At 43.4% G+C, this 72089-nt stretch overlaps 1 protein-coding gene across 2 annotated transcripts; it reads left to right on the top strand.

Annotated features, from left to right (window-relative positions):
- The first annotated feature begins 54617 nt into the window (after positions 1–54617).
- Positions 54618–67524, top strand: APOA5 (apolipoprotein A5). 2 transcript variants are annotated; one of them, XM_069224957.1, is made up of 5 exons: positions 54650–54721; positions 57088–57122; positions 58674–58743; positions 64125–64236; positions 65347–67524. In XM_069224957.1, the coding sequence occupies exons 1-5, from the start codon at positions 54670–54672 to the stop codon at positions 66269–66271; spliced, it is 1194 nt and encodes a 397-aa protein (XP_069081058.1). In that variant the 5' UTR covers positions 54650–54669; the 3' UTR covers positions 66272–67524. The 2 variants fall into 2 exon arrangements, with proteins under 2 accessions (XP_069081059.1, XP_069081058.1); XM_069224958.1 differs by lacking the exon at positions 57088–57122 and having other exon boundaries at positions 54618–54721.
- The last annotated feature ends 4565 nt before the right edge of the window (positions 67525–72089 follow it).

The following is a 72089-nucleotide window of genomic DNA, read 5'->3' as shown; positions in this document are numbered from 1 at the left end:
TAAGATCACAGACCTCTCAGCCGACTCCAAATCCATCCGAGTGGACATTGGAAGCTTCCAGACAACAGTCACGGATCTGGATCATCGCCTCCATGCCGTCAAAGATCAGATGACGAACCTCCCGGACCATGAACTCGAACTGTAATTCCTCCGCAATAAATTTACAGACCTGGAAGATTGAGGTCGTTGAGGCAATGTTCGTTTCTTTGGCCTGCTAGAAAAATTGGAGGGGGCCGGCATGAGAACCTTTCTCCATTACTTTATCCCCAACATCACCAGCCTTATTTTCTCATCCTTTCTAGAATTTCAACGCGCCCACCGGATTGGCCCCCCACAAAAGCAGACCGCTGAGTGGCCCCATCCTGCAATTGCTTGCTTCCTACGACACAACCAGGCCCGGAAGCTGCTCCTAGGAGGTGAACGAAAAGCGGAAGGCTTTTCTTGCTCTAAGGCCTCACTGCGTCACCTCAATATCACATTTGGGCTCTTCGAACCAGCTAGAATGTGGATCACGGCGGATGGCAACTCAAAGGATTTCACTGACCCTGCAGACCTATGCTCTTTTATTAACAATATGTCCACTCAACCTATGGATCAAGAGACTGGGACTCTCACGGCGCATACTCTCTCATCAAGCGGCTACACCCCATTATCGACTGTTGATGCTACTGTCTCATGCACTCATGCTGCATCGCAGAAAAGAGGCAGACTCTTGGACCGCTCCTGCGGTCCCAGGACAGAAGGGACGTGGCCCTCCAAGCTGTGGTGGACATCACTCAGGGGCTTGTTAGAGACAGGGACAAATCAAGGTCCCTCCTGAAGCCTTAACCTTCTGTTGATGGCTATATCGGCGTAATCCCTGGAGATGCCTGGAGGTCTGGATGGCCTACGTCTGCAGCACTTAGAGATGATCAATGGCCAAGTGATAAGTACCATGCATGTTCTCCTGCCGTTACTGTCTCATTGTTATTGGATATCACTCCTATCTTTGCGCCTTCTATTGTTCTTGATACTGTTGCTATTACTGTTGTTTCACTGAATATATGTGGCACTGGTCACACACAGGTTATTAGAAGTGGTGGCCTCTACTCCACCACCATCGACAGGAACTATGCATACATGTTTGTGAACGGATCAGTCACAGCACCGTCAGGGGCCGGGATGGAAACTGTGGGGTGAACACTCATTCTCCCTCCCCATCATACGCACTCTAACACCCAGCTAACTTAAGACAATGCCTCCGACCGCTGCCCCTCCTTGTCCCCCCTGTCCCCTCACATTGTCCTGATCCACAACTCCTACTCAACTTGCTTAGGAGGAGCTTTATGGTCCTATTGGGTATCTACCTGTACCTCCTCACACCTGGTTTTTCTACTGCCCACAACATTTCCCCCACCGATCAACGGATATGTCAGTGAGTACCACTAGCCGCTCCTTACGCAATGACACCTCCCCCTTCTCCTCCTCCCCCCTCCTCACCATCCCATCCCCACGCTTCCCCCCCACTCACCATCATACTAATCATGGCACATCATAGTTATCACCGGCCGACTTGCGCTGTCCTCTCTCCCTCCCCTTGGGAGAGTCCGGCTGCGGGTCTTCGTAGGATCAGATCCGCAGACTAACGGAGCCAAGCCCCACGAGATATATCCCAAGTCCTTACAGCACATCTGGTTCATCCTCTCCATTCTTTCTGTGACTCGTATCTCACTTTTGCCTCTAGTTTCTCTCTTCCCTTTCGCCTCCCCTTTTTCTCACCACATTACCTGCTTCCACTTGTATCTTTGCCTCGTTCACTCCTCTGGCATGCGACAGCGGTCCCCTCCTCTTCACTTCTCCCACTCCCCTCCCTCCGCTCCCCTCTCCACATATCCCTCCCCATCTAGCTAACACGTACATCCATAGCATGCCTCCCAGAACCAGGAGAGTATACCTGGCCCCGACTATGCTCACATGACAAGCCAGAGCATGGAAACCACATTCCAGCTGACAGCAGTTGAGTGGAATGTTCATGGCCTCACGCATGATATCAAATGAAAGAAGTTCCTCTCCTACTTACAATTTACATGTACTGATATTGCCTTGCTACAGGAAACACATCTGTCCCCCTCAGAATCTGAGAAACTAAGACGTGACTGGGTGGGCCGGGTGTTGTATAGCAAAAGCACATCATCCGCACCAGGGGGCCTAGGCACGGCATGTAAGTGTGAGTTACAATTCTCATCCATCGCTCTTTCCAGTGCAAAGTACTCAAATTGTGGTCCAACCCAGAAGGGCAATACATCCTTGCCAAACTCAGAATCGGTGCATACACCCTCTGCGTTGGTTCTGTCCATGCCCCTACGGGTTCCAAACATTTGTTCTTCCTGCGCCTTAACGGACTTCTCATGGAGACGGGGGCCACTCACTACCTTCTGGGCAGGGATTGGAACCTGGGGCGCGATGCAGGCCTTAATCGCACGGGCAGACTTGATACTGGTAATAATGCAGACAGGGCCCTGTGGGAAGATGTCATATCAGACCATGGCCTGGTGGATCATTGGCGTCTGTCCCACCCGCTCGACCGGGAATATGCTTTTATGTTGCCGGTCCAAGGTAAGCAATCCCGGTTGGACTATCTCTTCATTTCTTATAAAGTGGTCCCAGTGACCAGAGACTCCCGGATTCTTGGGACGGCGATATCCGACCATGCCCCTGTGCTTCTAGCCCTAACGCTGGGTCTTATTTCTCTGGGTTGCAAAGCCTGGCAGCTAAACATATCTCGTTACCGAACACCTCAGGGCAAAGAACTGCGACGCAGTTATGTTATTACCTATGTTACCAACAATAAAGGTTAGGTCTCCTCCCCTCAGTTTTTCTGGGCAGCGGCAAAAGCAACGATCAGAGGCAGCTAATGAGAGATGCTGTAATCACCAACACCCAAAACCGCTCTCAGACAGGAACTTGAACAAGACATAGGGGGTCATTACGACCCTGGCGGTTGACGGAGAAGTGGCGGTTACCGCCATGGTCATCCGCCACTTCTCCGATCAGACCGCCATGGCGGAGACGACCGCTGGGATGGAGACTTGGGTCTCCAGCCCGGCGGCTGTCACAAGATAGCCGGTGGTATCATGACCCGGCTTACCGCCATAGATTTCATGGGGTTTGGAACCGCCATGAAATCCATGGCGGTAAGCACTATCAGTGCCAGGAAATTCCTTCCCTGACACTGATAGGGGTCTCTGACACCCCCCACCCCCTCCCCCGAGTCCGTCCCCAACACCCCCCAACCCCCTGCCACCCCGCAAAGGTGGCAGGACTTCCCTCCCCACCCCTACCCTCGACATCACAACACAGACACACACCCGACACGCATGCAGACACCACCAACACACATTCCCGCACACACACGAACAAACATGCCAACAGACACACACACAGTCATACACAAACACCCTCATTCAGACATACACGCACACATCCATACAGACATACATACAGACAGACACGCACACATTTCCATTCACACTACACCCCTGCATGCATACATGCACTCACACACCCCTTCTACATACTCACACGCACACCCCCATGCACCCACACATCACACAACACCCCCCTCCCCTAACGGACGATCAACTTACCTTGTCCGTTGATCTTCCGGAAGGGGACGGGATCCATGGGGGCTGTTCCGCCGCCAGCACACCTTCAACAGAACAACCTCCACTTCCCCGCCACCCGCCAGTATGGCTGCTGGCGGCTCTCCGTCCGAAAAAGAACAGAGGGCTGCCAGCAGTCATAATACACAGAGCGGAAAAACACCACCACTGGCGGTCTTCAGCACTTGTGAAAAGACCGTCGAGGTAGAAATGACCCCCATAATCTCTTGCACTTGCGCCTACACTACGGCCCCTTCCCCAGCAACACGTTGCCGTCTTGAGAAAGTAAAGATGGAACTTAACACCCTCTACACCTCTCAGGCAGAATACGCACTACAAAGGCTAAAAGGCAGGCATTATGAACAGGGGGGAAAAGGCGGGGCGCCTCCTAGCAGCCCAACTGCATCAACAAGAGGCAGCATTAGCCATACCAGCTATATGAGCCACCGATGGCACAATCCTTACACCCCCCCCCCCCAAGTTATAGCCTTTGTCTTCGGATGCTTCTATCAGACCCTTTATACCCCAGAAACCATGGAGAACTTTGATAGATTAATCACATTCTTAACAGAAGCCCACATGCCCAGCCTCCAGGAAGAAGGCAGAGAGCTCCAGGAGGGTGAGATCAGCAAAGAAGAAATCAAACAAGCCATCTCTAACCTACCTTATCCCAAAGCCCCGAGGAGGATGGGATTCTGGCAGAGTTAAATAAATGGAAAAGCACGGAAATAGCGGACTCTTTGTATGAAGTCTTCTAGGACACGGACAATACAGGCTCCCTCCATCCCATTTCAAATAGAGCTTCCATAGCAGTCTTACCAAAGACTGGGAAGGATCCTTTGTTATGTGGCAGCTACTGCCCCATCTCCCTCCTCAATGGGGATGTTAAAATATTGGCCAGTGTCCTGGCAGCCCTGCTCAAGAAAGTCACACCATCTCTTATTCATAATTCCCAGGTAGGCTTTGTACCCGGCAGATCCTCGAGGAACCACCTCCGCGCATAGGCACATGCGCTGTGGGTCGCTAGAGACTCCAGGGAAGAAGCAGTGGCTCTCTCTCTTGAAGCAGAGAAAGCCTTTGATAGGACAGAATGGTGGTAACTTCGAAACTTTGAAACGCTTCAGCCTAGGGGATAGTTTTATCAGAAAAGTCAGCTGGCTTTAATACGCGCCTGCTGCACAGGTCAATTGCGGTGGTTTTCTATCTGATGCATTCCTAGTCAACCGGGGAACACAGCAGGGACTGCTATTTCTCTTGGCGGTTGAACTCCTGACAGCACTTATACGCAAAAGTCCTGCCATACCTAGCGTCGCTGTCCCGAGTGGTTGCTCCGTGGTATATCTATATGCTGACGACATATTACTCATGCTCACAGGCCTTACCCATTCCCTACCAGCTCTACAGGTAATTCTGACAGAATTTAAGGCACTCTTGGGATACAAAATTAACTAGGGCATGAGCGAGGCCCTCCCTCTGACCCAGGTGACTACGAGTGTGGTCATGGCAGATTTCCCTATATCCTGGAAAAACTCCCACCTTCAATACCTAGGGATACTACTTAGTAGCGTCTTGGACCACATGGTACATGACAACTTGGGAACCCTGCTCTTCGGCACCCAATAGGACTTTGAGAAATGGTCACAGCTGGGCTTTCCCTCTAGGAGAGGGTCCAAGCTGTCCAAATGGTGACATTGCTCTGCTACAATTACGTCCTTGGGATGTTACCATTACAAATACCGTTGCCAATGCTGTGGAAGGTGGATGCCTGCATACAGAAATTTGTATGGGGCTCTATGCGGCCGAGGCTGTCTAAGATCACAGTCCTTGCGCGACAAGATTGTGGAGGTCTAGGTCTGCCCTCTGTGGAATACTACGCACTAGCACTACAACTGTCACAATTGGCCTTTCTGCTCCTGGGGAAACTGGACCCACCCCTTTGGGTACAGACAGAACAAGCTCTCTGATTGAATCGGAAGGACTAGGGATACTCTAAGACCCCACGGCCTCTACGTCACAATCCGCTCATCTGGTGAAGCAGGCCATGCTACATCCTGGAATCGAGCCCACCGCTTACTAGGAATCGGCCCTCTGATTCATACCCACGTGCCACTTTGAGGCAACATTGGCTTACGGATAGGAGGAGAAACTATTGACTGGGATGGCTGGAGAACGAGAGGAATCCTCATTGTCGACCACCTCCTTGAGAATGGGTTCCCGGCCTTACGTGCCAAATATAGACTCCCTGCCCAATATTCTTGGCAATACCACCAGCTTGCTCACTCTATTGCCAGTCGTATGGGTTTGCAACCGCTGGCTTTGTACCACTCACCAGTGCTTGAATATCTGCAAACTTGGGGCTCTCTCCATGGAGTAATGTCGGTGCACAAACTACTAAATCAACATCTTTTCTCACTACCCCTTCTTTCATCCTTCAAGACAAAATGGCAAATGCGCGTGCAGGTCGACTACGATATGGAAGATTGGATAACACTCATGGAGATTCGGGAAAAGCAAGAATGAAATTTAGCCTCTTTAAATCCCTGTACAAATGGTACTGGACATCCGTGAAGCTTAGATCCGCCGGACTTGTACCCCACGCACAGTGCTGGCATTGCCCCCACCTGCGCTGCGACCGCCTACACATACTAAATGACTGTCTGATCATCCAGTCGTACTGGAAGACAGTAGGGGACACATTAAGGGAGGTACTGCCCCTACCATCCACTTTCCCACCGTCTTTGCTTCTTCTGCATGACTCTGGCAATGCCAAGAACATGTCTCGCAAACAACTCCGTCTCCTCCATACAGCACTGGCCACGGCCAAACTTTGTATCCTACGGCACTGGAGAGCAACAACTCCCCCCTCCCATGAAGAATGTCTCTCTTCTATGTTCCAAACTGCAGCCTATGGGTGTATGATTTATGCCTTGCAAGATCGGGAAGAACTGTTCCAGGAAACATGGGATCCCTTTCTAAGGCTTGCAGACTATTGAACTCTGCACCTATCCAATACACCCTCCACCCCCCTTCTTCTTCCCCCTTCCTCCCATTATCTCCCACCACCACCCCACCCCTGCGGTCACCCCCACCCTTGTTGTTAATTCTCTTTTCCAACATATCTCCCACTCACTCCCCTCTCTACCATCCTCCCTCCAACCTCATACCCCCTCTCTCCCTGCCAATGAGTTTGTCACCTGCCTCTCTCCCCTTCTTTGGAGCAACACTCTCTTTCTGGCTCCTGGTTTTCTGATCTTTATCCCTAGACCTTCTAACTCCCCCTGCTCTAGTAATGACCACTCCCTTCCCTCCATTCCCCCTCTCACATACCCTTACTTCCTCTATGATGCACTTCCCTCTCTTCTTTCTCCCATCCCTCCTCCTCTACCTTTTTGCCTTGGAACCATCCATTACACATTCAACATCTTACACCACAGGGCGGTCCAATGCCCAATTATCGGTAGATGAGGACTCTACATGGTTACTATTGCCCACCTGATGTCCTCGCTCTTTTTTGCAAAGTTCTCATGGCCCGCTGCGTCCCCTGTTTCTTCTATACTACAGGTACCTGCAGTGGAGTGCTCACCCTCTGACTAGGCATAGGCCTCTCTGCTCCCTGCAAATGTGAAGTTCATAGAGGCACCCTGAGATGCCCTGCTTTGCCCTCTATTCCAGCTTTGCTCAGACACCATATGGTGACCGATTTCCCAACAGGGACTCCAGTCACTGATCCAGGTATGCAAGTAATAACTATCGCCATATCCCCCGTGGAGGGTACTTGTATTGCATTGACTGCTACCCGTCTGGTCCTGGGGATTGTAGTTATCACACTGGGCGCACATTATCATTATTACTATTGTTTATGTAAAATTAACAATGTTCTTTTTGAAATGTCATTACCATGTGTGATGTTACTTCCCATGCTTACTTTTCAATAAAAGAATTGCAAAAGAAAAAAATGAACTTGTTTTATAGATTTTAAAAGTGCCTTCGGCCTTGTGGATAGATTCCCTCCTTTGAGGAAGCTAAGAAGATGGGGACTGCATGATAGAATCTTGCGAGCCATAAAGATTCTGTATGAAAAAACTTGGGTCCAGATCAAGCTTGCAGATGGTACAAGGCTATCAAGGAAGATTCCAACACATACTGGCCTCAAGCAAGGGTGTGTCCTTGCCCCACACTTGTTTAATCTTTTCATGGCTGACCTTTCCCCTAAGCTAGAAGAGATTAACTCACATTCACCGCAACTAGGGACATGATCTATATCACATGTCTCGTAAGCAGATGACATCGTTCTTCTCAGCCACACAAGAGTGGGACTGCAGTGGTCAGTGAATGCACTGGCCAAATTTGCAATAGCCAACAAACTGGAAATGAATATCAGCAAATCAAAAACCATGTCCATGTGGAACATCTTTGACCCTTTCCTTAATCTCAACCTAGATAATACAATGTTAAGAGAAGTTAGGTATTACAAACATTTTGGGTCTCAATCTAGACAACAAGTTGAACTTCTCGGTGCACAAACAACACATTATACAGAAATGCAAGGCTTTGACCTTTGCCTTTTGTTACCCGTTCCTGGAAGTTGAATGCCCCTTCATTTAAGTCATTAGTTGTCTGTTATGTCTGGAAAATGTATTCCAATAATAGCTTATGGGAGTGCTGCATTACATGGGGAAGACTCATTAATTTTGGATCAGCAACAAATCAAAATCTACAAGCGTGTCTTTTTTGTCTTCCCCGACATGCATCACCATCTCAAGTCAGATTAGAATTTGGCCTTAAGCAGCAACAGCCCATTAGTTAGTGCATTATAGCATTCTGTGGCCAATGATCCAAAATCAGTATACAGTGATTATCTAAACCTTCCCTTCAAGAGACTCTTACGTCACATCTATGGAACTCTAAATTATCATATCCTCTTTTTTGTTGTTCACTGAATAGAATACCTAAGTTGCAATCTTTATTGGATGACAAGTGCATATTTGCAGCCCAGGCTCATGCCTGGATGGTCATGCATAATTACAGTAGTTTGGAGCCAGCAATGTATCTGAGCCTGACATCCGGCTCACTTGAAATGCCAACTTCTAGCTTACGACTAGGGGCTCTGCAGTCACTGGCTGAGCAGCCAGCATTAAAGCATGGTGGCATGACATTGTGTAGACTGTGTGGTGCTGAGAAAGAGCACATTGTTCACCTGATCTGCATCTGCCTGGCCCTAAGGGAAGCTCGTCTCCAAATGCTGAAACCTGCTTTTGTCACAGGAAGTGTCTGATCCTGTGGGCTGGCTGTAATGAAAGCTTTGGACCAAGCAGATCCGCACATAAATTGTAAACTGGTGAGATTTTTAGCTATGCATGCCAAGAACCTCATATCCCACTTGTGATGTTTCCAACACACCCTTTCGCAGTTCTGTTTAAGGTATGACTTTGAAGGCCTAGCAATATGCTTCTCAAATAAGATCATTGTAGTTGCAGTTAATATACAGAATATTTTGAATTGAAGAGTTTTTATAATCTCTATATGCTTACTTCGGACATTTTAGTCAATATGTACAAGGGTTAATTACTAATCTATTTAATGGTTTTATTGCGCGCTACGTTCCTGAGTTTTACACGTTTTATAGAATGATAAACTCCTACATTCAATAATTTCTACTATCTAATTGTTTAATAGGCACTAAGCACTTAATAATTTACTGGAGGCATACAGGTTTGCCAACTCACTCTTCCAACATTTTGGTTACTGAGGTCCATATTTATAGTTTTTGTCGCAAAACTGCGGTAACGTAGTTTTGTGGCAAAAAGTTTAGTGCCGGCTTGCGTCATTTAACAACGCCAGCCGGGTGCTGTGTTTATTGAATGGCACAAGCCAGCGCTAAAGTTGGGCTAGCGTCTTAGAAGAAGACGCTGGCTGGGTGGGGGTGACGGTGGGGAAGGAGGGGGTTGTGCAGAAGAAAATGATGCTAGCCTGGTTAGAGGCAAAAAAATGCCTCTAACTAGAGTAGTGCCATTTCCTGGCGCAAAAGCACCAAAAATGTGACTTCTGTCTTAGGAAAGACAGGAGCCATGCCCACCACCCCAATGGCCAGCACTGGGGACAAGTGTCACCTGGGCATGGCCATTGCACCCTGTGCCTGCAGGGGCCCCCAAATTAGGGTCCAGATGGCAAAAAAAATGACTTACCTATACTTACCATACTTACCTGAAATGGGGTCCCTCATCCTCCGGTGTCCCTCTGGTGGGGTTGGGGGTGTTCCTGGGGCTTGGGCAGGGCACCTGTTGACCCATTCCATGGGGTTTAACAATGAAAATGGGTCCACAGGTCCCCTAAAGCCTGGTCAGACCCAGGTGTTAAATAACGGTGCAAAGCGAGCTTTGCACCATTATTTAGCCCCTCCTCCCACCCATGCGTCATTTTAGCACGGGGGATAAATATGGGGCTATGGGGATTGCACCATTATTTAGATGGGAATGCCTACCTTGCATCTCATTGACTCAACGTAGGTGCACACATCCCAAAAATTTGCAAACTCCTATATTTTGACGTTAGACGTGTCTAACGTCAAAATATAAATATGAATTTAGGTTCGCGACAAATTTGCGTAAATAAATGATGCAAATTCGGCGCAAATGAAGTATTAATGTGGGCCAAAATGTATATGTTCATACCACTACTTAGCTGCTAAAATTCATTGAGTACTTTACGAAATTTAACAATCAGCTGTAGTGCCATTATGAAGATATGTTTAGGGACAGGAATGGTTCAGGTAGTTGTATGGTTGAGAATTTGAGCTCAAGAAATACTAAGCCTGTAATATGTGCCTACGATATCTAGTTGCCTTGTTCATCTAGTAGCATTTTAAAAGACTATTTAAATGTATTTTATACTTGGATATGGCACCCAGAATTATGATGTATGCTATTTGGGTTCAGCATATGTAATGGGTTTAATTAACTGCACATGTAATAAATAAATGTGTTGGTGCAATAAGGCAGTGGATTGAAACACCAAACAACCAATAGCATAGGGGGAGAGCAAAATACTCCTCTGGTGAGAGCCAGAGCGAGCTCACTTTGTGTATATTAACAAATTAGCAAGAATAGGTCAAGATATGCTATCAAGACTGACCTAAAAATGAGGAAGATAAAATGTACCTGTGTTGATTTACTCACATGTAAATCTACTACCGCACCTAAGTGTAAATCTATGGGCCAGATTTACAAGGAACTGGCGCAGCGCGGTGCTGCACCAAAACTGGCAGTGCTGTGTCAGTTCTGAAATGCAGGGATGGGCCATATTTAAAAAAATATGGAGCAGCCCTGTTTCCTTTAGCACTGGAGCTAAACTTAGCTTCCAGTGGCAATGCAGGCATTCCTGCACAAGGGTGTCTGTGCTGAAGAGAATGATTGTTTATGTGCGGGAAGGTGTTCCTTCCTGCACATAAACAATCTACAATGGTAATTTGGCACTTCTATGTGTGCTGCAGCATGCAGCTCACATAGAAGTAGCAAATCGTCATTACTGAATGATTGTCTATGTGCAGAAAGGGACACCCTCCTGCCCATAAACAATCATTCATGGCATTTTGCTCTTTAATGCAGCACACAGGGAAAAAGCAAAAAGAAGGAGAAATAAAAGTATTTCTCTTCAATGCGCCATGCTAGCGCCACCCCTGGGGCAGTGTCAAAAGCAATGGGTGTTACGGTGGAACGCCCACAACAACACCTATTGCACGCCCCTCTGCCACAGAAAACTGCCTCAGAGAGGCCCATATTTACAAGGCGGCGTTAAGCCACATAAAGTAGCTAAGCGTCGCCTTGTAAACATGGAGCAATGCACAGGGCCACCAGAGCATCACACTCCGGTGGCGCTAGGAGCTTGTAAATATGCCCCAATATTTGTTTGCCATTCACATATTCCGAATGCAGACATACTCCTACGTGTAGACCTACATTCGTCCTCACGCTGTTGGACCCTCTCTCTGCAAAAAATTTGATGGTTCAGTGGTGAGAAATATCAGAATCATTTTCGGAAAATGACCTTTTTGTTATTGCATATAGGTGATGTATTCATCTTACAGAGTGGTAAGTAAGTTAGCGGAAACAGAGGACGTTTGGTACAACTGAATGACAAAGAGCAAGCAAACCATGAGTTATTGTGAGAAGAGTGCAGCTTGTTTGGACTTAGAAGTAGAAATCAAAGGGAACAGGTCACAGTCATTGCGGGTCAGGAAACCCACTGCAGAGAATAGCATTCTCCATGCTAAAAGTTGACATTCAGTCCACAGAAAGGGGACTAAAAGGAGAGCTGGTCAAACTGAAAAGGAAATGCAGCACGACACAAGGGTATGATGACTCTACAAAAGCTGAGCTGCTAAAAAGTTTTGATGTTAGAGGTATGCACATAACAGTCTTAGAACCGTGACAGAGAAAGTAAAAGCACAAGTTAGAGAGGATCTTCTTTCAAACCCAAATTCACCCGTTTGTGCCTATCACCGTGGGACCTCAACTGAATACTATCGGGTGTATACTACGGTTTCAGTGCAGTCTAATATAATAAGGAACATTAGGAAACATTGGGAGGTTTCACTCAACTGTGATTTACTCAACTATAACATCATGTGCAAAATTCTCAACACTATTCCCAGTATTACTTATCGAAAGGTAAGCACAATCAACATGATAGTGAAAGGTCATTTAACTATGACTAAAATACCAACATTGACAGAAGAATGTAAACAGTACAAAGGTGACACGCTAGTCTGTACCACAGAAGACCAAAGGTTATGTGATAAACAAATACATGACCTCTACATTCTACATCAGATTACACAGTCTAAATCATTATGTGCCTGTGCAAGGAAAGATACATTGATATCACTACTTTCCCTGTAAAACAAAGTGTATTCTTGAACATTTTAGAGCTATCACAAACGGAGATAACATGTACCCTGTGGATAGATACTTCAATCAACATCATAGTATGGATTTGACTAAAGCAACATACTTTGGTGATGGCCGAATTTGGAAAACCGAAAGGGAAGGAGACAGAGAGCAATTTTTGCCTAAGTTTGGGTCACAAGATATAATAGATTTAGAAACAAGTAAACTAGAATGCCTGAATACTGAGGAACATTTATATGAGCACCTTGTTACCAGATAAAGCCATTTTTCTTTCTTTCTAACACCCTACCCTCTTTTCCTCCCCTTTTTTTTCTAGGAACTGATAGTGACTTCGTCCCTGAACCAGAATTATAGGTTAATTACACCCAGTGGATAATGCACTTCCCGATGCAATAAATGTTTCTGTCTCGTGCCCATCAGTGGACATCAGCAAAGGTGTACTTGACGCCAAACTGAGAAAGCGCCAAAAGACTGAACAAATCACTAACGTTCTTCCAAAAAGGTGAAGAATCGGGGAGAGACTGCAGTTGTTAAAAACAAGCATTTTCAATGCAGTGGGTCTCGCGTTTGCTCGAGTTACAGCTATTAGCGTTGCAAATTCCTAACTGGACTTATCTTGCCACATAGCGGCAAACGTGCAATTATCCATGTGTCAGGGTCAGTCCTCAAGGCGGTAACAAAACCGCCCCAAGGAGGGACAAACAAAGCATTTAACAATGATAACAAAGGATTTTTGAAAGGTAAGTCCACGAACGAGTGAAAGTGATGGGCGTGAGGGAGGTGGGCGTGGTTAAAAGCTCACATAGATACCAACATAGATACCAACACGTCGGAAAAGCAGCCCTTGCTCGCTGCTATGCTCGACTTAATAAGCAACACAAAGTGGGGCCTGAGAAAGTTTGGAAACAAGGAAGATTTTTTAAAGCCACTTGGGGTCTAGGGCTAATAAACTACAGGGCCTATTTATGAGAAGGTGACACAGTGCAGTACAGCAAGTCACCTTGCTGCGCTGCGTCTCAGTGAAAGGCCAGGAATGTGCTGTATTTAAGGCAATATGGCACATTCCTGCCCCTATGCTGGCGCCCTTTTGGCAGCCTAGTGCCAATGCAGGTACCCTTGCACCACAGTGCAAGGGTTACTGTGTTGCATGCAGGATTGTTTTTGTGCAGGAAGGGGGCCCTTACCGGACAAAAACAATCCTGAGGGGCATATTACTCTTTCTATGTGTGCCTCGTTATGCCTCACCTCTTTTTGGCACATTCCCTGATCTACCAGTTCTGGCAAATCTGGGAATGCGTCAATACCCATGGGAGTTGTGTGGGAACAACCATGCAATGCCCATGGAACGCCTTTTGAGGGCAGAGTAAGGCAACACAGCAATTTGCCCTGCGTTACCTTACCTTAAAGTGGCCTTGCGTAGCTTCATATATCTGTATTTTAGGTTGTGTCACGCTTGCACCATGTTGGGTGGTGCAAGTGCGACACAACCAGGCTCATAAATATGCCTCTATTTGTTACTCATTAATCTTCAATGCTGGTGTGGTGTTATGAAATAGCAACCACTATCACCTGCACTCTGTGTTTCATTTGTAAAAATAAATAATAAGTCTTATTAATACAATACCTCATACCTCTTTCTTCCACAAACTTCACTGCCGATCTCCTTATTCACTCTTGAATGTTCTTTTCTATACCTGCTTTCTTACCGTCATTTTTTTCTTTCTTTCTTTTTCTCACATTTCTGCCTTTCTCTTGCTTGCTCGGGATCACAGGCTGATGATGAAAAACAAGAACTGACAAAGCCAATAGGTCTTACCTAAGTGATAGCTATTAATAAGTAAATAAGTAAAGTATTTAGAGAGCGCGCGAATGCCGAGGAGTCTTGGCGCTAGCATCCTAAAGCTGGGACAACAAAAAAGGAGACCTATTTACTGCTAGAGACAAAGAGCCATGTCCTCAACTATTTCCTAAAAAGGGACCTATTTGTTTGAGATCTCAATGAGAGAGGTATAGAGTTCCAGATCCTGCAGGCTAAATAGGAGAAGCTTCTGCCAACGCACTTAGCCTTCATTATCTTGGGAATGGATCATAATTTAGCAACAGCTGATCTTAAGACATGCCGGGGAGGGCCAATTCCATATAGTGCTTTGTGTACTATACACAAAGCCTCACATTTTACCCTTCCATCAACAGGCAGCCAGTGAAGGTTTCGGATGCTTTATGAAATTGAACTAAATTTGGGAATTTGTAAGAGCAAGCAGGCTGCCGCAATCTGCAGGGATAGTAGCTTAGACTGAAGATGATTGTGAATTCCCAAATAGAGTGCATTACAATAATCTTTCTTGGATAGAATTTTAAATATCTTTAGTAGATAGAAACATGAAGATGTAATATGACTAATCTGTCTAGAAAAACACAGTTGACCATCAAACATGACCCTGAGATATTTCACTTTCCGAAATGGAGGTGGAAGTGGACCTAGATTAAGAGGCCACCTAGAATCATTTCAAAAGGAGATGTAATTCCCAAAGAGTATCACCTCTGTTTTCTCAGTGTTTACCACAAGGCAGTTTATTTGTATCTAGATTGCAATATTTGCCAGACAATTGTTAAATTGTATGGCAACAACTTTGGCATCAGATGTAATTAATATGACAATCTGCGAATCGTCGGCATAAGATATTGCAGAAAAACCATAAGATCGAATAAGTTTTAGCAAGGGGGTGATGTAGATGTTACATAGAGTTGGGAAAAGTGATGATCCTGAGGTGCCCCACAAGACAGCGAGATGGAATTAGAGCTGTACCATTGAACGCCACGGTCTGGTCTCTGTTTTGATAGGCAGGAGATGAAGATGGTCTGAGCTCCACCCCTGATCCCCACCCTCTCTAGCCAGTTGATAAGTACCAAATGGTTCATCGTATCAAACGCGGCTGAGAGGTCCAGCAGGATCAGTGCAGCTCTCCCTCCCTTGTCCATCTGTCTTCGAATCTCATCGGTAGCAATAACTAAGGCTGATTCTGTACAGTGCTAAGGCCTAAAGCAATGTTGCGATGAATTCAGAATGTAATTAGCCTTCAAAAAGGTAATCAGGTCTTCATTTATAGCTTTTTCTAAAACATTTGCAGGGAGCGGTAAACACGAAAGGGGCCGGTTGTTTTTAAGCTCCGCAGGATCCTGGGAAGGTTTTTTCAAAGAGGACGCAGCGAAGACTTTTTCCACGCTAATGGAAAAACCCCTGAAGTCAGCACATGTTTTAAGAGTTTAACAAGATGGACCACAATCGTATTAGGGGCCAACTGCCAGGCATATAGAGGGCATGGGTCATTAGGAGAACCAGATTTAATGGTTTCCAACAAGCTTTGTACTCTTTCTTCAGTTAATAGGGAAAAACTGTCCAAAACATTTGATACATCATTGGGATTTCCATGCGGTCCTAAAACAGAGGATCAGGAGAGACCAACTTTGTGATTTATATTTTGATTAGCAGATAATACCTCATAAATGCTGTATACCTTCCATTGGAAAGAAACAGCAAGTTGATTGCAAAAATATTGCTCAGGAATAAAAAGTTTGCCCTGGTCACAATTTCAAAGGGCATTTACAGTTTTAAAAAGTTATCTTGTTGTGTTTTTATCCATACTTATTTTCTCGGTGAAATATTTAGACGTTGCTGTAATAATCGCAATTGTTTACACAATAATTACTAATATATATTTTTCTCCTCTGCGTTATAGCTTTTCCTCCACCTCCGTTTTTGAACCCTACATTTTTATTTATGTTTTTTTAAGTCAGGAGATTACCAGGGAGGCGGATGGATTTTTCCTATAGCTTTTTCTTTTGTTATTTTAAAGTATAGGGTCAGCTGTGTGAGTCTAACCAGTTGAAAAAATAGGAAACAGCATTTTCGGTATTGGTGTCCAATAGATGGCTATGTCTTTTTAAGACAGAACCTAGCTCCAATTTGTGCATTTTCTGCCAGAGACATATTCTCATGAACTTCCTAGCAATTCCAGGGCAAGATGTATTAGATGAGACTGCTCGTTCAAAAAAGACTGCACTATGATCTGTCCATGTCAAAGGTAGGGTTTTATCAAAGCTGATTTCTGTATCATTAGTAAAAATTCCATCAAGGGTGGGTAGGTTCATTGACTATCTGCCTTAGGGCAAAACAACAAAAGCAATCAACCAAATGCTCCGTTTCATTACTATACTCTAGATCCAAGGGAAAGTTAATAGCACCAAGTGGGGCGGAACTTGGAAACTCCATACAAGACTACATAAATGCCTGAACAGATCTAATGAAGCTATCTCTTGGGCCAGGCAACAATAGATTAAGACGCCATTAAATACTGAATTGTTGTTCAATTTAAAAATAAACATCAGGGCTTCTCCTTCTAAATGGGAAATAGTGGGAATTGTTTTCTAATGTAGTTGTAATAGATTATCAGACACCTTCCTGCACATAAACACTCATTATTGGTGCTTCTCTTTGTTGCACCACTTTTACTCTACCCCTGGGGTGGTGTAGAAATCTGACACATTCCCAGCCTTGTAAATTTGGGTATGCATTAGATGCCATGGGTGTTTCATGGAAACACCCACAGCAACAGCAACACCAATGGAACGCCCCTTTCACGCAGAGTAATGCGTGAAAGTGGGCCATATTTACAAAGACATGAAACGCCATGCATGGGGGCTTTGCGTGGCCTTGTATATATGGGCCAGCACACTGTGCACAGGTGAGCACCTTGCCAGTTTGTTATGTTAACTACGGGAAATAGGCGGGTGTTAAGAGCATATTACTACTAAGACACTCGGTTAATTTAGAGCTGAGAACATATTTACATTCAGAGAAGCAGAATTGATCCACATTTGTGCCACAATTTAGAATTACAGAGCAACTTTGCCTACCTTTGTGGCTGATTTACATCAGCATTTCCCTTGTGTAAGCCTGGACAGAAAAAGGACCAGGAGTCCTGGAGCATGGTGCAGTCTAGCCGCGGACCGGTGCAGATGGGTTTGCCTTTTCGCGTGCCAGTTGCATACCCGTTGAGCAGACGCATCAACCTGTGCATTTATGGTCCCGTCCCAGGAACAACTAGTGCGGCAACAACCATGAAGGTCCCGCTGTAACAGGCAGGTACCATCAACAAAAGTGCCAAATGAGCAATAGCAACAAAATATTAAAAGATCTCTGAAAACATTACAATTAAGAGCAGCATTAATGTATCCCGTCTCTTTTTACAGCAAAGCACCAGCACATGAACGTGTCAAACCGTGCATTTATAGTCCCTCCCCAGCAACATCCAGGGCAGCAAAACACAGGAGGGTACCATCAAGAAATGCTGCAAAATGAGCAACAAAATATTAAAAGATCTCTAAAACATTAAAATTAGCAGCAGCATTTATGTATCCCATCTAATTTTTACATCAAAACACCAGTGCTGTGTGGACGCGTCAACCTGTGCATTTATAGTCCCCTCTCAGCAACAAGTAGTGTGGCCACAAAGATGGCCATCCCGCTCTAACAGCCATGAACTGTCATGAAATGTGCAAAATGAGCAATGAGCAACAAAATATTAAAATATCTCTAAAACGTTACAATCAGCAGCAGCATTAATGTTTCCCATCTCGTTTTTACATTTTTAACTCAAAACACCAGCGCTTGGCAATTCGCAATTTGTAATAGCCATTTTGTACACCAGTGTGGCAGCTATTCAGCATGACTAAATGTTGGTGGCATGGAGAGGGGTGTGGTAGACTGGAGAAGGGTAGATTGGGGTAGAGTGGAGTGGGGTAGATTGGTATAGAGTGGAATGAGAAAGAGCGGGGATAGAACAGAGTGGGGTGGATTGGGGTAAATTAGGGTAGATTGGAATAGGGGGAATGAGGTATATTGGGATACATTGCAGTGAGATATGTTGCAGTGGGGGAGTTGGGTCGATTAGCATGGTAATTGGAGTGGGGTAGATTGAATTGGTGTCGATTAGGGTGGAGTAGGGTAGTTTGGGGTGGAGTGAGGTAGATTGAAAAGGTGCAGTTTGGAATAGATTAGAGTGGGGTAGATAGGAGTAGGTTAGATCAGGGTAGATTGGGGTAGACTGGAGTGGGATATATTGGGGTAGATTGGAGTGGTGTCGGCTAGATTGGGGTAGATTGGAGTGGAGTGAGTAGGCTCCAACCTAATAAATCCAAGTTGCCAAAAATGAGGGTCGATGCCTGATCAGTATAGGGAAAGGTGCGGAAGACATTGTGACGCAAAGGGTTAATTAGCTTGAGCAGTGTAGATGAGTGTAATGCCTGTTGAAACCCCCCCAAACATCGTGGAAAAGTTCATGATATTATTTTCAAGCTTGTTTGTGTAGAAGACTCCGTCTCAACCTTGAGAACGAGAGTACAGGGAGAAGATGGAATGAAAACAAAGGCTGGAGAAGGGCAGAGCAGCCAAGTACTGATAACATAGCTAGAAAATGCCAGAATGAGATAGAATCCAAGCTTCAAGTTATTTAAGCATTGAAGTGTGGGTGAGGGATTTGAAGCTTGCAGATGGAGTTGTGAAAGCTGCCATGGCCCAGCGCTGCCTCCCTGTTTGCTGACCATGATGCTTGAGGGGGAGAGAAGTCCAAGCAGGCGGTAGAGGACTTCCCAGCATTTCGTGGACTAAGTTAAGTTCCACACAGGGATGAAAGGCCTTTGTTTCTCTGCTCTATTATTATGACTGATTATTTATGCTTGCACTGTGTTTATAACCTGAAGTGCAAGCTCGTTTATATTTTGCTTTCTAAACCTCGTAGTGTGAACCTGCTATAATAACTGAAACATGCATTTTGGTGTGCAGTAAATCAAAGCTTATCTGAAGTATTCAGTTAGTTTATATTTTGCCTCCTGAACATTGTAGTGAGAGCCTGCTGCAGTAATTGAAACATGCATTTTGGTGTGCAGTAAATCAAAGCTTATCTGAAGTATTCAACTCATTTATATTCTGCTTCCTGAATATCGTAGTGTGATGCATTTTGGTATACAGTTAATCAAAACTTATATCTGTCAATGAACTCTTTGCTTATATATATATATGCATAGATGCTCTTTGTAGTGTACTCATATATAAATAGATGCTTTTCATTGCTATACTTATTCTACTATTGTTAATGTGCTAAATGCCTACATTTACCTGCAATTCTAGTAAAGCTAAATTGTATTTATAATTGGCGTGTGGTCCTTCATTGAGCGTCCTTATTGACTTATACCGAACAGGTGTCAACCAGTCACCTGGATAAGACAATGCCCATTACCTCAAACCACCTGTACAAAGTAAGCACTCCCTTCACAGAGACTTCTGACTTCCAAAACACCTCTGTCTCCTCTTCTCTGACTTTCACACACTCTCATTCAGTGTTTCTCTCCCTTACACAACATACTGATCTCAGCCACCTCCGACCACATTTCATACATCCCTTTTCACCTCATACGCCCCTCTAATTCACATCCTCTGAGCCATCCAAAATACCTTATCTCCACCTACAAATGCATTGCATTTTGTCACCCTCCTCACATGACCCGCATAACCAGCGCACTTCCACATATTACTCTTCCCCATTGTTTCATTTTCAAAAGAACTGGGGCCTAAAGTTTTGCTCAGACACCCGCAGTCAGTGCAGTTAAATGTCATTATGTTGAATATCAAGTCTGCATAGTCTTGATTGCACCTCATCTTTCTTTAATCCACCTCCAGACACTCTGGGGCATATTTATACTATGTTTAACTCCATATTTATATTTAGGCTCTAGACATGTCTAGCCTCAAAATATTGGAGTTAACGTCATTTTTTGACTGCGGAAAACTACATTGCGTCAATGAGATGCAGGGTAAGCTTTCCCAGGCAAAAAATTATTCAAAGGCCCTAGCGCCTTATTTATCCTCCCATGCAAAAATCATGCACAGGAGGAGGAGGGCCTTAAATAATGGTGCTAAGGCTGATTAGCACCATTATTTAATGCCTGGGTCAGGGAAGGCATTAGGGGACCTGTGGGCCTTTTTCCATGGTCAGAGACTATGGAAACAACCCACAGGTGCCCGTCCCTGCCCCTAGGGACACTCCCACCCACCCGCACCAACACCTGGAGGACACCTAATGATGGGGGGACCCATCCCAGGTAAATGCAGGTAAGTATTTTTTTTTTAAAGTGCCATAGGGGGGGGCCTACCTTGGGCCCCCCTACATGGAACTGTGCCCCATAGCCATGACCAGGGGGACATTAGTCCCCCTGGTCATGGCCATTGGGCTGGGGGGGGGGGGCATGACTCCTGTCTTTACTAAGGCAGGAGTAATGTCCATGGGGGTTGTGCGTCAACAAAATGACGCTAGTCAGGTTAGAGTCATGTGTTTTACTCTAACCTGACTAGCTCCATTCCTTCCTGCACAACCTCCAGTTTTCCCTACGCATCCCATGCCCGGTTAGCATCATGTATTTTGATGCTAACTGGAGCTTAGCACCGGCTTGCGCCATTCCTTAAATATGGCGCCCGGCTTGCGTCCTGGATTGGTGCTAGCTAGCCCTATACTTTTGATGCAAACCTGTGCTAATGCAGGTTTGCGTTAAAAAGTATAAATGTGGGCCTCTGTGTCTCTTTAGATCACTCTTGCACATTCCTGCTTTCTCACGGTCTTTCACCTTTCACTTCCTCCTACCTTTCCCCATCTGTGTTTTCTAACTCTCTTGCTTTGAGTCAAATTCAGATGAGGAAGTGTAAGTGTCGGTTTTCAAAAAATAAGTGCCATGGGTCCCCAAATGCAACTACCCGCTCAAATTAAGATCTGTTCCCATCCCAACTTCACACCATATTGTTTCTCAGTCTTCTCTGTCTCTCATTCTGTGAACTCACCTCAGCCTTCCTCCCATTGTCTCTCCCTCTAACGTTTCTTGCATTTTAAGGTCCATATTTACTAACACATGCCAACATGAACTCACGCAAAATGATGCAAAGCAGCACAAAGTTTTGGATGTTACTTACTTTCTCTTGCAATGGGAATACACCCTTTTTTCCATGCAGATATCTCAATTGCAGCACTTTGCGCCAAGGTGGCATTATTGGGTATAAAATGTGTCGATCAGTGCCAGCATCCATAGTTTTTTTACACAAAACTCTATGTACCAAGATAGCCAGACCAGGATTTGCATAACAAATAACAGTAACACCTCGTTGAAATAGACTTTAACAAGGAGAAATTATTAGTTTCTCCTAACATTCCACACATTACATGTGTGGTGCATAATAAGGAACACTTCCAATGTGTGGATTTTTTTATGATGTGTCTAGGCATAGGATTTTGTACTGCAATGATATTACAAATCCCATCCTAGAAACCAGATACGCCTCTGCACCACGATGCAAAGTTGTGCATGGCTCTAGGCAGCCTTTACTGTGAGCTAGCACAGTGTGAATAATAGAACCTGCAGGCCATTTTTAGTAAACATGGCTCTATGCTGCTTTCTCACCTTTGTGTAATGCAGCACAGCAACTTTGGTTACATTGATCTGCACTCAAGTCCCTTCCTTCACTTATAGTCTCTAATTTCTGTAGCTCACATCCCTCCTCCAAGCCCACTCTTCACTTCCCTCCGCTGACTCTGTGACCTGCCCAGGAGCACATAGTGATGGCTGATGGTGATTGGAGGTTAATAATAATGAGCGAGGCCAGTTCAAAGCTAGGGGTTACATTTTTCTAACTCTCTTCCGCATGAGGTAAAACGTGAGTTAGATACGCCTGAGCTCCTCCCAGTTGTACTGCTTTGAGGGGTCTTGCAACACCTTTAACGGGGACATAACCTAGTTAAATGTCATTTGTGCGGTTTTACCCAGGACTAATGCTACCAAAAAACTCCATGCCAACAAGAACACGTTTCAGTAGCAGTTTTCCATGAACAATAAATGAATCTGCGAGTCGAAGTTTCATTTCACCTCAAATTAACAACTGGGCTGAAGTTCCTGAGAACAGAAGCATCAAGAAAAAAACAGGACTGGGCATTTGTGTTCGTGGTGACAAGCAATCATCTAGTACCCTTGCCTGATGAAGACCCCTCTAACCTCAAGACCCACGTAAATGGGCAATGCCAGACAATCAGGTCTCAGCCCTTCTTCTCCTTTATTATGACTGGGTCGATCCCCTCAGAGATGATGTTCAATTAGACTTTCCCTTTTATATACCCATTACCCAGCTCATCACAAATAATAATAAGGGTCTGATTTAAGAGCCCCTAGTGCCTCCTTACACCATATTAGCATCATTTCTTTTACGGTAATGTATCCCACTGAGGCCAAAATCGCCACACCAAATTTATAAAGTGGCAAAATGCATACATTGCGGTACTTTGTAACCCTTTACACCTGTGTCAGGCATAATGTATGCAAAGGGGACATTGCTCCATTAGAGGGGCAGAATAAATTTATTTAGGCACTTTTAACATCTGCTCAGAGCAGGCATTAACAGGAGGCATGCCATTGATTACAATGGGCCTCCATGGGCTTTGCAGGATTAGCATCAACACTTCTTAAGCTAATCCTGCAAAGCTCCGAACTAGCATAAAACATGTTGACGCTAGTTCTCCTAACTACCGCCATGTTACGCCATATCTTAGACATGGCACATATATGATGGTGTTAGGAGGGCACTAAGGGGCGCAAGAAAAGTGGTGCTGCACCACGTTTCTTAAATCAGGGCCTAGGTGAGCCCTTCACCACAACTGGGTATTTTTCCGTCACAGAGATTGAGTGCTTCCCGCACAGACCACCACACCTTGCTATTTTGGTCTGGGCCTTATCATCTGAAATAACATATAGTGGCCCTTCCAGCACACAGTGGCAGGCCCTTCCTCCCACAAGTACACATGCAATTTCTAATCTAGTCCCGTAAAGATCACAGTAGATGAGCCTTTCCCTTATGGAACAACATGACATGTTCTTGTCTTCATAGGAAAATTCCACTCACACGTCATGGCTGGTGGGGAATAAACCGCCTGGTCTTATCCATTTTATTGTCATTTCCCTGTGGGCATTTTACCGTAAGTTGCATTTTAAACATAGCCATCTCATAGTTTTCCATTTCATTTTAAGTCATACAGTGAAAAAATATGTTAGTAATAATACGTGGATAACTGTTTAGGATAAAGGTAAGGTAAGGGATTTGTGGGGTAGGGCTTAAAGGAAAAGGATCCAAGGGTCACAAATGAAGGGTTTTGAGGTGAAGTGTTTAGGGTGAAGAGTAAAAGGCTTGAGGATGAAGTGTTAAGGGTTTAGGGGTGAAGCGCTGAAAGGTTTAAAGTTGAAGGGTTAAGGAGTGAAGGCAGGATAGGCAAATGATAATGGGTTGGGATGAAGGGTGACTGGGAATCTGTTTAAAGGTGAACAGTGAAAGATTTAAGGGTGGAGTATTCAAAGACAAAGGGTATGGGTTGAAGGATGAATGGTTTAAAGATGAAGAGTAAAGGTGTTTAGGGGGCCAGTGGTGAAAGGTTGAGGGCTGAAGGCTGATGGTAAAGGGTTTAAGAATGAAGAGTTTAATAGTTAAGGGTTTAAGGCTGGAGGGTTTAAAGGTGAAAGATTTAGCGGTGTAGTGTCTAAGGGTGGGGGATTAAGGGTGAAGAGTTTCAGAATGAAGAGCTTAAAGTTGAATGGTTTAAGTGTGAAGAGTTTAGAGGTGACAGGAGAAGATTTACGGGTGAATGGTGAAGGTTTAGTAGTGAATGGTGAAGGGGTGAAGGGTTTAAGGATGAAGAGAGTTTGGATGGTTGCTAAAGCTATTAGTATCTAAACTCATGACATAATGGAATTAACAATAACTCGTTAAAATGTGGTAATGCAAAGGCCACAAATTAAATGTACAAAGGATGAAATGGTGACGATTTAATCATAAACATGGCCAGGTCAGGAAGTTGAGTGTATATGCTTGGCCCTTCCCCTCACAGACCCATTAAGCATTTTCCTCACAGATTAATATGTCTGTTCCTTTCCCCTCAGTGGCAGCTAGCTAGGCCCTTCCTCTGACAACTCACAGCCGCTGGACTCCCTACTCACAGTGGCTGGCTCTTCTGCTCACAATTACATTGCCGCGCTGAGACTTTCCACCAAAGATGATAGTGACTCGGCCTCAACCATCACACACAAACGTGACTGGACACTTGCCCTCACAAAAAGTGTCACATCCAAACAGGTCCTACGCAGATCACCATGACAGCCTACACCTTTACTAGGGTCGGATTGGCGAACCAATTGGGCATAAATGCTCAAACTAACCCCAGTCCCCTCCTCGCATTATCTGCCTCTTTCAGTCCGTCTGACTATTATTTCTGTCACCTTCTCTCATTTCCTTCTTCCCCTCGCTGATCCCTCTTGTAGAGAATAAAGCCATATACAGGAACTGGTAAGTCATATGTTTATTCGGGGAACAGGAGTACAGGCCATGCAATTCACAAAGCTCTTCCAACTGTGCCCCGTTTTTTAGTGAGTACGACGCTCCTCATCAGCTGCTATCCACTTCTTTTATGTAAGTATTGTCTGACAACCCCAGCCAGGGATGCTCAGCAACCATCGGCTTTGCTTCTCCCCTCATTCTTCTCTCGTTCCAGAAGTGGAAGCACACTCTTGCTAAGCACTCCCTTGGCCTACACTGTGCGTTCTATCATCTTCATCATAACCTTTGGACCCTCTGCCACTCAATTCCTTGACATAACGTGAGCCATTCTGCATATGACTAGCCACATCTATCATTTTTTTCTAAATTGGGATACTTTAATCCTAATAATTTTTCTTGAATTTTTATATTGTTTATTCTGTTAATTAATTGATCCCTTATAATTTCATTTCTGAGGTCTCTAACTATATATGTGATTGATAGCCTGTGCAAAACTGCAACATATTGTTCCACGGTTTCACCCTGTTTTTGAGAGCATGAAAAAAAGTATGTCTTTCAATGACAATACTAAGGCCCATATTTATGGATTTTAACGCAAGACTGCGTTAATGCAGTCTTGCGTCAAAATCCATAGCGCCTGCTAGCGCCATTCCAGAGTGCCAGCCAGGTATCATATTAATGGAATGGCGCACGGTGGCACAAGGTACAGGCTAGCGTCTACAGAAAAGACGCTAGCCAGAGTGGGATGGTGGGAGGGGAAAAGGCGTCAGCGGGCCGAAATGACGATAGGCCAGTTAGCGGCAATAAATACGCCACTAACCAGCCTAGCATCATTTCCTGACGCACTACCACCCAAACATGACTCCTGTCTAAGTAAAAAAGGAGTCATGCCCACCACCCCTATGGCCAGCACAGGGGACCAGTGTCCCTGGACAAGGCCATCATTCCCAGTGCCAGGCAGGGGGCCCCATGTAAGGGGCCCCCAATGGCACTGGAACAAATATATATATATACTTACCTCTACTTACCCAGGATGGGATCCCCCATCCTTTGGTGTCCCTCTGGTGTGGGTGGGGTGTTCCTGGGACTTGGAGTGGGCACCTGTAGGCCCATTCCATGGTGTTGAGCCATGGAAATGGGTTCACAGGTCCCCTAAAACTGGTCAGACCCAGGTTTTAAATAATGGTGCTAGGCAGGCTCAGCACCATTATTTGGGTCCGCCTACACCGTGCGCATCATTTTTGCACCAGAGTATAAATAAGGCTTTAGGGGGTGATGAAGCTGAAATGAAGGTTTTACATTTATTAGCGCATAAACGTAGAGTGAAATAATCATGTGTGACTTTAACCGAACTAATAAAGATTGTACGGGGACAAAATGTGCCCTCAGAGTAGTTTGCCAACATTTATAAGCGTGCTTTATATAACGTGATGTATTAGAAGTGCACTAATCCGACATAATTGTAAACGTATACCACGATTTGCTTGTTTGAAATGTTTTAGCTTAGCATTACTTTAGTGCAGGCTTCGGCCTAGTTGTCTGGTCTCACGGTTTAGATGCTCGTATTTTTCCAATGTGCTAATAAACGTGTATTTTTGCTTGAAGCTGTACTTTTCCACTGAGATCGTTCACATGCTTATCTTAAGGTTTCGTGCCAGCCTGGCATTTTTCTCTTTGCTCCAAGGTCAATCTGCAGGTGCGGACAATGGAAGCTCTGAAAGTGAGTTAATTGGTATAAAATGTTGCAACTTGCGTACCCGTCTCCAAGGATAATGTATGCTTAAGTAAAAGCTTGAGAACTGTTGTTTTTGATTGGATAATTTGAAGCCAACCTATGAACCCTACAATGGAAGACCCTACTGGATTTTAACTGTTGTCTATTTAAACCAGGTGCACGAGAAGAAAGCAGCCATTGCAGCCATTACCAGCCCGATACCCGCCATTTTGCAGGACATTGTAGCTATTATGGCCCACCTTGCTGCGACGCCATTTTGAAAGAGACTCTGATGCTTTCTCTAATCGAGAGAAAGAGACTTTAAATGATTCTTACCCTAGAGACTTTAACTTTGAATCCTTTGCATGAAGTAGTAGTTTTATCTTGCCGCCGTGAGGCAATTGCCCCGTCCACCCCTGCCCCTTTGCCCCGTCCCATGCTGATCGAGAAGCGGTACCTGTGAGACGAAGACTTCCTTGAATGCTGATTGTAATTGGTAAATATGAAAGGAAATTGTACAATTGCATTGTGTTTCTTTTAGGTAACCAACTGCTGATTTTTGATAAGAGCCCTAGTTAGGAGATTTCCAAATTAATGTTGCTAAATTGTTTTTTGCATGAAGTCCCACATGCCGATGCTAATTTGAGGTTAGATGAGGATTCCTTTTGTTGCACGATGCAATTTGAGACCTTGTTATGCTGACTAAATGTATGCAATAAATTCATTACAGATTATAGTATTAGTGATTTGCATTGCTATTATCGAATGCCTTGTTATTCAAATGCTGCATAGATTGCACCTGTTTCGTCGTTATGGACAGCTATTAATGTTCATTTACGTTTATCATTTGGTGTTGAGACACATCTATATTGTGCTAGCTTTGTTAATATAGGGAAATAAATTCACTAACTTTGAATAAACTGGTGTGGTTATTCCTGACTGAAAGGTCAGGGTTCGCCGAAATGTATTCTGGATTAATTGTTAAGTGTTATGTTGATCAGGGCATTGCTTATGTTCGATATTGATTATTGATTTGATAAAATTGACTGGTCTCGGGTGAAGAGAGTCCCACTTAGCCAAAAGATTCATCGGCCTAAAGAGCGTCCAAGTACAGGTAAATTATTAGTACGGAACGCTCTACCAGTAGATGGTAGCAGAGGATGGTTTAGACTTTTGGGACCCTACTCGAGACATACATGGTGTTGAATTAACGGTTTAGACTTTTGAGATCGCACTCGAGAAGTTGAATTAGATTTTTTCTTGGGTAAAACAGATTGAGAAAATGATGATGGGCTAAGTCCACCGCGACTTTCCCGGGATCTCGGAGCTTGCGAATGAAGAGAATGGAGGTGTGAGATCGGCGTTGGCGGTACTAGTGATGGTATGAGTGAAGTTAGGGTTTTGCGCTTGCACAGCTTATTGCCGCAGATTGTGTGAAAAGGTTGCGAGGATTTTAGAGAATAGCGGAGGTGCGACTCCGAGTGTAGAAGTAGGGAAGTCGTCGAACTTCATAGAAAATAGCAGAGGTGCGACTCCGAGTGTGAGAGTAGGGAAGTCGTCGAACTTCATGTGCGTGTGGCGCTTCGTGCATAAAAAGGTCCACGTGGTTGTTGTTGTTGAGACGGGCCCTGCGAGGTCAAGAGACTCCGGAGTATGTTGTTTTATGTTGTGGTCTGGGCGGTTTAGTAGGTTGATCGGGCGTGGTCAACGAGTCGGTACGTGTGATAAGGGAGTGAAAGAAACTTCGACTTCGGGCTTTGACAAGATTCTAAGTGCACTAGAATAGATCACTGACAAGTTGAGAGTAAGTCTGCGGGTCAGATTTGCTTGCGAACGTGGGGACCGAGAAAGATGGAATAACTGCCGAGGCTAGTGAAAAATCCCTAAGGTCCTGAAGCGATTGTGTTACCCTTCCTGTAGTAAACCGACAGATCTGTTTTATTATTAAAAAAAATTGGTAGCTCGTGATACATGCTAGAAGTTGTTACGAGAGGAGCTGAGTGAAGGAGGATTAGCCGCGAGGCTTTGTCAGCCGCAGTGTGTGTGAGTGTGACGTCACTAGGAGCCGCGCTGGGATAGGTTGGTTGCAGAGAAGGGTCGCGCACGGATTGGACACAGTCCGTGGGGCTCGATTGGAAGGGGAAAGGCAAGCGAAGAGTATTCCGGGAATTAAAGTCACTCATTGATTACAAACTTTGTGAAATAAAAGGACGAGAAAATGAAATTTTTTAAAGCATTAAAGAGTGCGATGAAGGGGGAGTCTTACATTAAAGCGAGCGTAGGAGAGGAGACGCCACCCGAAGGTACACCAGCTTACATTGTAATGGAGGAAAAGGGGGTAGCTCCGTGCCTTTGGCTAAAGCAATGGCATAAGCTGACAGAGAAACATGGGAGCGTAGCGTTCCCGATCCATGGGACATTCAATATAAGGATCCTAGAGAATTTGAGATTCGCGATGTACGACATGAAGGTATCTCCAAGGCCAGCACAGTTTGAGGCTCTAGCGATTTGGGAACTAATGGCTAGACAGCAACAGCAAAATAAGTTCGAGACCAGGATAAGAAAGGTAGAAAAGACACTAGCGGACGCTAGGTGGGATAATGCACAGAAGGTGTGGAGGTCAGATGTATTGCAGGGGATAAAATTGTTTCCCACAATTACTAAGGAAGAAGAGGAGACGGGTAAGAAAGCTACCTGTAAGACAAACAGGAGGTGTTCCAAGGATAGAGAGGACGAGGAAAAGTTGAGAAGAGAAGAGGAGTTAGAGGATGAGGAGTTAATCATGCAACTGCTGAACGACCGTCCACCACCTTATGCAGAGAGTGGACAAGGTCCAAGCACCAGTTCTGCCCCTCCGGCACCGGTACAGAACAGTGAAACTCAGAGTTCAGGAGCATCATCGGGATCTAAGGACCCGAGTTTACTGTTCACCCCGCAGATACCGCAGGTTAGGAGAATATATCCAGATGTGCCTATGTTGAAACCAGCAGAAAATTATCAGCCGCAGGTCCCAAGGTACTACAGCAGTGACAACAGTACGGGAATGGTTCTAGACCCGACTGTAATGGGAGTACAGAATGGTCACAACCCAACATTGGCACAAGCTGAATCAACCCAGTTTTTGATGCCTCAAAAGCAGATGCAGGGGGGAAACGCACATGCTCAGATGACGGGGAGTCAGATGGGCATGCCGGCAATGATGACCCATAGTGTGGGAATGAACATGTCTCAGAACATGGGGAATGGACAGAACCCAGATGCGATATTACTGTAGGTCCACCGGTACCTTTGTACAGTCAGCCTAACTTAGGTATGAGCGGTCAGGGATCAATGCTGCAGAATGGGACAGAAAGGAGGTGCATAGAAAACACTCCAGGGATAACTTTGATAGCGGCTCAGCCAATTGGATCTGGGTCCTTGATGGAGTTTAGTCCCATATGTGCTCAGTCAACACTGGTGAGGTCGAGTCCCCCACTGGTGATACCGCTGTCATCGAATACTAAGAAGTTGCCGCAACCTTCAATGGCAGTCGATGTGAATGCTACACTGATGGGGTTGAATGCACAACAGCTGACACAGTGGTTCAACAGTCTGAATTCCACACAAAGCTCAGCTAGTGGGAAGGGAGAAGACTATCTGAATAGGGTCAGGTTGAACATGGAAGCACAAGAATTGGTGGAAGGGACTATGGGTGTGAATAGGTTAGAGTCCTACTCGGAAGAAGAGCTGAGGTATCTATGTCCCAGGATTACGAGAGAAGTGAATAAGGTACATAAAAGCTTGCAAGAAATAGCTGACAAAAACGGGGTGGATATAGACAAGACGAAACACTTGAGCAGGAGCTATAGATTGGATTTTGGGACCACAGATTTTGAACACATGAGGTCAGCAGGCATGAAGGCGCACCTTAGAGAATTGCTGCAGAGTGCACAAGTGTGGAGGTGCTTAGACAAATGGGAAAGCAGATGGGTAAAGAGAAAGGAAAAGAGGAAAGACAGTGTCTCAGAGCTCAACGAGAAAAGACCGCAGAGTAGTGATGCAGTAACCATGTTACCAATGAGGGAGACAGCAGGGGGAAATTAATACATGTACCATGGCACAGAAGCGACATTCAGTCTTTTACGGATGATTTTCCCAAACTGAGAGAGAAACCGATTGAATGGTATCAACAGACTGATAGGTTTGTGAAGCTTGCAAAATGTCTCTGGGAAGACCTGAACACTCTCTTTGAGATTGTGGTTCCGGCAGATTTGTGGGAGGATTGCAAAAGAGCTGTAGGTTGGCCGACAAGTGAACCAGAGAGAGACAGGGATACGGGTGCACCATCACCTATGGTGATGAGCTTGTACTACAAGGTGATTGAGCATTTGAAGACGAAAGTTGCTGCGAAAAATGTGGATTGGCAGAAGATTGATCGAACTGCCCAAGAGGCTAAAGAGTCGCGAATCATAGTTACTATGAGAGGTTGTTGAAGGCGTTCAAGAACTACAGTGGCACGGAAACAATAGAGGCGAAGGACATGCTTCATTTTGTGTTTAGATTTGTGGAAGGGCTGAGACCAGAGATAAGTCAGATGATAAAGTGGCATTTGATTTGTTGGCAATCGAAACCTATTGATGAGGTGTTGAATTATGCGAAATACTGTAGCGACGAAATTGAAGTGAAACAGAAAAGGTTGAAGGAGAAAGTGATGATGATGCAACTTAAAGCAGCTCAGACAGGTCTGCAAGGTTTGCAAGGGATGCAAGGGTTCCAACAGCAGGTACCGCAACCGCAGCCGCAGTTGCAGGGAAATATGATGTTTCAGCCACAGGCGAGAGGCAGAGGCAGAGGAGGTTTTGGAAATAATGGTCCGGATTTGAACACTGTTGTGACTCCGAATGGTGTGCAGGCATTGAAAAAGGTGATGCCGTGTCACGTGTGCGGAATGGTCGGTCATTGGAAACGCGAGTGCCCGATGGTGGTGCAGGAAGGTGCAGGTGTTGGTCAGCAAAACAATGATGTCAATGCATTTCAGACAATGAGGGGACCGAAAATGAGAGGTCCAAACCCAAATTTTCAGACCATAAATCAGTTGCAGGGATTACAACCTATGCAGCCGCAGCAGATGCAGATGCCTCGTATGCAGATGACGCAAATGCAGCCAATGCAACAGCAGTTTCCCATGGTACCTAATCAGCAAATGCAAATACCCTTGGCACCGATGAGTCAGCAGCAAGTGATGGTTCCTCCACAGGTCTCGGGTCAGGTAATGAATACAAATGGCACCGTACAACAGTTCCCATTACACAGTGAGAGTGGAATAAACAATGTATGGGAGAGTGAAAGTTCAGGAGAGGAGGGAGACTGTGTGCTTGCAGCATCCTTGGAAGTTGATCAAAAGGGTCCATATGTAGAGGGAAGAGTAATGGGTCATCGTGTCTCATTCTTGGTTGACACAGGAGCCACACGTTCAACTGTTAAGAGCATTAAAGTACCAAATTTGCCACTCTCAGGGAGAACAGTTCAAGTGGTGGGAGTAGCAAACAGGCACCTGACAAACCCAATCACAGATCCAGTACCAGTCAGCATCGGTAACTATCAAGGGTTACATAAATTTGTGGTATGTGACTCAAGCCCGATAGCACTGTTAGGGAGAGACCTATTGTGCAAATTGGGATGTTCGATTATGTGTTCGAACGAGGGAATAAAAATTCAGACGAGCAGTGATGGGGAAGAAGAGGACAGTGTAGAGGGGGATGAGATGGAAACTGTCGATGAAGAGTATCCTCTGATTTGCCTTTTCCCGATGATAACTGAAGAAGATATTCCAGCTGAATTACGGGAAACAGTCGGAAAGGAAGTGTGGGATATGACAGGGAAAGAGGTGGGATTGATGAAAGGAGTGGAACCAGTGAAAGTGACTGTAAAGCCCAATGCAACCTTTCCCCAGACCCCACAATACCACATGGCACAAGACACCCTCATGAAAGTTGCCCAACTCATTGATGAATTTGTAAAACAGGGAGTACTGAAAGAAGTGTTAAGCAGTCCATGTAATTCACCAATCATGGGACTAATAAAGCCGAGTGGAAAGGTCTGAATTGTGCAGGATTTGAGGAAAATAAATGACATCATAGTCAAGTGTTGCCCTGTCGTACCGAATCCAGCTGTGATAATGTTTCAAGTCCCTTGCGATGCCGAGTGGTTCTCAGTCATCGACTTGTCACAAGCGTTCTTTTCGGTGCCTCTTCATGAGGACAGCCAATTTCTCTTTTGTTTCAAATTTTTAGACAGAGTTTACAGTTGGTGTCGAATTCCTCAAGGGTTTTCTGAGTCACCGTCAATTTTCAATCAGATTCTAAAGAAAGACTTGGAAGCATTGGAATTGCCATTCGAATCAACCCTAGTACAGTACATCGATGACTTACTGATTGCATCTAAGACAGAAAGTGGCTGCACAGCCGATACCATTGCTCTGTTGAACCATTTGGGAAGGAATGGACACAAGGTGTCTCCTTCCAAGTTGCAGTTCTGTCAGAAGAAAATAAAATACTTGGGTCACCAGATAGAGAAAGGGTCACGGAGAATAATGAAGGAAAGAATAACAAGTGTACTTCAAATGAGTCCACCAAAGACAAGGAGGGAGGTGAGGAAGTTTTTGGGGATGATGAGCTACTGTCGCCAGTGGATTCCCAACTTCTCAACTCTAGCAAAGCCTTTACTGAAACTGACCCAGAAGGATGCCTTGGATCAAATTGAGCTGAAAGGAGATGAGATGGATGCTTTTATTGAATTGAAAGAATGCATGTGCAGGGCTCCAGCTTTAGGTATGCCTGATTACACAAAGCCTTTCACACTGTTTTGTCATGAACGTGATGCATGTTCTTTGTCTGTCTTGACTCAAGCCCATGGTGGCATAAACAGACCAGTAGCGTATTTTTCAGCTACTTTGGATCCGGTCGCAGCAGCACTTCCAGGGTGTTTGCGCGCCGTAGCAGCAGTTGGTATCAGCCTCACTCAGAGTGAAGGAATAGTGATGGGACACCCAGTAACAGTCATGGTCCCTCACTCAGTTGAGATACTTTTGACCCGCTCCCGAACGCAACACATGACTGGAGCAAGACTCACAAGGTATGAAACGATAATTCTGGGCTCACCGAACGTGCAGCTGAAAAGGTGCACTACGTTGAATTCAGCAACCTTGCTTCCTGGTGAAAATGCTGAAATTGAGAACGCTGAAGACGTCGAGCATGACTGCCTTCAGGTGACTGAATTTTGCACAAAACCTCGACCTGACATTAAGGATACTAAGCTTGATGAAAATGACCAAATTGTTTTCGTTGATGGTTCATGTCTAAGAGATGGGATGGGAATTTTGAAAGCAGGATATGCTGTATGTACTGTAACAGGTGTCTTGGAAGCATCCTGGCTCCAAGGAGTCTATTCTGCACAAGTAGCAGAACTTGTAGCCCTTACAAGAGCATGTCAACTGTCTGCATTGATGAAAGTCACCATTTACACTGATAGTCAGTACGGGTTTGGAATTGTGCACGACTTTGGGCAATTATGGTCACAGAGAGGTTTTCTGACCTCTTCAGGGTCCCCAGTGAAAAACGGGGAGAGAATAAGGGAATTGTTACACGCCATTCAAATGCCAGCCGAAGTTGCAGTGGTAAAGTGTAGTGCTCATACAAAAGGACAGGACTATGTTTCTCTGGGAAATGCATATGCGGATCAAGTCGCAAGATTTTGTGCCTTGAACTGTATATTACTCAGGGATGAATGGAATTCGATAAGTGAACCAGAACTCGAACCAGCTGAAGCATTTGCTTTGAAGGTCGTAGATACAATAGATGAACTAAAAGCATTACAGAATAACGTCAGGGAGGATGAAAGAGATTCCTGGATTAAATCACAATGTATAAAGAGACCAGACGAGTTATGGGTTTCAAATGAGGGAAAATTTGTTTTGCCAAATAGTCTCTTATCACAGCTTGCGCGGTTCTATCATGGGCAGGCTCACCTAGGGAGAGATGCCATGATAAGATTGTTCAAAACTGATTGGTTTAACCCCAGATTCCGCCAAGCTGCAGAAGCAGTCTGCCATCAATGTGTCACTTGTCAGCAGATGAACCCAGGGAAGGGAACGGTTGTGAACGAGAGCCACATTGGTAGGGCAAGCGGCCCTTTCAGTAGAATGCAGATGGACTTCATTGAGATGCCTGTGCATGGAGGTCTGAAGTATGTGTTGGTGATTGTGTGCATTTTTAGTCTCTGGATTGAAGCATACCCCACACGTAGAAATGACAGCCTTACAGTTGCAAAGCTATTGTTGAGGGAGTTAATACCACGTTTCGGATTCCCGATCTCTTTAGAATCAGATAGAGGAAGTCACTTCAATAACGAGGTGATAAAGTTACTTTGCGAAGCGCTGAACATTGAGCAAAAACTGCATTGTAGCTATCGCCCTGAAGCATCAGGACTGGTGGAGCAGATGAATGGTACACTGAAATCAAGAATGGCGAAAATATGTGCATCGACAAATTTGAAATGGCCTGACGCATTGCCTTTGGTGTTAATGTCAATGAGAAACACCCCTGACAGAAAGACTGGATTGTCCCCGCACGAAATTCTCATGGGCAGGGCTATGAGACTTCCTGCAGTTCCCGCAAACGCGCTTTTGAATATTACAGATGATATGGTGTTAGACTACTGCAAAGGTCTGGCTGATGTGGTCCGCTCTTTCTCTCACCAGGTGGAAGCGACCACCTTGCCACCGATCCAAGGTCCAGGACACGCACTGAAAGCAGGTGACTGGGTCGTGGTAAAGAAGCACGTGAGGAAGTCGTGTCTGGAACCCCGTTGGAAAGGCCCTTTCCAAGTGATCCTGACGACAACTACCGCTGTGAAGTGTGCGGGAGTTCCCAACTGGATTCACGCCAGTCACACAAAGAAAGTGTTGTGTCCCACAGATGAGGAAGTTGAAGCGCTGAAACTGCCAGTGCCTGATAAAACAGTGCTGAGCGCTGAGACAGAGCAAAACCGAACTGAAAACGAACAGGCAGAAACAGGAGAGAGAGAAATATTCTCTGAGGACGAAGCAACAGACTCACTTGGGGAAGACCAAGGAGAGACCTCAGACAGCGACGAAGCAGCTGAAGGCGACAAAGAACCTGAAGCAGCTGAGGGTAGCAAAGAGCCTGAAGCAGCTGAAGGTGAGAAAGAGCCTGAAGCAGCTGAAAGTGATAAAGAGCCTGACGAAAGTAACGGTGACGAAGGGCTCGAAAAAGGTGAAAAAGCAGGAGAGCCTGATCAGAGGAGGGCTTTCCCAGAAGCAGACGATACAGAAAAAGAAAAAGAGAACGTGATTGATTCCCCAGAAGGAGGGGACAAGGCAGAACAGAACGAAACAGTTCAAGCTTCCACAGAAAAGATAGCAGGTCCATCAAATGGACATGGTGCAAAGAGGAGACTAAGTATATCACCAGTAAAACTAAGAACTAGAGAAAATTTGAACGACGGAGAAAGACCAAAGGTGAAAGAGAAAAGAAAGGAAGTGTCTGTCGTGGTACCAACCTCAAGTGAAGGAAAAGACTTGGCCAAAGAGGAAAGTACCAGTGAGGCAGAATCGAAAAGAGAAGCAAAATTGAAAAGGAAAAGGATACCGAACAGGAGATATTCCGGTCCAGAATGGGCATATGCAGTCAATGACGATTGGACTGACGAATTTGTATCTCTAAGCCTCGAGAACGAAGAAGAAGAGATACCAATAGAAAAGAAAAGTTTTATGGACAGTGTTGATTGAAAGGGTGATAAATGACATTGCTTGCTACAATCTAACGTGATACAAACAACCAGCTGAGACATTGCTAAACCGGATGAGACACTTGCTGAACTGATAAAGACTGAGTTATTGCCGAATTGAGACAAATGCTGCTAACCGATAAGTGACTGGCCTCTTGAAGAAAACTGTGTGAACATTGCGCTTGTTTAGCTCTGTAACTGAATTGCTAAATAGTTTCTTTATAGGTGCTTCTAACTCTCTGATTCTATACAGATCATGGCTACACAAAACAGTAGAGTGAAATATTGTAAATATGCGTGTATAGGCTTGATAATTGCATGTGTACTAATAATAATGGCAATAGTGCTTGGAATGCATGGAAAGGGTGAGAATGAGAGAATTGATGCTTCTACTTTTGCTCCTGTTACTGTCACTGAACTAACTGCATTGAAAAGACTAGAATTAGATGAGAGACACTTGCATGATAAGAAGGAGCTTTCGTATAACGTTTTCTATCGCTTGCTAACAGAATATGTTGAGACAATGGATGCGAAAGATTGTTATGTGTGTACACAGATACCGACATCGGTAAAGGAAGGGGTGACTTATCACCACATGCCTCTTACATATGGGATTACATGTAGTATAGTAACTTCTAGATTTTATGGTCAGACAAACATACAGTATTTTTACTCAAATTATGATGTTACCTTTGCATATGTTCCTATAATAGCGCAGCTAAGCCAGATTGCTAAAGATTGGGATGCTAAAATAATGAGGGAATTTTTCGAGCCAATGCAACCTTTTGAAACGGCTCACGCACATAGGGAAAATCTTACCTGCTCGCTCACTGCAGTAGAAATAAGCTTTTTAGATCGCACAGATGATAGAAGGGCACAAATGAATGCGAAATTAGAAAAAGAGCTAAGTAAGAGGACTTCAGTAGATCATTCTGATTTTGCCGCAATAAAAACACTAGGGAGAATAGCTTTAGATGCTTGGCATGTAGGGAAATTTTGTATATATCGAGGTGAATCTTATTATGATAACATTTTCGTAGGAGCGAGTGAGTGTAAACATACGTTTATCTTTAAGGCCAAATGGACATTCATGATGAACGGACTAGACCCTGTCATACCAGGTGTATATTACATTTGTGGGTATAATGCCTATTATCGTCTTCCGAAAGGATGGTGGGGAAGATGTTATTTGGGTATAGTGTTCCCAAAGGTTTATCAACTGGATGACCCATCGATGATTCAAAAGACATCTGGATCCCATCGTATCCAGAAAAGAGAGACCGCAGCTGCTGTGGTAGAAGATATATTTGGAGCCATGATTCCTTCATTAGGAGTTGTGTTGAATTCCATCAAAATAAGAAAGTTGTCTACTATAGTGGATAACATGTTGACAAAGTTTTCAGGTGCTATAATCCTGATAGATGCTGAACTTGCAAAGGAAAGAGCTATGACTCTTCAAAACAGGCTTGCCTTAGACATTCTTTTAGCAAAGGATGGCGGCGTTTGCAAAATGCTTGGTGCGCGCCACTGTTGCACGTATATTCCCGACAACAGTGTGAAAATTAAAACTATGCTTGCTAATCTAACAAAGGAGAGTGCAGATTTGAAGGAATTGAAAGAACCAGGAGTGTGGGAGAAGGTTGGAAAAGGACTTGCTTCAATGGGAAATTGGATTGGTGGAATTTGGAATGGAATATTACTAAAAATAATACAGGGAATATTAATTGTACTGATTTGTATATTTGGAATTTGGGGAATAAAAAGGGGAATAATAATGATCATGGAAAGAATTAAAAGAAGAAAGGAAGAGAAAATGATGAAAAGAATGGCAGAAGAATATAAAGCGAAAACTAGGGGAATTAAAAGGAAAAGAGAACTGACAGAATTTTAATGGAATAAAATTTGTGGGAATAGTTTGTGTGATGACAAGTAGTCATCAGAGGAGGGATTGATGAAGCTGAAATGAAGGTTTTACATTTATTAGCGCATAAACGTAGAGTGAAATAATCATGTGTGACTTTAACCGAACTAATAAAGATTGTACGGGGACAAAATGTGCCCTCAGAGTAGTTTGCCAACATTTATAAGCGTGCTTTATATAATGTGATGTATTAGAAGTGCACTAATCCGACATAATTGTAAACTTATACCACGATTTGCTTGTTTGAAATGTTTTAGCTTAGCATTACTTTAGTGCAGGCTTCGGCCTAGTTGTCTGGTCTCACGGTTTAGATGCTCGTATTTTTCCAATGTGCTAATAAACGTGTATTTTTGCTTGAAGCTGTACTTTTCCACTGAGATCGTTCACATGCTTATCTTAAGGTTTCGTGCCAGCCTGGCATTTTTCTCTTTGCTCCAAGGTCAATCTGCAGGTGCGGACAATGGAAGCTCTGAAAGTGAGTTAATTGGTATAAAATGTTGCAACTTGCGTACCCGTCTCCAAGGATAATGTATGCTTAAGTAAAAGCTTGAGAACTGTTGATTTTGATTGGATAATTTGAAGCCAACCTATGAACCCTACAATGGAAGACCCTACTGGATTTGAACTGTTGTCTATTTAAACCAGGTGCACGAGAAGAAAGCAGCCATTGCAGCCATTACCAGCCCGATACCTGCCATTTTGCAGGACATTGTAGCTATTATGGCCCACCTTGCTGCGACGCCATTTTGAAAGAGACTCTGATGCTTTCTCTAATCGAGAGAAAGAGACTTTAAATGATTCTTACCCTAGAGACTTTAACTTTGAATCCTTTGCATGAAGTAGTAGTTTTATCTTGCCGCCGTGAGGCAATTGCCCCGTCCACCCCTGCCCCTTTGCCCCGTCCCATGCTGATCGAGAAGCGGTACCTGTGAGACGAAGACTTCCTTGAATGCTGATTGTAATTGGTAAATATGAAAGGAAATTGTACAATTGCATTGTGTTTCTTTTAGGTAACCAACTGCTGATTTTTGATAAGAGCCCTAGTTAGGAGATTTCCAAATTAATGTTGCTAAATTGTTTTTTGCATGAAGTCCCACATGCCGATGCTAATTTGAGGTTAGATGAGGATTCCTTTTGTTGCACGATGCAATTTGAGACCTTGTTATGCTGACTAAATGTATGCAATAAGTTCATTACAGATTATAGTATTAGTGATTTGCATTGCTATTATCGAATGCCTTGTTATTCAAATGCTGCATAGATTGCACCTGTTTCGTCGTTATGGACAGCTATTAATGTTCATTTACGTTTATCATTTGGTGTTGAGACACATCTATATTGTGCTAGCTTTGTTAATATAGGGAAATAAATTCACTAACTTTGAATAAACTGGTGTGGTTATTCCTGACTGAAAGGTCAGGGTTCGCCGAAATGTATTCTGGATTAATTGTTAAGTGTTATGTTGATCAGGGCATTGCTTATGTTCGATATTGATTATTGATTTGATAAAATTGACTGGTCTCGGGTGAAGAGAGTCCCACTTAGCCAAAAGATTCATCGGCCTAAAGAGCGTCCAAGTACAGGTAAATTATTAGTACGGAACGCTCTATCAGGGGTTAGTATCATATTGTGGACGGAAACGCCTACATTGCATCTAATTAGCGCAAGGAAGTTTGTGGCATTCACAATATGGCGCTAAACCCTATATTTTGATGCTAGATGGGTCTAGTGTCAAAATATAAATATGGAGTTACTTATGCGCCGTTTTAGCGTTAACATTTTTGACCTTCCTTCTAGTCCCAGTCTATATTTAAGAATGCCAAGTTTTATTTTTGACACAAATGTGTCACCCCTTATAGCTGTCAAATAAGTTTCGAAAGATTCCTTCCAATCTTCCCACACCATGGACAGCTTCCAGGATCCTGTAAAAAAACACAAGGAGCTGGTATGTTATTAGATGACATATTCAATCTGTCTCTCCACTCATCAACGGCAGCAACACGCATGAGCAAGTGTTTTTTACTGTCCAAATGCCACACTCACTCCTAACACCGATTAACCATTATGTATTCTTAAATTTTATCTTCACTATCACTACTGTAAACTATTAGCTTTGCTCGTCTAAGACAAATGACATACAACGTTAACGTTTCTACAAATATTTCACTGAGCTGTGCGCTTCAGGGACACGTAACGACAGTTAAAATATTTGTGATTGTTCCTCTTCAGCTGTGCGCATCAGCGAGAATTATGATGCGCATTCCATATCACTCAAATTCATCAATCGTTGTCCAATTTTACTTCGTGCACTTTCCAGTACCTACTAGTGTCCACTGTGCACTTCAGTCTTGGATGTGCTCACATTCAAAGGCTGCGGCATCAGCGAAACAATCTGATGCACATTAGTAGCATCCAATGGTTTGCTTCTTCTGTCCGTTGCTTTAACTTCCTTAATTCTGTGTCAACTTCCTATGTTTTGACCCTTATGTTACAGTGACGTCCGCGCCATAATACGTTTTCGTATCTATGACAATTTTTCCATACGATCCCCTGTGTGGTGACGCAACAACTCTTTATAGGAAACAAGGATTGCAGAATTTACGTACGACTTGAATAATGCAAAGCCTGAAACTTGAACTGACTAACGCCTCTGTGTTATTTTAAAATTCAATACTTTGAGTTAAATCATTACAGAATATTGATTTCAGCTTGGCCCTCTCACTGAGATCTGGCTCTCTCGCTGCGATCTGCTATTTGCCTCTTCACTGTTCTGTTAACACTGCCCAAGATATATTATAATCTCAGCTCAGACAAAACAGCGACACAATAGTCATAATATGCTGCACACGTGGATTTCCTTTCCACTAGCTTGGTTAAAGCCACAACTGCATCCCTCACAAACAATTTATGTACCTGAAAGCTTATTTCCTTCTTCGCCAGTAAACTTTTTTTTTCAAGTTGTTTTCAAGTATGGCCCGGGGTCGTCACGCGATGAGTACTGCCACAATTGTACTGTCTACCTCGTTGCCACTTTAAGGAAGTATAACAGTCCTCATCAGCTGCTTCCCACTTCTTTAATTTAAGTATTTTCTGACAACCCCATCCAGGGATGCTCATCAACCATCAGCTTCACTTCTCCTTTCCCTCTCCTCCCGTTCCAGAAGTGGACGCACATGGTTGCTAAGCACTCCCTTGACCTCGAGACATTCCAGACATAACACCCTCTAGTTACCATTCTAGAATCTCATTACACATATGACTGTGCATCTGGTATCCTAGCTGCCACATCTCCTCCCTTTAAACAACTAAGCAATACATTTCAATATATAGGTAAATTAATTATTAAATAATATAATACAATATGATTATGAGTACTTAACCATTTTATATTTCTAATTCATAAAGTTAAGGAAACTTCATTTATTCAAACCACTTTTCAATTCATTATATAATCACAGTATTTGTTGGGTAAAAGAACAGAGCTGCTCATCTGAGCTAATTTGCAACTCCTACCACGCTCGAAACATTAATATTAACTTCAGATCCAGAAACACCCGCATTAAAACTACCATCTACTACTCCATATCTATTATCCATCATTTCATTTACCCTTGCAGATTGTGAATTACATATACTGGAGGTATTTGAAGTATTCACGCACTCCTCTCACATCCAATCATGGTTCAAATAAAGATTTCTCATCTTCGTATCTTGTTCCCAATTTAAAATCTTGTTACATCTTGACATTTGGCTAAAGTGCCATTCCTTCTCGTAGCTGAACAAGGCTGCTCTTGCATACACTTCTTTCACTTGTAATGGCTTGAAAAACTTACTGTCCCTTTTTTTTACTTTACACCCTAACATCACTCTGACCTAATCACCAGGTTCTAAGCACACTATTTTTGCACCATGTTTTGTTATAATATTCTTTATATACTTCTTGCATTTCCTGTAAGTTCCTCTTCACCAAAGCAGAAGTCCATTTGCTACATAATATCAAGTTCATCCACGCTTGACTGTCTTTTGTAAAATGTTCTCTCCCTCTCAAGATACAGAAGGGACTACACCCTGTAACAGTTGGTGTTATCCTATAAGCCCATTTAGTTTGAGCTAATTCTTTTTCTCAATCCTTGCCTGCATTAATAGGAGCTTGCACACATCTCATCAACACTATATTGAACGTTTCAACAATTCCATTCCCAGCTGGATGATAGTTGGGTGTGTGTTTACTTTCTATTTTATTCCTATTGAGAAAATCCAGAAATATCTCTGCTGTGAATTGTGGTCCATTATCACTTAGGAATGCTTTAGGTATACCTTCATGTAAAAATAATGTATCCAAAAAAGAAACAAAGATGTTCTTTTCAATACTCTTAGAAATTTCAGACTCTGGCCATTTAGAATAATTGCCGATAACGAAAACACATATTTAGGTACACCCCATGAGATTAGAATATGTCCTAATATGTCTACACTAAGGTCTTCCCAAGGATTTTCCAAACACTTCCTTACACCTAATAAGGGGCGAAACATAGATTGTGCTTTACCTGAACTTGAACAAGTTTTATAATTTCTTACAAACTCTTCTGTATCTTTATCAATACCTGGCCACCAATATAAAGATTTCACCCATTTATTGAGATTCACAATACCTAAGTGTATTTCATGATTAATTTGCATAATCCTCTCTCTTAACCCTTTGGGTATTTGTGCCCTTTCACCTCTAAGAATATGGCCTGTTTCGCTAATAGATAATTGGTCTCTGATCTCCCATAATTTCCTACACTCTTCTCTTAATTTGATTTTCTCCAATCACCCTTTAACAATGTATGATTTTGTTGTAAGTAAATCTTCATCCTCCATATAGCTGGTCTCCCAAAGCTCTTTTGATATAATTCTGTCTCCTTCATTAACTAATGCTATATCGTATTTATCCCAAGTATTCTTAACCTATTCATTTAATGGTAAAGGAGAATGACTCAGATAATCAGCTCCCTTGTTTCTGTTTCCTGGTAAATATTCTACATCATAGATAAAATCCAATAGCTAAGTGTCATCCTAGCTATGCATGGTGTGGCTTTTATCATCCCACTAGATGTGAGTACTTTAACTAGAGGTTTATCAACTGTGTGTATCACAAGTCTGGGGTCCCACAAGTATAATTTAAATTTCTCTAATGACCACACAGCAGCCAGAATTTCTCTCCCAATCACCAAAAATGTCTTGTATGCAGGGGATAAAGATCTAGAAGCATACATAATTGTATGTTCTTTGCCCATCTCTGGAACCTGCATTAAGACTGCCCCTAACTCTTTGCCACTTGCATCAGTGGTTACTATGCTAGGTGCTCCAATTTCAAATCCTTGTAAATGATAAGCTGTGTATATGTCCCTTTTAATGTTCTCAAGATCCTCCTGAAGTTTTGCATCCATTCAAGCACTTGTTTGGCTTTTAACAATTGACTTAGGTTCTGAGTTTTCATTGAGAAATTCTTTACAAATTTAGAATAAAACTCGCTAGGCCAAGGAAGGTTCTAATATCATCCTTTGAGGTAGGAGACAGAGCTTTGCTGAATGCTTCTATTATGTTCTTTTTTGGTGATATACCATCTTCACTTACTTCATGTGCTAAATATGATATAGACTTCAATGAAAATTTGTATGTACTCATTTCTGCAGTGAGTCCTTTGTCAGCTAATTTTTTTAACACTATATCTAATCTCTGATCATGCTCTTTCTTAACTCGACTCATCACCAATATGTCATCTTGAAACTATGTCACCCCTTTAATGCCCTTGAACAACCTGTGGATGAGTCTTTGAAACACTGCCGCAGCTGAGGCTAGACCAAATGGAATTCGTACAAATCTATAGCAACCAAAGGGGATGTCAAACTTCTACTGGAGGGATGCAGCATAATTTCTTTTGGAGGGATGCAGCATAATTTGTTGATATGCTGATGTTAAATCGATGGTAGAGAACCATTTACAACCTTTAGACTGAGAAAGAAGTTTGTCAATTCTAGGGAGAGGAAAACTGTCCAAAACAATATTCTTATTCAAATCCCTAAGTTCAATGCATAACCTTATCTTTCCATTAGGTTTGAGAGCTACTACCACTGGAGCCAACCATTCTGCACTCTCCACTGGCTCAATTATCCCTTTGCTCTCTAAAATGTCTAGAAGTTCCATGACAATGTCCTTGATACTTAGTGGTATATTCCTTGCCTTATGACTAATAGATTTCACTCCCTGTTTGAGGAAAAGTTTATGGCAGAATCCTTCTAACTTTCCTACCTTACCAGAAAACACATCAGGATAACATCTTTTTAGTTCTTCTTCCATGCCGATCACAGGTTCACTTAACATCATTACTTGATCCTTAGTTTTAGGATCAAGTGTGATCATGAGATTACCTTGCTCAACCCATCCTAATGCTGATGGACCTTTCTCAGGTATATATAACTCCCCTTGTGTTTGACTGCTTTTAAATATGAATGTGACTTCTTTATATACCATAGGAATTACTTCTCCTGTGAAGTAACAGGGTGTACACCTGTGGGCTCCAATTCTTCACCTATTACTATTAAACATTTGTTTTCCCATACAGAACTTGGAATAATCATATAAGGTGAACCTAAGTCTGCTACAATTTGTAAATCAATTCCACCAATGGTCATGTTACAAATTGTTTTTTTCCTCATGGAGCACCCCACTCCACGTATTGCACCATCTATACTTAAGACACCGTCATCACTTTGTAACCCACTTTCCTTCTCATGTACTTCATCCTCATCTCCCATCAACCATTTAACAGAAATCCCTTTATTATTATTCTTTCGAAACACTTTAGCAAAATGACACACAATACCACAAAAAGAGCATTTAATTCTGATGGCAGGAAATCTTTTATCTCTCGCTATATGGCCCTTGTTACTGCATCTGAAACAAATGGGACGTTTGTCCTCAAATTCCTTCTCTCTGCCATCTTGTTTCTTTCCTCCTTTCTTTCCATATTTCTTGTTACTTTTCTGCTGTTTGTCACATTGCAAACTGACTCCAGTTCTCCTGCACCCTTCAGTGCAGCTGTGGCACATCTTTTTGATAACTCTCCTTTCTTTACTATAGCAACTATTTCATTCAAAGGCGCTTCACCACACACCCATAGTTTTTCCCGAATGCTGCTGTTATCACAATGCATAACAATTTGGTCTCTTATTAAATCATTGTGGAGATTTTAAAATTTTACATGTAATTACTAATTTTTTCAATTCCGCTACATAATCCTCTATAGATTCACTTTTAAGTTGTTTCCATTGAAAAAATTAAATCTATGCTACACAAACTGTGGGCTTATAGTAAGCATCTAAATCTTCAAGAGCTTCTTTAAATTCATCAGTTCTACCATAAGGTCTTTTTTTATTTTCTATAAGATTGTAAAATCTTTGACCTTCTGGCCCCAAATTATGTAGTAATACTCTTTTCTTCCTTCTTGCTGAAAATTCCTCATCATTTTCCTCCTGAGTGCTGAGATGTTATTGAGGAAGTAATCTTCCCAGTCTATCCATTTCATCATTGCTTCACCTGCCCTTGGAAGAAATATTATAGGAGCCGTTACTACATTGTTCGCTGTAGCCATTACGAGTTGCTAAGATTTATTATACTAATTAATATCTTATTTGTGTAAATCCTGGTATGTAAATACTCAAATTAAAAACTATAAAAAGCATAAGATAATAGTCTTGGTAATATATCCAATTAGGTTTAATTACTATGATAAAGGTGTGCTCATCACCGATGCATCTTTCCAAAAGTTCAATTAGTCGATCTAGTTGTGGTGTGCATATCACCAATACTTATACTGTATGTATATAAGTATTGTGCACATCTTTTGAATATATAGGGTGTGCGTATTACCGACACCCTTATTGACAATGCTGAAATGTGTGCGTATCACCCCCGTGTGTGAAGATGATGTGCGCGCCCTTTGAATATGATGGGTGTGCGTATCACTGATACACTATTAAAATCTTCCTGATTGAGTGTTTATTTCAGGAAATATGGCTGCACATCTTTTGAATACGACAGGTGTGATTATCACCGATATGCTAAAAAAATCTTCCAGTTTTATTTCCGGGATATAGCGGCACGTCGATGCGTTTGTCACAGTCAATATGGCGGCACGTCGATACGTGCGTCAACATTACACCATCACGCCACCGGAATACATTCAGTCGCATGCTGGGTTACCTTGAGTGTGTGTGCTACAGTTCGAGGACGCTCGCACACACAGGGGCATATTTATACTCTGTTTGCGCCGGAATTGCGTCATTTTTTTTGACGCAATTTTGACGCAAAACTAACTCCATATTTATACTTTGGCTTTAGACGCGTCTAGCGCCAAAGTCCATGGAGTTTGCGTCATTTTTTAGCGTGGACACCTACTTTGCATTAATGATATGCAAGGTAGGCGTTCCCGTCTAAAAAAGTGACTCCGAGGCATGTGCGCCGTATTTACACTCCCGGGCAAAAATGTCGCCCGGGAGTGGGCGGGTCAAAAAAAATGACGTCCAGCCGCTTTTGCGTCGTTTTTTAGCGCCTGGTCAGGGCAGGCGTTAAGGGACCTGTGGGCTCGGAAGGAGCCCAGAGGTGCCCTCCCATTCCCCCAGGGACACCCCCTGTCACCCTTGCCCACCCCAGGAGGACGCCTAAGGATGGAGGGACCCATCCCAGGGAACATAAGGTAAGTTCAGGTAAGTATTAATTTTTTTTTTTTTGTGGCATGGGGGGCCTGATTTGTGCCCCCCTACATGCCACTATGCCCAATGACCATGCCCAGGGGGCAGAAGTCCCCGGGCATGGCCATTGGGCAAGGGGGCATGACTCCTGTCTTTGCTAAGACAGGAATCATTTCAATGGGGGTTGGGAGTCGAAAAAAATGGCGCAAATCGGGTTGAGGCGATAATTTTGCCTCAGCCTGACTTGCCCCATTTTTTGGCGCCCAAGCTCCATATTCCCCTACGCCGGCGCTGCCTGGTGTACATCATTTTTTTTTACGCACACAAGGCAGCGCCGCCGGCTAACGTCATTGAATAAATACGGCGCCCGCATGGCGCTTCAGAATGGCGTTAGCCGGTGTTAGATTTTTTGACGCACAACTGCGTTGGCGCAGTTGTGCGTCGAAAAGTATAAATATGGCCCACAGTCTCCCAAACTGTGCCTTACTGTGTTTAAAAAAAATATCTACCAACAGCAAGCCGACTGCACTGACTAGTAGGAACACTTAGGTTCATCTCCTGGTTTAGGAGTAAAAAAGAGCTACTAATAAAGGTGAAGTGGGCCCCTTAAACCTCTGGCCCAGGTGTCCCTACACCTCCTAAGCAATTGATAGCTATGGCCAAGTGCACTTGCACTTTGAGACTCAGCTCCTGTTTCTGGCCACTTTGAAACTAGGTTTGTGCAGGGCCGGACTTTGCTGCTTGCGTAACATCACACAGGTCTGCCTTTCAAAACAAAATTTGAACATAATAAGAGCCGTGTGACAAGAGGGCACAAGACAGATACTGTCAGTCTAACATAGGTTGGTATAAGAACTTTAAAACATAAATGTTCCCCACTCATCCCAGCAGCCAGAGCCACTTCTTCATGCAGACTTTCACCTAGCCACCCTAGCACCAGGATCTCACACTACCAGGCCCTTACACTGTCCAGCGATACCAGCGCCTCACACTGTCAACCACTGCTAGACGCCCACGCTGCCCAGCAGTGCAGATTCCACTGTCCATCGGTGCCAAGCTCTAAACAAATAGAGCCCCAGAGCCTACGCTTCATACTGCCCATCAGTGCCAGCTTCTCACAGCTCAGCAGTGCTAGCTCCTCACACCAGTGGCGTAGCGTAGAGGGTGCAGGGGGGGCCGGCCGCACCGGGCGCAACATCTGGGGGGGGGCACGCGCGCGAGTGCTAAAATCCACGGGTTAGGGGGCGCAAATTACTTGCCTTGCCCCGGGTGCTGACAACCAACGCTACGCCACTGCCTCACACTTCCCACAAATGTGAGAAATATGCAGTATCCTACACTCTCACCTCCTCAGTTTGAGAAATATATGCCATACTACACTGAATGCCCTTGACACATCAATAGGTATATTTATAAGCCCCTAGCGCCACCTTGCGTTACATTAACGTAATTTATTTCAACGTCAATGTGGTCCAACATGGCCAAAATCCCCACGCCGTATTTACAGAGAGGCGCAATGAATGCATTGCGCCACTCTGTAGCCCTTGGCACTACATTATGGCTGAGCCAGGCATAATGTATGCAAAGGGGGTGTTCCCCCGTTAGGGGAGTGGGTAAAATGGTGCAAGGGAATCTATGAGATTTCCTTGCGCCATTTATTACGGCACTTTTAAAGCCTGCTCAAGAGCAGGTGTTAAAAGGGGGCTTCCATTCTTTACAGTGGGCCCCTATGTACTCTGCAGGAGTAGCGGCAATATTTTGGCGCTACTCCTGGAGAGTACATCAATAGCGTCATAAAAAATGACACTGTTGTCCCCTTCCCTGCGCCGTGGTATGCCGTATTTTAAATACGGTGCACACATGGTGCATGGTAGGGTGTGCTAAGGGGTGTAGGGAAAGTGGCTCTGCACTGTGTGCAGAGCCACATTCCATAAATCTGCCCCCAAGATTGTTACTCTTGCACTCTCTCTACCCATGAAAGAGTATTATACATCACCCACTTCCTTTACAAGGTGTGAATAATATGCCCCCTCCACTTTCCATAAATCAGCCCCCCAAGATTGTTACTCTTGCACTCTCTCCACTTAGGAGAGAGTATTATATATCACCTACCCCCTCTACAAGGTGTGAGTAATATACCCCCTCCTCGACTCCCTCCACTCATTAATACACATTAAAGCACTCCTACACTTCCTCCACCAAGGAGTAATGTAGGCCACCCTCCAATCCCTCCCCTCTTGAATGTGTGCTTGAGTGACTGTACTATAATTTTACACTGTAATACAGCAAGCAGCAAGAAACCCTCAACTCATCCACCAATCCCCAGGTGATCTCTCCAAGAAGCTAGCTATTGAGTCTCAGGCACTGGGCAGCCTCAAGCGAGCCATCTCAAGGAGAGAGTTGAAGAGAGCCACATCTTAGTAGTTACTGTGCTTTTCATCTCTCCCCAGTCACACACCACAGCATAGCAACTTGCTGCACTGCATTGTGCAAATCCTAAGTAAGTCAACCTCAATGTAGCTGTGTTGGTTAAAAGGAAGAGATCACCCCTCTTGTGCTAGTGAACTCTGGGCAGCCTTGCGCCAGCGCAGTCATCCTTATACCATAGTGCAAAAGTGACTGTGTAACATTCAGGATTGTTTTTGTGCAGAAAGAGATACCTTCCTGCTCAAAAACAATTCTCAGAGACTTTTTCCTGTTTCTAAGTGTGCTGCAGAAAGAAAGAGGAAAAATGGAGAAAAAAAGATAATTCTCCCTGTTATACCTAACTAGTGACAGCAATGGTTGAGTGTCATCTACATATGACACCACTATGAATCCCAGAGGATTAATAATCTTCACAAAGTGGGGTGCATATATAAGCGTTACAAAATTATGGGTCTAAGAGAAGAGCCTTGAAGGACACTGTAATTCGGAGGCTTTGGAACAGAAGAATAGTGGAACTTTAGCCATTGTAGGGCAAAGCCACCAATGCCAGTGTTGACTAGACAACGTATCAATATACTGCGAGAAAGAGTGTCAAAGGCAGTGGACAGATCTAATAAGACCACCACTGCCTCATGTCCCTGATCAAGGATCAATTTGATGAACTCTGTGACTTCCAAAAAGGTGGATTCAGTACTATGACAGGGCCTGAAACCAGACTATGAGTCATGTAAAAGATTGCACGATTCAAGGAAGCAACTCAGCTGATCAGTAACTATTTTATCAAGCATTTTGGAAAGAGCAGGAAGCAAAACAAATAAGCCTGTAGTTGTTGGAAAGGACCTTCAGATCGGCAGACGGTTACTTTGAAAGAGGCATTAAGGGCCTATTTTACTAGAAAGTGGTGCAGCGCTGTGGCAAATTTGGCAGCGCCGTACGGTGTCACTTCAGAAATGCAGAGATGCTCAGTATTTAAGACGATACGGCGCACCCCTGTGTTTTCCCTAGCACTGGTGCTAAATTAAGCTTCCTAACTCCAATGCAGGCACCCTTGTGCAAGGGTGCCTGAGTTGGGGGGAATGATTGTTTATGTGAAAAGGTTCCGGGTTGTTTCAGGATATAAACTTAATCTCTAGAAAACATACATAATACTTAATTTTCAAGCGGAAAACCCAATTCCTGGGATCGTCTCTGAGGCTACCTATCTTGGGGGCTAAGGTCTGTGCTAAAGTAGCACGCATTTAGCAATTCAACTATGAACCCTCCTACAGGCATCTACAGCCAAGATACGGTGCAGGAATCGTCTTCCAATAGGCATAATGGGACGATACAATATCATTAAAAATAATATTCTCGACAATTTTTTTTATCCCTTTTGTGCAATCATGCTATGTGTTTCCAATTTGTTTTTTTAGCAATTGGAGGGAGCTTCCGCATTAGGAACCTGCTAACTGATCACAATCTGGATTCATATTCCCTGAAATCTCAATTAGCTTTGAGGCCTGACATCAGACTTTTTTCTTTGTAGACGTTCATTTCCTAATTATTTCAAATTAGTCTGGTTTAAGATTATTATTGATATTTCGTGAATATAGGGCAAAATCAGTGGTAAATATTCTGTTCCAACTATCCACTTATGCACGCCGCTATGGAGAAATCCTAATTTTCCATCTATTTTCCTCAATTTAGTGGTTAAGTGTTGGTACAATCTTGGTTTGAAGATTTTTGGGCAGACCTACAATAAAAATGGGTTATGAACTTTTTCTATTTTACAAATATTACATGATCTTCTGCAAGTCTTTTTTCAAATACCTTCAGATTTGCAACTTCTTTTTGCATAATCCCCTTCGTAAGGCTGATTCTAACGATTCAGATAGCTTGACATATCTTTATGCCACTGTAGGCAAGTTAACCATCAAGGCACTATAGAGGATCATGGGTGCACATAGAGATTATGATTTCCCCATTTTAGCTGCTAAATAGAGCAGTAGGCTTGAGCAGGTTATTCATCCAGAATATATTACTATCAGTAAAGTTGCATTTTGAAAACTAGTTTTGTCTAGGAATCAGTAGGAGAGTGATGTATTGTTTTACTCAATATTACCGACACCTTATATATCATTAGTTGTTTGTTTTTCTCAGTTACTTAGTTAGCTTCAGCAGTTTAAAATCATTTGCATGCTATATTAAACGCCAGATATAATTTGTAAGTGGGCCACGGGCAATGTCCTTACCAAGGTTTGTTGTCCAAAGTGTGGTCTTCATGCTGCAGATATTATCCATATGTTTGCTGGATGCCCCATGTTGAATGTGTTTTGATTCAGCATAGTTCGGTTTCTCTCTTGATATCTAGGATGTGATCTCCAGATATCTGCTAAAGTAATCATGCTGGCATATAAACGTGACATTAGCCCCAGGCTATCCGCAGTGATATCTGTATCTAGATCCTGGACTAACACTATACCTCCCATGGTATTTGAGTGGTGTGCACTCCCCTGTCAGATATTTGAACTTGAGTCAGCTATTCTGAGAGTGAATGGCATAAAGGGCTACACACGTCTTAAATACATTTGGGCTATAATGTTTGATTGCTGATGAGGCTGAGTTCATAGCAGTATTGGTTCTCCTTTTTTAGTGTCACCTGCAGTGTTCTATACGATGTTTTTTCCCCTCATTTCTTTATCTCTAATCAAACGTGTTGGTAAAGTACTAATCAATAACTTATTGTGATCATATTCAATTCGAGTAAAAAATAAACTAAAAAAAGAGAAATTTGGAGTCACTTCTGCTGTGACAAACTGCTTTCTGGAGGAAGAGAGAACAGAGGTGAGGGCACTTCAAGAGGAAGCAGATGCACAACATGAACTTCAAAAACTTGGGACCATATTTACATGGAACTGGTGCAGCGTTGAGCCAAAATGCACAGTGCTGGGCTGCGTCAGTTCTGAAACACAGGAATGTGCTGTATTTACAAAAAATACATCGCACCCCTGTGCTTCCCCTAACACTGGTATTAAATTTAGCTGCCAGCGCCAATGCAGGCATCCTTGCACAATCGTGCAAAGGTGACTGCGTTGAAGGGAATGACTGTTTATGTGCAGGAAGGAATCCCTTCCTGTACATAAACAATCTACAATGGCGATTTGGCAATTCTCTAAGCTGCAGAATGCAGCACACAGAAGTATCAAATCGTCAATATTGATTGATTGTTTATGTGCAGAAAGGGGCATCTTCCTGCACAGAAACAATCATTAATGGCCTGTTATTCTCTCTATGTGTGCTGCAGAATGCAGCACACACAGAACAAGCAAAAACAAGGAGAAATAAATGTATTTTTCTTCGCTGCACCATTCTAACGCCACCCATGAGTGGGGTCAGTTTTTGGTGCTGTCTCAGATTTTGATTCCTTGTACATCTGAGGCAACATCAAAAGTAATGGGTGTTGCAGTGGAACGCACACAGCAACACCCATTGCACGTCCCTCTGCTGCAGAAAACTGCGTCAGGAGGGGCCCATATTTACAAGCCTGTCTTAAGCCACAAAAAGTGGCTTAGCCCTGCCTTGTAAATATGACTCAGTGTCCAGCACTGCTCTGGTGGCGCTAGGGGCATGTAAATATGTCCCTTAGCCTCTACATCACAATTGGAGTCTGAAAATGGACTATAAGAAGGGGAGCGCGAGACCCCATGAATTGTCAACTATCAAGCAGTCAGTCAGGCTGTGTGAGGAGAAGTGCTGCAATACTTCTGCCTGTGACCAACACTGGTGTCCAAGGCCTGCTAGTATACCAGGCGGGTGAGAGGACATCGCCCAGAGGATCTAAGTACACCTGCCCGGGAGCCTGCAGCCCCAGTGCCTGCCTGTCAAGACCAGTGTGTCCCTGTGAGGAAGAGGATAGTGCTGGAAGGAAAGAGGATCAGTAGGGAATCCTGGTGAGTGTTTTCCCTTAGTGAGCTGTGAGGAGACGGCTGCTACACCAATGGGGTTGTTGCCTGTGTGCATGGAAAAACTGTATGGCCCGTATTTTAGAGGAGGGCTGCAGTGAAGCGAGCCATGATCATTGCTGCACTCAACTGGTCATCACCTGTGAGCAGTGTGAAGTTGGGGACCACATATGCCAGGTAGGGCCGCCTTGAAGAGTGCTGCTGTGTCGAATGGGCCATAGTCCCTGTGCGGTGTTAAGTTCCTGTGAAGACTGCTGCTGTGCCATGGAGTGATGGTGACCCAGTATGCGAGAGGGGGCCAACTGGACCAAGTAAGAAGTATGTTGATTGGTCGAGATTGTCATCTGAGGAGAGAGGCCCAATGGTGACCCTAGTGGGCCTGAGCTATGACTGAGGACCACCACCTCCACATTACAGCAAACATGCAAACGTTGTGAGAAAAGAAAACAATTCTCATGTTACGCCTGCCTCAAAGAGTTGTAATTTTTACACCAAATTCCTGTCTATCTTTGTTCATAAGTAGAGATGTACATCAAAAACCATGGGTGGTTGCACAGGAACACTCACACACCACCCATGGATGCCTCCTTGACGCAAATTAGAGCAAAGTAGTTTATAAAGCTGCTTTGTGTTAATTTAGAGCTGCTTTCCAGAGCCAAACACGTTTGGTGCTGCAAAGTAAATAACAAAACAAAACTGTTTGCTTGTTTAGGTCACTTTTGTGGCACTTGGAGGTGTTAGCAAACCTGGGACTAACTGTGCCAGTGCCTTAGTGGCCGAGAAAAAGAGCCAGGCTATTATTCTATACTATTCATGATACTTTTGGGGTACGGACACCCACAGACACACTTTTACAATTAAACCCGTGCATGGAGGGGAAAGTTCACCGCAGTTATTGTTATCAGCACAAGTTGGCAGTACACCTGCTCCCAGTGTGCACTTTGATCCCGCCTTATCGCTTGGCGCTTTCCTATATTCATTAATTTACTTTTTTCGAAAGGCACTCTCCGTATCAGAACACGAATGGGGTCGGTGGCCAGTGTGTTCGGCCAGTGACATCACCCTCGAGGAGTGTCTTTGAACCTCCACGTCGTGTTTACACAGACGTGCGACTCTGTATGTATGCGCGTGCGTCTCACCTCGTCACCTGCAGCAGATGCCACGGACGCACGTATAAAAGTACACAATGGGGAGGTGCGTGAACACAGATACACTGGAGTGGCGGTGCCAGCGAGCAGGTAAGGCTGGTTACAAGACTCTGAATTTACCGCTATATGATGTTATTAGCACTAAGGAACTATCCCTTAAATGACAAAGGTTATTACCCAGCTCGATAGAACTCGTTTTTGCACCGTTAGAAGGATGAAAGTCCGAGTCAGCAGTGCTGGTGTTGTCACATGCATAGGGGCAAGTAAGCCTTTCAGTCTATCTGCTACTCCCCAGATGAGACGTTTATTTACTGTTTGTTTCTTAATCGCGCTCACACAGCCTTGTGAAAACAGGTGAAGAAAGCATAATGAATATTGGGTTCTTTGCACATCTGCAAACTATAAAGTTTATAAATGTGAGCCAGTTTGGACAGGCGTAGAAATAATACATCTGAGACGTTCTTCATGGGTACACAATATAAAGCGAATGAAAGTAAAGTAATTTTCACAGGAGCAGAATAAATGCCTTGTACTGGTACGAAATACATAATCAATGAATAAGAGGTGTATAATACTAAAAGTGAACGAATCTGAAGGTGCTCTGCATAAGGATAGAATGAATCAATAAGTTGGTCTCTTTTTACAGTGGCACTCTACAGAGTACATGAGTATAAATTGCTTTCCATTTGTAAATAATATGGAGTTGATGGGTATGGCATAGATTCCATTGCCATAGGATACAAAGTGAATATAATTAAGGTGCTTCCCACTGGCTGAGGATGAATGAATACATATGGTGTGTTTCTACCAAGTACAGAATGTAGATATAACTAATATGTGGTTCAGAATACACTGTAAATTAATGTGGGGTGCTTTCCACAGATGCAGAATAAAATACTATGGCGTGGTTCCCTCAGATTCAGAGTCGGAGGTCGATGTGGGTGGGAATTACTGGGATGGACATTGCCATACCTTTTTAGCAAATAGGTCATAATACTTTCTGAAAAAGGAAACGCCTTCTGAGCGGTAGTAGCCTATGCCAGGTGCAGCTCATGAGTTTCCTGCCACCCACCCAAAGGTTGGTACCTTTTGCGATACACTCTGCCACCGCTCCAGAGATCATCACAGGAGGGGTGGCTGTAGGGGCTACTAGGGTCCAACCCCATGGCACTCGAATTGTACTGGATAGTAAGGTTTGTTAGCAAGCCCCTCTGGTCCATGTCGGTGAAATGTTTGACTATTAGTATTAGCTTGAAGGCCATCTCTACCATCGACCACATTACCATAAATCACCTTTAATTTCCTCCTTGAAAGTGGTCTCCATTTCCGAAATTTTGCTAGATTGTTTCCCATGTAAAATCAATAAGGTGATAAAAAGCTCCTTCTCATTTTTAACACCTTTAATCAGGCTTGCAATTTTTTTGTTAACAGCCCTTTGCATTGTGAAACCTATAGGTTGGGTCGTTTACAATGTAGCTATTGGTCTGCGAACACTTTTGTGCCCTGTGCACAAACTGCATCTTTTAGTACACTTAGTAGTACGTCTAAAATACTACAACATGCCACTGACAAGCCTACGAGTGTAAATCTTAATTTCCACCTCTCCTATCTTTTCTATAGGGGTGATTCTCACACATGTATGCTTACTACTTAGTAGTAAATGTGGGAGGGACTGGGGGAGTTGTTGAAAAATGTGGTGTACTTACTACAAAATAGGTGGGGTTTAGGGAAACGTATCAAGGGGTTTAAGGACTGTGGGGGAGTGGTTTAGAGAGGGCCTTACAACATCACCAAAGGTGTACGCCCATTGCTATTCCCAAACTGCACTTCTAAAGTTACTACAGTCAAAAAGAGACACAAAACAGTACTAAATTACTCCAGCTCAGAGCTGGAGTACATTCAACACCACATATGGACAACTACTGGTGCCGCAACACCCTTCCATAGAAAAACAATAGAGAAAAGGGACTTAAATAAAACTCCAATAAAAAGCATGTTAAATTAAATTAAAGTATTTTAAACAGACAAAATATAAACAAATATTAATTCAATATTAAAAATATCAAAAATATACATATTTATTACTTTATTATACAATTTTTAAATAAACGTTTATTTGAAAAATGAATGTAACATGAAGTTTTAATAAAATATAATTAATGTATTTTTTATTAATTCTATACTGCACAATAAAATTATTTTTTACACTAGGTGCAAATTCATATTTGATTTAAACTTCAGGAAGATCACTTTTTTAATTTCATATGTTTACAAAAATATAACACGTAATGCAAATTTAAGTTATTAGTGCTGTATCATGTTCCCTTTTGTGTTTGTGCTACATTTAAAATAAATACATAAAATTAATTTGCACTAATATTTAGCATAAACATATTTTTACCTTTCTTTATTTAAATAAACTTTTTTTAAAAACTTTTTTCTGTCTTTTACCTTAGACAGACACCACATTCGAGACAGAGATCTCAGTATGGTAATGTATAGGGGAAAATAAAAACATTTATTAAATCTTGAAAAAGATAGCAAAACACATTTTTATGGTAAATATTAATGTAATGTAATTATATGCATTTATGTAGAATGTATAAAAAAGAAAAATATGCTACAGCACCATTAAATTGATATTGAATAAAATCTTTAATTAATTGCCGTATAGTAAATACATTTTTACCATATTGCTAAAGTATAAATTAAAAAATAAAATTTCACACAAAGTAAAAAAATACTTCTTTTAATACTACATTATTAATTGTTAAAGATGATGTATAAAATTCACAGAAAGTAATTTAAATTGATTTTATTACAATTTAATGTTACATTAATTTTCCAATTTAGAAAAGGTTAATAAATATTTTAGCTAATAATAAAAAATATTTTGGATATATTTTAACATTAAATTATATTTATTCATATTTTTTCCATTTTTATTTCCTACAAGGTTTTACTTTAAGTCTCTATCTGCATTATATTCGATAGTAGGGTGCTGCAGTGTCAGTGGGTTGGCTATGTGTGGTGCTGGCCTTACTACTGTTTCTTTTCAGCAGAAGTAACTTACAGTCAAAAATTGGGCTCTACATCCTGTTTCAGGGTGTGGAGACATGTAAGCCTATACTTTTGTGTAATGTGAGAGTAAACTAACACGTGTAATTCACTCACAAGTGTAAGAAACATTTTTGAATAGCCCCATTAGTCTAGACTTCTTTCTCTTTCTTTCAACATCACTCATGCTGAACACACACCAGTTGTCATCAGTCTTCCTGCCCCCACACCTTTGTCTTCTACATCACCCTTGACAAACCTTTTGATTTGCACTGAGGCAATTAGACCACCATTATACAGAGAAATTGGGAAAGTAATAGGAGTTGCTTTTCAAATGTATAAAATATTAAATTAAGGACCATTAGATGAGTTTCACTTTAGTAAATTCAGAATGAATGAATCTCGGGTTGTTGCCCTGGGTGCAGAAAAGAATGAATGAGGAGGGGATGCTTTCCATAGATTTGGAATGCAGGCTGAACTACTGTGGCTGCATTCCACAGTAAGTACAGAAAAAAATACAAATGAGGTGATTTCTACAGTAAACAGTATCTGGTGGAAGAATGGAAGTGCTTTGCATAGAACTGGGTGTCACAACATTCTTCATTCAGATGTTAAATAGTCCCCAAGCATTTCAATGGAGGTAGAAGTATACTTCCAAACAGCCAAGAAATAAAGTTTGTCTAAAATACTACTGTGGGCAGATCCAAGATGTTAATGACAATGTCTCAAGCCAATAGCTAAAGTATTCTGAGACAACAGTTCAAGGGGGTGAACCAAAACTCTTGAGAGTGTTTGTCAGTTTACATATCAAACCTAACAAATGCCAGTAGCGTCATTACCCATAAAAAGTGTCCTTCAAGGGTTGCTGGGTAGGTCATTTACCTGGATACCATGTGCCACAACCACGCTGTGTCGGATGGTAATGCACCTACATAGGGCTCTCATGGGGATGAATGAATCTGATATAGCTTTGTCTTTTGTTTAGGTGACGGTCCCTCCACCTGAGATGAAGTACCTCGGAGCAGCATTCCTCCTCGTTCTGATTTTTCCCACAGGTAGGTGGTTTTCCATCTAAACCAACATATATGATGCACAAGGGACATATTTTGTCTAAAGTTTAAGTTTTAGTGGCTGGAAGCAGTTTGTTAGAAATGGGGTCTCTCAAAGGCAGTCAGTTTACACCCTGTCCAAATAGGGACCTTCACTCTATTCCAATTAAGAGAGTCACACACCTAAGATAACCCCTGCTCACCACCCTGGTATCTTGGCACAAGCAGTAAGGCTTATCTCGGAGGCAATATGTAAAGTATTTTTACCCACACACAAGGTAACACAGTGAAAACATTACAAATGTACAACACACCAGTTTAGAAAAATAGCGATTATTTATCTGAATAAAGCAAGACCAAAATGACAAAAATCCAACATACAAAAGTAGATATGTAAATTTTAAAATTTTAAAGAGTCTTAATCTATAGGAATCAATGGATGCATTGTTTTAGCCCAAAGTACCTGGTATGCGTCAAAAATAAAGCCGCAGGAGAGGTGATGCGTCGGAAAAGCAAGCAATGCTTTTATTCCTTTCTCGCAAGTGAGGTCATGAGTTGATTCTTTCCCCGCCAAGAAGGCGATGCGTCAAATCTTTTCCCCACAGGAGAACGATGTGTAGATTTCCAGACTAGCATCCTCAGGTCCTTGCTGCGATGCTGAAGATTTGACGCCCAGTGTCGATGCATGGAAAATTCCAGCGCGCTGTGCGAAGGGTCCATGTTGAGAACACATATTGCGTAAAAGTTTCAACCGCGGAACAGGCGCTGCATTAACTTTTATGACGCACTCACATCGGTGCATGGATTTTCCCCCACAGGTTACCAGCTTCCACTTCTAATGGGCCCAGGGACTGGATTTGACACCACTTAGCAAGTCAACACTCTCAGCAGAAGAGCCCAGGCACTGGCAGATGAAGCCTCCTCCCTCCACTCTAGCCCAGTAAGATCCATCAGGATATGCAGGACTCACCTCGGCTCTCTTTGTACTACTGTCTAGAGTGAATTCACAAACAGTCCAACTGTCAGTCTGACCAAGACGTGTATTTAGCAGCAAGGCAGAGGCACAGAATGGTTAAGCAAGGAAATGTCCACTTTCTAAAAGAGGAATTTTCAAACTTCCAATCTGAAAAACAACTTTACCAAAAGATGTATTTTAACATTGAGTTTAGATACCCTAAATTCCAAATCTATATCTGCTCTAAATGGGAAATTGCACTTAAAATATATTTCAAGGCAATCTCCATGTTGACCTATGGGAGAGATATCATGAAGTTAGGCTGGTTAGTGGCAAAAAATGCTTCTAACCAGCCTAGTGTCATTTTCTGACGCAAAACCATCCATTCCACATGACTCCTGGACAGGACAGGAGTCATGTCCACCACTCCAATGGCCAGCACAGGGGACCTGTGTCCAATGGGCATGGCCACTGCACCCTGTGCCATGCAGGGGGCCCCAAGTTGGGCCCAGATTGCACTTTAAGTAAAACAAAAAAAATACTTACCATACTTACATGGGATGGGGCTCCCCATCCTCCGGTGTCCCTCTGGTGTGGGTGGTCCGGGGGCTTGAGGAAGGCACCTGTGGACCCATTCCATGATGTTTAACCATGGAAATGGGTCCACAGGTCCCCTAATGCCTGGTCTGACCTAGGGGTTAAATAATGGTGCAAAGCAAGCTTTTCACCATTATTTAGACCCCCCCCCCTCCCTCCTGTGCGTCATTTTAGCACGGGGGATAAATATGAGGCTATGGGGTTAGCACCATTTTTTAGATGGGAACGCCTAGCTTGCACCTCATTGATGCAAGGTAGGTTCACCCATCTAAAAAAACGATGCAAACTCCAATATTTTGAAGTTAGACGTGTCTAACGTCAATATATAAATATGGAGTTCGTTTTGCACCGAATTTGCATTAAAAAAATTACACAAATTCGTCCCAAACAGAGTATAAATCTGGGCCTATGTGATTTCTGCAATTCAATACCATGCAATAAACGCAAAGCAGACAATGTCCTTCTTTGTTAATCGGGCAGAAGACCATGTTTGGCACTGAGGGCCTGATTTTGTTGGCTTTAGGACTTTGGGTAGTTTACCACAGATGACCATTGCTAAAGTGCAAGTGCTGTCTATCCAATTTGGATTGGTTTCTCCATTATTGGCATATTTGATTTACTAGTAAATCCCTAGTAAAGTGCTCTGTGTGTGCCCAGAGCCTGTAAATCAAATGCCACTAGTGGGCCTGCAACACTGGTTGAGCCACCCCCATGAGTAGCCCTGCCACTGCAGTCTCTGTGTGTGTAGTTTTAAACTGCCATTTCGACTTGGCAAGTGCACCCACTTGCCAGGCCCACACCTTCCATTTTAGGAGTATTCTGTATTATTAAATTGAGAACACACATAGCTTGTGGGTCGTGGACTCCACCAAGGAACCAGAGAGTAGCAACCCACAGGAAGGAGCCCCTTTCCAGCACCAGAATATATGCTTTGTGGATGGCATCCAGGAGCGGCAAAGGTCCATATCATCTGAGGCTTCCAGCTGAGAAACAATAAAGATATATGCTCTGGAGTCCAGCCACCAGCAACCTATAGAGTGGTACAGCTTTGGACTCAAGAAAGAAAAAGATCTATGAAGTACTCTGGTGTGTAACAGGGGAGCACTTTGCACAACAAACCTCTGGACTGCCCCAGGAGGTTAGGCAGACCCTCCAAGATTTCACAATTTGAATTTTGCAGATAAATGGTGAAAACTGCACTTCTGTAAAAATGGCATGATTTTGACAAAATACCAACCAAAAATAATAACGTTTAAAAAAAAGCAGCCATCCTTTTAATGCCACTGTGCTGTCGCTGAGCCAATAAAAAAAGGATAAACAGCACTTAGGAAAGTTGTCTCCTCTGTCTCCTCCTGCAGGCCCATGTCATCTCTGGCCATTCCCCCCCACCCTGTATCACTTGTGGCCTCTCCCACTACCACAGGGTCCTTTGGCCACTCCCCATGTCTCCCCTGGATTTCTCCCTATAGACCCATGCAGCACCAACTTTGGGGGGTGCAACCAGTGCCTGTCATTTTCTGGACGTGAAAACCTACCTTGTGCCAATGAGATGATATTTAAACATTATTTGAAGATGAAGTAAGGAAGTTGTCCTGCACTGCTTAACTGCAAGAGCACTTTCATTCTTTAAGAAGTCTTGCAGCTAATGTTTACAACTATGATAAGAGTTCTTAAACAATCAAAAAGTGTATTTCATTAACATGCAGAACCATTTCATCTTAGTACATCAAATTATATCAGTGCATGGAGAAGTATTTTTTTTCAAGTGATAGATTTCAAACAAAAAAATCTGAAACATTCACTATTCCCCCACCTTGATAACAATGCCAGTAGTGAAATAAGAGGCAAGTCAGTTGTTATCTGCACTCTTGGATTGGCCTGATTTCCTCTCGTACATTAACAACTTCATCATGTATTAAAACAAACACAGGAGAAGAGTCTGCACAGTGCACATCCAGATGTCATGCATTGTGAGGTCCTCTTACATATAATAATGAAGAAAAAGAATGGAATGTGAAATAAACAACTGCCTAGGATCACACAATTTGGTCAAGGGGGAAGCTGGGATTAATGCCAGGTTTTTTGGTTTCACACTGTGAGATTCAGCTACTAGATCTATATGCTTTACTGCCCCCTACAGCCACCATAACACCACAGCCCCTCCCTCCCTCCAAGTGCCCCTCCTCCCTTTCATCGCCACTCTGCTAGCATCAATGCGTCCCTCGGTCACACAACAGACCAAACTTTGAGGCCCCTGGGAAAATGTTTGAAAGTACCCATGACCTAGATCAAAAGAGGGGTAGCCCGTGTGACCCTAACAGAACCTGGTCATACACTACAGTGCAACTAAAGGGGCACTTTGTTTGAATAGACTATCAATATATAATTTTTGGTTAACAATACTTTTATTGTATCGGACAGGCCATATCATTTGGCTGAAATCATTATTTTACAAGAATACTACACATAGGGCCAGATGTAGCAAATTTAAAATTTGCGAGGTGCAAAGTGCGAGTCCATGCGAATCGCACTTTGCACCTCGCAAATTGGTATGCAGTACGGTGTCTCAGACACAGACTGCAACTCGCTATGGGGTCGCAATGACCCACCTCATGAATATTCATGAGGTGGGTCGCAAATTGCGGCCCCATAGCGAGTATAGGTACTCGCAAACATGGAGGCCTGCTGTCGTCAGCAGACCTCCATGTTCGTGACTGCTTGTAAATAAAGCAGTTTTTTTTTATTTTTTAAGTGTAGCCCGTTTTCCTTACAGGAAAACGAGCTGCACTTTAAAAAAAAACGAAACCTTTAGTTTCGGTATTTTTTCAGGGCAGGGAGTGGTCTCTTGGACCACTCCCTGCCCTGAAAAAATATTTGTGGGTCCAGACACAAACTGGAAGGGGTCCCATGGGGACCCCTTCCAATTTGCGAGTGGGTTACCATCCACTTGAAGTGGATGGTAACTGCGATGCCATTTGCGACCGCGTACGCGGTCGCAAATGGTATTGCATCCCACTGCGACTCGCAAATAGGAAGGGAACACCCCTTCCTATTTGCGAGTCAGAAATGCATATTGCGAGTCAGTAACGACTCGCAATATGCATTTCTACATAGCAAACCCACGTTTGCGACTCGCAAACGGCGATTTTCGCCGTTTGCGAGTCGCAAATGGTTTGCTACATCTGGCCCATAGTTCTTCACCAGCAATCTTCATTACATTGATAAAAACAATGTTAATAGTACATATCACAAAGACATTTTGATTACCATTTATTCTTCCAAAAATATTATTGCCTTTTCCCAAAATATTATTGCACTTTTCCAAAAGTTTTAAGAACATTTTCGTCCATGTTGTTTCATTTTCTTATAAGGTGTCCATTGTTTTATTTTGATATGTGGTCCAACCAGATTTGGAGGTCCCAAAAAATATGGTCCTCAGTCCTCCAATATTGTGTCCTCTGTGTTTTTTATCTATGTGTGGTCATGCTCATATTGTTGGGTGTCAACACGTTTCGGCCTATTGGTGCTGGCCTCATCAGGACTGCAGCAAGAACAAGTGCCCATCCAAACACTATAATAATAACAACAATCAATGTAAAAACATTTTCCAAAAATCCTTTACCAAGAGATGTTCAAGTGTGGTCTCAACACACTCTGTGCTCCTTTTCTTGTGCAGTAAAGAAAAGGTGCAATGAACATTTTGCTTCTTATTGGGATGTTAACAGAGTAGTTGATACATCACTACAACAACTATCACAGATTTTAATGCAATATCATGGTTGGTCATCATTAGACAATTGCAGTACAGTATAATGGGTTCCTTTTTTCTTTGCAGTCTTGAAAGCAGAGTACACGCACAATGGATTTTGGGAGTATATAAGCCAGCTGACCAATGTGAAGGAAAGCGCAGAGCAAGCAGAACATATCAAACTCAGCAGAGATTCAAAGTAAGCTGTATTACTGTTAATCAGCATTGCCATAGTATATACTATCTCATCGCAGAGGCTGATTCATATTTGCAGAGTTGAGTGATCAATAAGGTTGAAAATAGTTCCTCTTAGCTAGGCACTGATGTGCATGACATGCACATGCCAGAAATTGCAATAATGACTCCTAAAATAAGGCTTGATGCTAAATTCATTATCTACAGCAACACTGGAGTGCAAGCATTTTTCCCACTTGAATTAAACCTCACAAATTGTTGTGAAAACGTCTGTGGCCTATTGCGGCTTTTGTCTTATTTTGCAAATCTGGTAATATCATTTCAAATGCTGTTTATGCATGTGAGCAGCAACAAAGGAGGGGGATTGGAAGGCCAAAAAAGGGGCCGCCAAGCAACAGGGCTCATTTGCAAATATTTCAAAAAGCTAATTAGTCTAATTAGATATTTCAAGTGGGTGTGTGTTTTGATTCTGCCAGGGGTTAGTGTTAGGACAGTGTGATTAATTCCATCCATGGTCCTCTGCCAATCTCTTTGTACCTCCCTCAATATTTTGTGATTTGAGAGACATTCAGCCTTCTGTCTCCCAGCAGTGCTGTTCGAGGGTGTATGGGTAGAGCATTGATGCTGTAAATGCCCGCTTGTGAGGGGTTAGAGTGATCCAAATATTGTGCATCAGTTTTAACACATACTCCTGGGCATTTACTAGACCTGCATGAATATAGTGGCAAATACAAATGTTTCTGGTGTGTCACAGAGGGGCAGCATGATTAACAGTACTGTGACTTGAAAAATGCCCAATTCAGAACCCAAGGAGGAAAGCGTGCAATTGCTTCATTCCAATGCTTGCCAAATTTATCCAGCCCGCATATGTAATATACGGCCTACCCAGTCATTTGAAAGCATCCCCTAAAGGAGGGTGGCACCATCTTATAGCGCTTAGAACAAATACCAGAAGTGTACTGTTTCAATTAGAGTAAAGGTGATGTTAGACACTTGCTAGTCAACAAATGGTACTTATCCAGCCAAGTCTTGGGAAGCACTGTGAGCAGCTACAGCTAGTTACCTGTGGTGGTTCTAAACTAAGGTTATTTTAACTGGTGTTTTCTCCCTACAGGAGCCTGAAGGAGAGTCTGCAGGATGGGGTGAACTACATGGGGCACCTCCTAAGCCCCCTGAATGCCAGATTTCAGGAGCGACTCTACCAAGATTCGGATGGATTAAGACGCTTGATCCGAAGGGAGCTTGAGGATCTCAGGAGGAAGCTGTCTCCTTACGTTGACGAGGTCCACCAGAAGATCAGCAGGAATGTGGAGCAAGTGCGTCAGAGACTGTTACCATTCTCAGATGAGCTGCTGGAACAAGTTGGTATTAAGGCGATGGACCTGAAAGTACAGCTTGCTCCCAACCACGAAGACATACGCAAAAAACTTCAAAAAAGCTTGGGTGAAGTTAGAAAATTTGTGTCAGAGTATGCAGAGGAATACCAGGACAAAATCAGTCTCCACACTGGGCAGGTGAAGCAGGTGTTCCATCCTTATGCTGATAGAATTGCCACTGAGATCCACCAAACCATAGAAGAACTTCATCGAAACGTGGCACCGCATGCCCAAGCTAGCCAAGAACAACTTAAGCAGCATGTCCAGGAGCTCTCCCAGAAGCTAACCAAAAATGCTAAGCAGCTTCATGAGAAGATACACAAGAACCTGGATAACCTGAAGGCAAAGCTGATCTTATACCCAAGCGAACTCAAGGAGAAATTTGGCAATGGAGCTGTAGAACCTCAGGCAGGGGACGTCCCTCCATACATGAAAGAGTTGAGCAACCAGGTGGAACAGGAGATTGAGGAGTTCAGGAAGAGCACCTTCATGCAGATCGAGGACTTCACAAGGACAATCAACAGGGAGACAGAAGAAATGAAGTCTAAACTGTCTGTGTCATCAACATACACTGACGAGTTACAGGACAGCTTGAACCCTGTGGAGGACATGCAGCAAAAGCTAGACTCCCTCTGGGAGGACCTTTCCCGAAGCTTGAGCTAGGAGGAGAAAAGTATACAGAACATGTGTAAACGTAAACCGTGGATCACACTGATCTCCATCCTCTTTATCAGAGTGTTGTCGCACACATGTGTAACATGGTGCAGATCGACCAAGGCAAGGTGGGATGTTCTAATCAGAACAAAATACATTGTTAGAATAAACGTGTTCATAGATGGAATAATGGAAAATTTGAATGTCGGAAAACGTCGAGATACTGGATGCTTGGTATTTTTTTTAGTGTTGACTCAATCTCCTGTTTGTTCCATACACACTTTTGTTTTATTTCATATTGGATATTTTGGGAAGTGGTCCTTTCGTTTGCCATTAAATCTAACAGGACATCACAACCTCTGAACCAACACAAACAAAATGGATGCACAGTGATAGCTTCACAACTGATTTCAGATCATCACTGATGTCATCAATAGAAGACAAGGTATTGGATCCTGATGAGAACAAATTCACAAGAAAAAGAAGATTTTGAAGCTAGGTGGACGGTTAATTGTAAGCAGAAACCTTTAAGCAAAGAGCAATGGGGTCTGCAACTAACTCCGAGACAGTGTGCATCCCTTCTCTTTGACCTTACGTTCCTCAGTCGCGTGTCGAGACAGGCACTTAGATGGGGCACTGTCTCAAAAGTTTCGGACTGGTACCAAAGCTCTATCTCCTTCATTTTAGAAGGTGATAAACTAAGTTTAGAATGGCAGGCCGCAAAAAAACATGACCATGATGAGATATTAAACCACCGGATCATATCTTCAATAATGAATTAAATATGAACACCAATTATATGAAACCGATTTGATCTTAAAAAAAATCTGTTTTATATTTTCAAAATAATCAAAATAGATGAGAAAGTGCTTTTTCATTTAGAAAATGGGATATGTTGCGTAGATGGGATATGAGGTCCTAAAATAAGTTATATATATTTAAAATGATGTGCATGTGTGTCTTATACAGAACAGACTGTAGTCCTCTTTTGCAGAATATCAAGGAAAGTGACACATTTCATAAGTGGCCCTTTCATATATCGCTGCCAACAAAACCGTCCTTTTCACGAAGCAGGGCTGGGAACTCTACTGGCATCAGAAGAACATGCTAGGACAGGGGGGTCGCTTGGTAGGCTTCCTCTCACAGACAACCTATTGCTTATTATGAGCTACGCATTATCACCTGTTTTTCACCGTGTATGTTTATGTATCATATAGTTGTAAAGGGTGTTCTTTGTATTAAAACGATTGTTTCTAGTTGAATTGGAGTATTTTCATAATTACGCTTATGTTTGGCATTGCATCTGATTTTCTGAAACGTACAAGGCATGGTTTGTGTGGGTACAGCTAATCAAAGTACAAAAGCCCGTGATGAGGCTGCTTGGCAACATTTTAATCGTTTAGCCATATCCCTGTCTTAGAAAGCCCATTTGCACAATACCATCTTGGCCTTCTTGGGTTAGACTCTTGTGCTGCAAAAATCACAGTCCTTCTGTGTTACTCTCACTAGAATGCCATATGAAGGTGACTGCAAGTGAATGTGCGAGAAGGCCTGGTAACTAGGAATAATACAGCCCAGGTGGCAACAAACACACATTAGCAACAGACGAGTCACATGGTTATCATTGCTCTCTCAACTACACTTGCCACTACGAGATGTCGGACACAACACATTTAGCCAGCACGTATAGTACACGGCCAAAATACTCAATATATTTACATTTGTGTGGTACCCACAACCACTTCCACCCAATATAACTCATTACATACCACTTTACCAAAAAAGGGTATCAACTAAACGACCCCCAGCCACTGATGTTGCCAACAAAGCACAAAAGCAATGTACTTGGCAAAGTGCTACTAACTCAACAATACCCCCTGCACTTCTTTCGCATAAATCTTAGAATAATTGAAATTCTCTTAACTTAAACATACCACACCTTAATGTGCACAACATCATGTGCTGAATAGTTATTTCACCATCTTGGTAATCTAGAAAACAATATGTGTAGGCCGAGTTTTAACCCCTTTGCTGCTAAGTGCCCCACCCACCCCCGCCTCCGTGCTAAGCCTTTTTTGGCTATGTGGGATAGCTCACGCTCAGGCCCCAATAACGTTTTGTCCGCATAAGCTGATTTGCATCCTTTTTTTTAACATCCTGGGGATTCTAAAGGTACTTAGGGTTTGTGGATTCCGCTGGCAGGGACCGATAAATTAGCCAAAATACAGCTAAAATGTGTTTATTTTGGGCAAAGTGGGAAAAATGTGCTGCAGAAGAAAACTGCTGTTTTTTCTACAACTGATGACATCAACAAAGGCTTTGAGGTGCTAAAATCACCATCTCCTCATCTTTCAGAAATAGGCCGACTAGAATCAGAAAACCACATTTTTCAACACAGTTTGGGCGTTTTACTGGGACATACCCCATTTTTCCTATTTTTATGCTTTCAACCTCCCTCCAGTTAGTGACTGAAATGGGTGTGAAACCAATGGTGGATCGCAGAAAGCTATACATTTATGAAAAGTAGACACATTTTGAATACATTTGGAAGGTGCAAAGACAGAGACAGACAATTGTTAATAACACTTGATCTGCTATTCTGCTGTTCCCCCACTTCTTCCGATCAAAAACAGTACCTCAGTTGCGTGGGTAGGCCTAGTGCCCATAGCAGGAAATGCTCCAAAATGCAACGTGGACACATCACATTTTTCCACTGAAAACAGAAAAAAAAAATTGTAAAGTGCCTAGCTGTCGATTTTGGGCTCTAGCTCAGCTGGCACCTAGGGAAACCTAGCAAACCTGTACATTTGTGGAAACTAGACACTTAGGGCAATCCAGGATGGGGTGATATGTGGGGCTCTCACCCGGGTCTGTCACCCAGAATCCTTTGCAAACCTCACATTTTATCTAAAAAACATATTTGTCCTCACATTTCGGTGATGCAAAGTTCTGGAATCTGAGGGGAGCAACAAACTTCCTTCTACTCAGCATTCCCCCCAGTCTCTAGATAACAATGGTACCTCACTTGTGGGGTTAGGCCTAGTGCCCACAACTGGAAATGCCCCAAAATGCAATGTCGACCCATCACATTTTTCCACTGAAAACTCTATATCAGCAGGCACCTAGAGAAACCTAGCAAACCTGTACATTTTTGAAAGAAGACACTCAGGGCAATCCAGGATAGGGTGATATGTGGGGCTTTCACCAGGTTCTGTCACCCAGAATCCTTTGCAAACCTCATAATTTGTCTAAAAACTAATTTTCCTCACTTTTTGGTGAAGCAAAGATCTGGAATATGAGGGGAGCCACAAACTTCCTTCCACCCAGCATTTCCCGAAGTCTCCCGATAAACATGATACCTCACTTGTGTGGGTGGGCCAAGTGCCTGTGATAGGGAAGGGCCAAAAACTTGTAACACCAAAGCATGTTGATAAGTGCAGTTTTTTTAATACGCTTTGAGGCTGACTCTGCTTAAAGTGAAATGCTGGTGGTAGGAAATGTGTGCTGGCGCAGTGATCCCACACAGAAATATGAGGAAAATATGATATTTTAGCTAAATTTAAGGTTTAATGGAGATTCCGGGTACAAAAACTTTGGAGGGTCCAAGCAAACTGCACCTCCTTGGACCCACCCTGGTGTCTAGTTTTCAGAAATGTCTGGGTGTGGTAGGTTTCCCTAGAAGGCCACCAAGCCTGGGATCAAAAACCAGCCCCCCCCCCCTTGCAAAAAAAGGTTGTTTTGTTATAGATAGGGGGCAATTTGCATATTTGGTCCCGGTCTCTGTGGCCATCTAGGGAAACCTACCAAACCCAGACATTTCTGAAAACTAGACACCTGGGGAATTCAAGGGAGATGAGGTTTGTTTTGATCCCCCAACATTTTCTCATCCAGAATCCCCTGCAAACCTCAAATTTATCTAAAGAGTCACACTTTCTTCACATAGCCGTGTGGAAAAGTTGTGGGATCATCGCATCAGCACAAATTTCATACCACCCAGTGATCCCCTCAGTCTCACAATAAAAATGATACCCCCTCCGTTTTTCATGTTACACGTTTTTAGGCTGAGTCTGCTTTGGACACCCACACAAGTGAGGTATCATTTTTATCTGGAAACCAGGAGGAACGATAGGTGGTAGGAGATTTGTGCTGGCACGGTGATCTGAAAACTTTCCCACACAGAAATGTAAGGAAAACTCAACTTTTTAGTAGAATTTGAGGTTTGCAGGGAATTCTGGGTAGGAAAACGCTGGGGTATCCACGCAAGCCACACCACCAGCCAAGTGCCAATCCACACACCACCAGCAAAATGGCAGTACACACACAGTCAGCCAAACGGCAGTACATGCAGACCGTCTGCCAAACACCAGTTCACACACAGAAACCTTCCCTAGTATCTAGCTTAAAATACTGCTGATCTGCCCCCAAAGGGGGCAGAAATGGTCAAAATGTGCACCCAAAAAAAGGGGGAGTGACCCTTGCCTATGGGGTCACACCCTGACATGCCCATAAACATATCCCTGGTGCCTACTGGGCTTTCTGGCCCCTCTGGGGGGGCAGATAGGGTATATTAACCACAAAGAAAGACTGTCCCCATTTTTTTGGAAGGGGTGCTGGTGGCATCAGCATGCCCATTATGGGCAGTGCCTACCACTACAGAAAGAAAATACATAAATAGTCCCTGATGCCTAGTGGGCTGGGAGGGTCAGATGGGACCTACTGCCCAACCTGCCCCCCCCCCGGGAGGAGGGGCAGAATGGCTGTGCTGATGGTTTTTTTGGGAGAGCTAGGGGCATTGCAATGCCCATTCTGAGCAGCCCCCACCCTTAGATGTATATAAAAATTCCCTTGTGGGCTTTCTGCTCCCAGGGTGGCAGAAATGAGACTACTGCCCCCCATCTGTCCCACAGGGGGGACAGAAAGTCTGTGCCACTTTTTTCTGAGGGGTATGGTGATTACAATGCCTATTTAGGGCAGCCGCCACTCCTAGATGTATATATAAAATAAATCCCTGGTTTCTAGTAGGCTTTCTTCCGCCCTCCCCAGGGGATGCAGTCGGGGGCAGAAAGACTGTAAATGCCCCAAAAAACTGTGGGGAGCAAAAGCCATTGCCCAAGGGGAAACCGCCCCCTCCCTGGTGTCCAGTGGGTGGATTCCTGCTTGGAGATCACCCTCCATTGGCGATCCCCAAGCAAGGATTCACTAGAGACAGGTATCATTGGAAAGGGGATATATTCCCCTTTCCAATGATTCCCCTGAGCACCAAGGCAGTGAAAGTAACATCGGCTCATTTCACTTTCAGTGGAATTAGGTCAGAGTGTGGTGCACGCTAATCATCATTTTACCATACCAAATGAAACAGCCTCAGGGGATGGGGAAGCTCTCTCCCATCTCCTGAGGCTGTTTCTTTGGGAAAAAAACCCCTCTGGTGCCTTCACCATGGGGATTTCAAGTGCTGTGTGGTCAGATGGACGTGAGATGTCCAACGCACAAAAACAATTTAGCATCAGACAGCTCCCGTCCTTTTGATGCACAGAAGGGGTTAAAAAGGACAACAAATTTTAAATTGGCAGTCTTTGACATGCCCATTCATACACCTTCGACAGTACAAAGATAATTAGTCTGATTAAACACATTCAACGCTCACTGTAGTTAACCAAGGTGCAGATTAACTAACATTTAGGGCCTCATTATGTGTTTGGCGGTGTCAGAGCTGCCATGTTGGCAGTCGTGCCACAACAGGGCAGGAGAGAAGACTGCCAAATTATAACCATGGCGGTCTTCCCAACAGAATAAGACCAATCCACTGCCGGCACTGCAAGTGTGGTCA

This window comes from Pleurodeles waltl, chromosome 3_1 (assembly GCF_031143425.1).
Source record: "Pleurodeles waltl isolate 20211129_DDA chromosome 3_1, aPleWal1.hap1.20221129, whole genome shotgun sequence".
Taxonomy (NCBI): domain Eukaryota; kingdom Metazoa; phylum Chordata; class Amphibia; order Caudata; family Salamandridae; genus Pleurodeles; species Pleurodeles waltl.
This window is presented reverse-complemented; position numbering and strand designations above follow the sequence as displayed.

Excerpts from the sequence above, each read along its gene's own strand:
- APOA5 (XM_069224957.1), top strand. The coding sequence starts at position 54,670 with ATGGGGAGGTGCGTGAACACAGATACACTGGAGTGGCGGTGCCAGCGA. Across the intron at positions 58,744-64,124 it reads CGTTCTGATTTTTCCCACAG|TCTTGAAAGCAGAGTACACG; the intron begins GTAGGTGGTTTT and ends TTTTCTTTGCAG. Across the intron at positions 64,237-65,346 it reads AAACTCAGCAGAGATTCAAA|GAGCCTGAAGGAGAGTCTGC; the intron begins GTAAGCTGTATT and ends TTCTCCCTACAG.